General features: G+C 49.5%; 3 protein-coding genes across 3 annotated transcripts in view; 1 reads left to right on the top strand and 2 right to left on the bottom strand.

Annotated features, from left to right (window-relative positions):
- Positions 1-958, bottom strand: part of LOC123620271 (myosin-6) — a 24,206-nt gene extending 23,248 nt beyond the window's left edge. The window contains exons 1-2 of the mRNA XM_045525365.1: positions 881-958; positions 323-535 (exon numbers count right to left, since the gene is read on the bottom strand). Of these exons, the coding sequence (XP_045381321.1) occupies positions 323-523 (201 nt within the window). The 5' untranslated portion in view covers positions 524-535; positions 881-958. The remainder of the gene's footprint in view (positions 1-322; positions 536-880) is intronic.
- A 4,826-nt stretch (positions 959-5,784) lies between these two features.
- Positions 5,785-27,968, bottom strand: MYH7 (myosin heavy chain 7). The gene is made up of 40 exons (XM_045525378.1): positions 27,866-27,968; positions 26,592-26,646; positions 25,920-26,128; positions 25,469-25,612; positions 25,044-25,200; positions 24,887-24,914; positions 24,306-24,414; positions 24,128-24,220; positions 23,961-24,024; positions 23,436-23,534; positions 23,096-23,199; positions 22,338-22,476; positions 22,118-22,236; positions 21,849-21,998; positions 21,378-21,548; positions 20,488-20,797; positions 20,140-20,207; positions 19,678-19,765; positions 18,913-19,030; positions 18,647-18,770; positions 18,230-18,366; positions 17,728-17,983; positions 16,874-17,116; positions 16,562-16,738; positions 15,627-15,772; positions 14,085-14,175; positions 12,953-13,342; positions 12,601-12,727; positions 12,272-12,390; positions 10,983-11,179; positions 10,283-10,466; positions 9,911-10,076; positions 9,650-9,774; positions 8,794-9,102; positions 8,343-8,546; positions 8,097-8,222; positions 7,714-7,989; positions 6,732-6,827; positions 6,485-6,619; positions 5,785-5,918 (listed from the first exon to the last, which is right to left on the bottom strand). The coding sequence occupies exons 3-40, from the start codon at positions 26,118-26,120 to the stop codon at positions 5,901-5,903; spliced, it is 5,808 nt and encodes a 1,935-aa protein (XP_045381334.1). The 5' UTR covers positions 26,121-26,128; positions 26,592-26,646; positions 27,866-27,968; the 3' UTR covers positions 5,785-5,900.
- A 22,485-nt stretch (positions 27,969-50,453) lies between these two features.
- NGDN (neuroguidin) lies at positions 50,454-57,564 on the top strand. Its single transcript, XM_045525352.1, has 11 exons — positions 50,454-50,490; positions 50,816-50,875; positions 51,706-51,777; positions 54,466-54,603; positions 54,981-55,065; positions 55,149-55,201; positions 55,450-55,573; positions 55,666-55,834; positions 56,593-56,749; positions 56,898-56,955; positions 57,397-57,564. Exons 1-11 carry the CDS (start codon positions 50,479-50,481, stop codon positions 57,414-57,416), a joined length of 948 nt encoding a protein of 315 aa, XP_045381308.1. The 5' UTR covers positions 50,454-50,478; the 3' UTR covers positions 57,417-57,564.
- The last annotated feature ends 6,323 nt before the right edge of the window (positions 57,565-63,887 follow it).

The raw sequence follows: 63,887 nt of genomic DNA, 5'->3' as shown, positions 1-63,887 counted from the left end.
AGGATACAGTGCAAGAAGGGGAGCTTCATTTAATGCATGTCTGTACCCTCTTTATCGACAACACTCCTCTGAAGAGGAAAACAGCTGAGGTCCTCCCTCAGCATCCTCTCTGGCAAGGGGCGCACATCCCTGAGTGGCACCTGTTGCACCTGCTCAGGCCCATCTGAGAAGGATCAGGCCCTGGGCTCGACGGAGCACGTCCTGGCCTTCGCAGTGGCCTTGGCTTTTCTCCAGGCCTCTCGGCTCCCACTGCAAGCTGCCCCTCCCCAAACCTCCCCCCCAAACCCTCCCTCCTCCTGCCCTGCCACTGTGCCCCACACACCTTGCCATTTTCAGTTTCAGCAGTGACCTTGCCCCCCTCCCGGGACACAATCTTGGCTCTAACAAACTCTTCCTTGTCGTCAGGCACGAAGCACTCAGTGCGGATGTCAAAGGGCCGGGTCTGGGCCTCCAGACGCTCCTTCTCTGACTTGCGGAGGTACTGGGCTGCCGCCCCAAAGTCAGCCATCTGGGCGTCGGTCATCGTGTCGCTCCTCTGGGACAGAGACAGGAGGGCTCTGTCACTCCTGAGGTGGGCCCAGGCTCTGCATCCCCTCTCCCTGTCCTCCTCCTCCCACAGGTCCTGCGGTCTCCTCCCACCGCCCTGCGGGAGGCACCAGCCTGAGTGCATTCTCCCCTCCTCGGGGTTCTGCCTCCCCTGCCCCTGGGCGATGCTGAAGGAGGATCTCTGTGAGGGGTTTGCATGCGGCCACGCTGGCTGGGCTTTGCTAAGGCGAGGCGCTGAGTGCTCAGGGGAGGGACAGCAGCCTCTGGTCCAGCAACCTGGCTCCTGGGAGAAGCATGCCCTGCCCTCTGCAGAGAAAGCTGGAGCGGTTCTCACCTGGTTATCTCCTCACGGAGAATCCTGAAGAATCTGGACCAGGGGTGGAGCAAGGAGCCCCAGAGGCGCAGCCTGGCAGGGAGAATAGACAGCGCCATGGAGAACAACAAGGCTGAGCCCAGAAGGCCGCGGGCAGGACAGACCAAGGCAGGGGGTCAGGGAGAGACGCAGAGAGGCAGAAAAGCAACGGTGCTGTGTTAGCAGAAGGATGAGGCACGGGGTGTGGAAACAGAGTTAGGAGCAGAGACAGGCAGGGGGATTAGAACACAGCCTAGAGGGAAGGGCCAGGGAGAGAGAGAGACAAAGTAGCATGAGAGGACAGGTATTGTCAAAGACCAAGAGGCAAAATAAAGCCAGGAGAAAGGGACGGCAGCCATCCAAAGGAGGGAGAAGATGGAGACAGCACGTAGAAGACACAGAATGGCGCAGGGAAAGAAACGGAGAGTCCAAGAAGAAAAGAGATTTCCAGTGTTTCCCAGTGGCACCTCCCTCTGTCAGTGGGAATATTCCCGGGGCCAGAGAAAGGCCGTTCTAGCAGGACCCTTGGGCCTCCGACTGACCTGCACCCCACTCTCAGTGAAGGCCGGGTTCCTTGAAGTGTGGCTCTGCAGACTGGCCACAGAGCATGCCACCCCAAAGCCCCCTTACCTGGGTCGGAGCAGCCTCTGTCTGTCCCCAAAGCTCCAGCTCCTTTATACCCCACTTCCCCCACGCCCTGCCTAAATTTGGAGTCCTTCCCGAGGGACCCTCCCTCCCACCTCTCTCCTCTCCTGGCTCCTCCCCGCTTGATCCCTTGGCTCTGGAGGTGACAGGAGGACAGCAGGGCCCCCAGATTTGCCCATGAAAGGTCTGTCGTCCCAGCCTCTCTGGCTCCGGGGCCTTTTTTTAGTCCTTGGGCACATTCCTCCCCTCCAAAGGGCCGATGCACAGATAGTGGGAAGACAGAACCTTCTCACTCCACCTCCCCCGTCCCACCATGGCCCTTACCTCAGTTATTTTTAACCTGAAGGGTGAGTTGAGCGCATGGGGCGAGGGTCACCTTTTCCTGCAGGCCAAATGCCTGTCCCCTGCCTCCCAACCACGGCTCCCCTTCCCTGTTCCCCGCCTTCTCCCTTCCACCCTGACCTGTCCTCACACAGCCCCGGGCTGGGGGTATCTCCCTACACTGTCAGACCTGGAGTCTGAGGGTGCTTGGGACTGGGAGCTGGAGCCAGGTTGCCCAGGAAGGGGATCTACTGTTCAGCTCTGAGACTCAGTTTCCCTTTGTTAGGAAAAGAACTTCAGTCCTGCTCTCAGTCTGCATAAGTGCCAGGCCTGGTCTCCTATTCCCTGAGTCTCCAGGCAGGCGTCCTCCCAAGGACTTGAGGCTACTCTGGTTTGGGGACACATGTGGAGTCCCCACCCTTTCCCCGGTGCTTCCGAAACAGTGGCGGTCATCCAACCCCTCAGACAACGGAAGGGGTTCTCCCACACCGCCTCAGGTCGGTGCCCTCACATACACACTGACCGGCCACATGTCCCTGCCCATTTTCAGCCACACGTATGCAGACTTTTCACACTTACGCACTTGAGCTCGCGGGTGTCCCCTACTTGCCTTTATGCACACTGATTCACCTACACATTTGCACACCCACATTTGCACACATGGGCCTTTACCCTCTGCTGCCACCTTCAGCTCCTGGTGTGGGACGGGGGTGGGCAGAGGCAGAAGGCGTTAATCCCAGGGCCTGAGGGAGGAGGGGTGGGCTGGGGGGCTGCTCCCTTCTGTCTCTCCAGGCTGCCAGAGGGTGCAGGTGCCGCTGAGGATGGCTGGGGCGCCTGGCAGGCCTGGGGATTTACACCAGCTGGGCCCCGGCTCCACAGTCCATGGGGGTGGGGGCGGGGCTCTGCAGTCTTCCCCCCTCCCCAGGTAGAACTCTGGTGCCCCTCCCAACCCTCCTGGGCTCATACTCACATGCCCTTCTTTGTGGGTGTCCTCAAGCGCCCCCGGCCCCCAGGGTACCCTCCCATCCTACATTGCTGCCACCTCTCAGAGGCCGTAGGTGTCAGGTCTTCAGCAGGCCGTGCCTGTTATGACTAAGTGGACATTGTGTTCAGGAAACAAAGCCAGACTCACTCCCCTGCTCTGGCTCTCCCCCACACCCTCACGCCCAGGAACATGCTCCCGGCTCCTCCTCCCACCCCATCTACTGTCACCTCTCAATATAGCTCTAGGCTGTGGAGGTGGGCAGGATGGCAGGGGTCAGCTTCTCTGGGGAGGAGCACTTTCCACAAAAGATGTGGCTTCCCCCCAAGGTCCCCAGCTCCCTGGGACACTCCACTGCCCCATTACCGGGCTCAGGAACACTTATCTCTCTCCAGGGTACTGGTAACCTCTATTCAGTGTCCTTGGTGAGGCCTGAGTCCACCCCGCATTCCCCTCTCCTACAAGGGCTTATGCCAAGTTGTTGCCCCCAGGGGATGCAGGCCACCTGTCCCCAGCTGTAGGTCACTCGAGGCCCCAGAGTGCAAGCTGGGGGATAAGCCCATGGCTCAGTGCGTCACTGCATGGTTCCCATCACCCTGGGGACTTGACAAGGGCTAAGAACAACAGGTCAGGCTGGGTCAGGTCCAGGTGACAAAGACCAGGCTTTGTCCTCAGGGAACCCTGTGCCCTGAGCAGGCCAGACTTGGTATAGGTGGCAGGGGAGGGGGGAGTGGGTGGGTGGAGGGTGACGGGTGAGCGGGCAGTTCCCTGTCTCCTAGGGAAGGAGGAGGAAGGAAGAGGTTAGCTTGGTCCCAGGCCCTGCCCTGTCTGTCTGCTTGGCCCTCCTCTTGCTTCCCTAGGCCCCTTTTCTCCCCTGGCACTCACCTACTGCTCTCTGTCCTCCCCCAGCTGCCTCCCAAACAGCTCCTCATTCTACTGCAAGTCCTGGGACGTGAGGGCACGGATGGAGGGGCTGGGTGCAGGTGAGGGGCTGGGGAGGCAGGGCTGGCCTCCTTAGCACAGCTGCCTCTCTCCTGCCATGTCTCGCCCGCCCGTGTCTGCGCCTGAATTTCCTTTCCCTCTGCCTGCTTCCCCATCTGGAAGTCAGACCTGCTTCTGATTCTTCCCGCCCAGGTCTCTGTCCAGCTCGGGGTCTGGTGCTCGGCTCTGCCTTCTCCATGCCGCCTCTTCTCGCTCGCTCTCCCCCTGGCTCTTCTCTGCCTCCACGCCTAGCTCCCGGCTCCGGCTCCTCGTCCATCCCTCCAGTCTCCTGCTCTGTGGCTTCCCTGGTCTTCCTTGCGTCTGAAGGCGACCAGGATGCTTTCCTTCGCCCAGGATCCCTCAGCTCCTCAAGCTTCTCCGTCCCAGGTGCCCTTTCCTTTCCTCCCCTCCCCATCCCTGCTAGCCCCCTCCCCTCCCCAGGCTCGGCTCTCCAGGCCCTGGCCCTTCTCGCGGGGGACCTTCTTGCTCTGGCTGCTTGGATGCCATGGGGTTCTCCTCGCATCTCCCTTTTCAAATGTGTTCTTTCCTTTTTCTATTTATCTCTTCGTTGCTTTCCAAGTCTGCTCCTAGGAAAAGGAATCGTCCTAGGGAGGGAGAATGGAGCAGGTGCAAGGAGAACAGAGGGAGAGCCGGTGGATCTTTCTGGGGCCTCCTCATTTCCTGTATCTTTTCTCCTTGTCTGTTTTCTCTGGTCACCCTGTCCCCTGGTTTCTTGATCTCTGTCTCCACTGCCACCACCCCATCCCAGGCTTTTCCTTTTTCCTTCCTTATTCCCTTCCTCTCCTCTCCCCGACCTGCTATTCTCCAGTCCTGGTATCCCTGTCCTTCCTGGCACAACCTCTGCTCTGCCTGCTGCACTCAGAGCTTGGAGCTCGGAGCCAGGCATGGAGCAGGAGCTGGGCTCCGAGTGGGGCTGTGTGGTGGGCTGGGGGCAGATCCAGTCCACGGCTGAGCCAGGGCTTCCCAGCTTCCACTGCCTCCCAAGCCCCTGCCCTCTACAGTCCACAGTCCCAGGCCTGCTGTAAGCAGCCCAGCCGTGGCAGCATTTCTAAGGGGCTGGGCTTGCTTGATTGGAGGGGCTTGCCCCTTCCTCTACCTTCCAGCCCTCCAGGGACCTGTCCTCTCCCCTTCCCTCCCCAGAGTCCTGCTTGCATATGACCTTCCCCAGTCTTTCATCTGCCTGCACTCCCTCAAGATGGCTTCCCATAAATGAGCCAAGAGAACCCCGTCTTCCAGCAAGCCCAGAGGAGAAAGCTCTTGGTCATGGAAATTGCAATGGGAAGAAGTGAGGGAGAAGGGGGCCCTCTGGACTGAGGACGCTGGGCCCCAGGAGATGAAGAAGACAAGAAGATGGGCTGAGGATGCATTTCTCCCGGCTGTGGTGGGAGGGGGTGCGCTGGCCTCTGGGGTGGCTGTATCTGGAAGGGTGTGTGGGTTATAGCTGTGAGTCTTTGCGTGCTCTCAGAGACTTGCCCGGGACTGGGCTTAGGGGGCTATTACCTCACCTGCCCAGTGGGTCACACCTCTAGGGCCCAGAAGGGGCACTGCTCAGCACACCCTTACCCTCCTCCCCATGGCCCAGCCCTCGTGTTATCAGCAGTGGGGGGGCAGTGTTGATCAGAGCTGGGGTGTATGTCCATAGTAGATGGGCTCAGGGGGAGCTAGGCGAGCCTCAGGGGTTTCTCTAAATCTCCTTTAACCCTGAGGGTCTCGGGGCCAGGGAGGGGGCTGGGAGGACAGGTGTCACCTCTCTGCTGCATTTGGCTGGAGGTGGTAAAGGGGAGTCCAGTGCTGCTCCAGGGAGAGTGTGGAGTCTCACCACAGGCTCTTTTGAGGCTGCCCCTCCTCCCCTGGATGCCCCCCTCTTCCGCCCCTGGGCCCCACCCCCTGGCTGCCAAGGTTGGCGGGCAGCGAAGAAGAGTCTGGAGGCAGGATCTTGGCTTCAAGGAAAATTGCTTTATTCTGCTTCCTTCCTGGGGGCTGCTACATAGGCTCCAGGACCGGGAGCTTCGTTGGCACCCTCAGGGCTGGGCAGATCAAGATGTGGCAAAGCTATTCCTCATTCAAGCCCTTTTGAAAGGAAACAAAGTTCAATTAGCTCTGGAGAGGTGGGCGTTGGGCAGGGGTGAGACCCCTGGCGGGGCAGAGGCCTGCTGTGCGGGCTGGTGGAAGCCCCATGGGAGCGGCAGGTGTGGTTCCAGGGATTGGTGTGCAGGGGCACGTTCTGGAGGGTAGGGCTGTGGGGTTGGCCAGAGGGAAGCTGCCTGGGTGAGGACAAGAGGGCCCTCTGGGAGGCCCATTTCAGGCTTCAGCTACAAGGTTGTAGACCAAAATTGGCTGAAAGGGAAGTGGAAACTAGCAGTTGCGGGGAAATTGGGATATACTGGGTGTCATAAATCAGGGTCTTCTAGGGTTGCTGACCACCCTAGGGCTGGGATTCCCAGAATTATTGAACACAAGCTGGAAGAACCTCAGAAATCAGAGAACAGAATTACCTTGGCCTTGGGGGCTCTGTGGTTCAATTGTGGGGGATAAATGAAAAGGAGGCACCCAGGTGTGAGGGTGCTCTGTCTGAGGCCAATAGAGCAGGTGTGCTGCTGTGGGGGTGACCAGCAGAGCCCAGGGGAGGGACCCACCTTGGTGCCGATATCGCGGCTCTTGGCCCGCAGCTTGTTGACCTGGGACTCGGCGATGTCCGCCCGCTCCTCCGCCTCATCCAGCTCGTGCTGCACCTTGCGGAACTTGGACAGGTTGGTGTTGGCCTGCTCCTCCTGTGGGGTGGGAGGATGAGGTGAGAGGGGCCTGGGTGCTCAGCCTCCCAGCCTGAGTGACCAGCTCCCCTACGTCCCCCCTCTAGGCCTAGTGCCCAGCAGGGTTACTCACCGCCTCCTCGGCCTGGCGCTTGTAGGCCTTGACCTTCAGCTGCAGCTTGTCCACCAGGTCCTGCAGCCGCAGCAGGTTCTTCCTGTCCTCTTCCGTCTGGGAGTCAAGGGATGGGCAGATGTGAAGATGGCACAGTTTACGAGGTAGCATCTCGCCACCCTCCCACCTTCTCTTGTCTTCTTTACTTGAATCTAATATCCTGAACCAGTTCTACTTTCTGATCCTCACCAACACTTGAATTCTCCTCATAATTTCTTACCAAAAAAGTGTGAGCATTTTAAATGATGTATATCATGAAAGAGTTGGAGGAGCTGATGGGATGCCTGAAATTACACACAAAATTGTGTGTGTGTGTTGCTCTAGGGAGCAGGCCCCTGAGGCTCCTGGGACCTAATGGAGGATAAACCCCCCTGCTCTGGAGCCCAGCATGGGCTGGGAGTGGCTTTAGGGCTATGAGTGTGATGGAATTTCCTGGGCTGTGATGGAGATGACATGAACTTAATCTAGGTTAAGGACAAAGTGTGCTTACAAGGATGGTGACATCCTGGATTGGAACAGAAACGAATTCTAATTGAGAGTCTGATTCTAGAATGCACCATGGAAAGCTAGATTTTACACTGCCCTGTGTTATTGAAAAGTTGTGAGACTTGTTGGAATGGCTTTGATGTACTTTGGGTGTCTACCTATTTGCTTTCTGGTGCTCTGTGCTGGGTGAGTCCTTTCTGGAACTCCGGGTGTGTCCCCAGAGGACAGACTGAGGGTGGATGTTGAGGTGGAGCTCCCAGGCCATGAGGCTCAGAGACTGACCCCTGAGTCGAGGGACACTCAGAGTGGGACAGGGCTAGGCAGGGTAGAACGGAGCTGCACTCCCACCCTCACCCCAGAAAAGACTAAGGGCAAATCCCTAAATCCCCTTGCTGGTCATCACTGTGGCTTCAGGCCATGATGTGAGGGCCATGCTGGAGCCACCCACCCACCACACCTGGTAGGTCAGCTCCTTGATGCGCCGCTCGCTCTTCCTCATGCCCTTGACTGACTCCGCATTGCGCTTCTGCTCCACCTCCAGCTCATTCTCCAGCTCCCGCACCCGCGCCTCCAGCTTCTGCAGCTGCTTCTTGCCGCCCTTGAGGGCGATCTGCTCGGCCTCATCCAGCCGGTGCTGCAGGTCCTTAATGGTCTGCTCCATGTTCTTCTTCATGCGCTCCAGGTGGGCGCTTGTGTCCTGCTCCTTCTTCAGCTCCTCCGCCATCATGGCGGCCTGTGCGCAGGGCAAAGGTTGCACATGGTCTGGTCAGGTCCTCATACGCTCACTGCCCAGCCCAGGGAGACACTGTCCTAGAGCGGGCAGGTTGGGTGGTCACTCACATCTGTGATGGCCTTCTTGGCCTTCTCCTCAGCATTCCTGCACTCCTGCACGGCCTCCTCCACTTCTGTCTGGAGCTGGGACAGGTCTGCATCCATCTTCTTCTTCTGGTTGATGAGGCTGGTGTTCTGGGTTGGTGGGTGGGCAGAGCAGGAAAAGCACTGAGCATCCATGTGTGGTTTCCAAACCTCACCTGCTGAGTCCTACAAGCCCCTGTTCCCTCCAGGAATGTGCAGGGAGCCTCTCACCTGGGAGTGCAGCAGCTGCACCCGCTCACTGGTCTCGATCAGCTCCTGCTCAGCCAGCTTCCGAGACCGCTCCGTCTGCTCCACCACGGCACGCAGCTCCTCCAGCTCAGCCTGCAGCAGGTTGTTGCGCCGCTCCACGATGGCGATGTTCTCCTTCAGGTCGTCGTTGGCACGGACCGCATCATCCAGCTGGATCTGGGTGTCCTGAGGACCAGGAGAAGGGGCATGAGGTAGGGAGCTGGCCTCGCTGCCCTTCCCAAGGCTGTTAGGTGGAAGTGGCCTCAGTGGAGAGCCCATTGTGGTGGCTCAGGAGGGGCCCTCACAGGTCTCTGCAATGACCCAGGGGCAGAGGGCTCTGGCACCTGCAATGGGACACCACCACTTCACTAGGCCACATGGGGCCAGTCCCCTCTGGGTGAGGTGACCGCCTGCTTTCAAGGTCTCCGTGTACCTTCAGCAAGCTCTGGAGGCTCTTGACTTGCTTCTGGGCCTCGGCAGCCATGCGGTTGGCATGGCTGAGCTGGATCTCCATCTCATTGAGGTCGCCTTCCATCTTCTTCTTCACCCGCAGGGCCTCGTTGCGGCTTCGCGTCTCCGCGTCCAGGGAGGTCTGCAGCGAGTCCACCACCCGCAGGTGGTTGCGCTTGGCCTGCTCCATCTCCTCATCCTTCTCTGCCAGCTTGCGCTCGATCTCTGCCTTGATCTGGTTGAACTCCAGCTGGGCCCGGAGGATCTTGCCCTCCTCATGCTCCAGGGAGGCCTGGAGGGGTAGGGAGAGGAGGTCAGGGCAGACAGTCAGGGCACAGGGCAGGGGCAAGTGTCTGACAACAAATTATAGATATGAAGTGAGTTCAAGAGTTGTGTAAGTTGTTTACTCAAAGAAGCAGAAGGAGGAAGAAGATAAGAGAATTTGAAAGAGAAATTTAAAAAGCCTAAGAAAAGGTGATTCAGGCTCTCAGGAGGGAGAGCAAGCTGTGAAGACAAAGAGGAGAATGAAAAGAAGGTGTTGCCAAGGAAACAGAGGCAATCAGTCACAGAGTGTAAGAAAAACACAAAGAGGCAGGCACAGGTGGTAACTGCTCTACCATGTACCAGGAGAAATGTTTATATGAAAGGAGTTGAGTGACCTGTCATTCATTCATTCCACATATATTTTTTTGAGTGTCTACCATGTGCCAGGTTCTGGCCTAAGCTCTGGGGATGGGACAGTGAACAGAACTGATGAAGGCAAGAGGAGAATAGGGACCACAGGCCTGGAGCTCAGCTTCCCTCCACCCCTGTCCCCGCCACACTCTGCACACACACACCTCGGCTTCCTCCAGGGCGGACTGCAGCTCCAGCTTCTCAGCCTCCAGCTGTTTGCGGACCTTCTCCAGCTCATGGATGGTCTTTCCACTAGAACCCAACTGCTCAGTCAGGTCGGAGATCTCCTCTGTGTGGGGGACAGAGTGACTCAGCTGGGGGCTTGTGTGGTCCAGTGGGGCAGGGGGCATGCCTCTCCCCAGACATCTCTTGGAACTCCTGCATGGCACCACATGGGGATGCTGACACCAGTGCACCCTGCGTACCCTGTAGGTTCTTGTTCTCCCGCTTGAAGGTCTCCAGGTGCTCCAGGGACTCCTCATAGGCGTTCTTGAGCTTGAAGAGCTCAGTGCTGAGGGAGCGCGCCTCCTTCTGCGAGGACTCCAGCTCTGACTGCGACTCTTCGTACTTCTGCTTCCACTCGGCCAGGATCTGCCCGGGGACGGGCACAGGGATGAGGCTCACTGTGCAGCAACCCCCAGCCCCCAGCCTCAGCCCCACCACCCGGGGATGTCCCAGGCCACCCCGTGCCCCCGGGGCTCAGGCCTCCTCCCTCGTCTCCAAGCAGGATGGCTCTGGCCTCACACTGAGGTCCCCCACCAGCCCCGCACACTGGCTGTGGCCCCCCCACAGCCCACCTTGTCAAAGTTCCTCTGCTTCTTGTCCAGGGCTGCAGCGGCGGCGTTGGAGCGCTCCACGTCCACCATCAGGTCCTCGATCTCGTTCTGCAGCCGGTGCTTGGTCTTCTCCAGCGACGAGCACTTGGCGTTGACGGCCTCCACGGCCTCCTCGGCGTCCTGGAGCCGCTGCGCCAGCTTCTTCCTGCCAGGGCAGGTGGGGGAGGGTGGGGAAGGAGGGGGGTGTGGATGTGGACAAGAGGAAACAACATGAGCCTTCCAGAAGACAATCCTTGAAAACTCAGAAGTGTTCGAGAAGCTGAGGACAGGCCCCAGGGCTGAGAACAGCGGCAGATTATCTCCGTGGCAGGGTGTCAAGCCCCCAGCACCCTCCGACCCTGGGCCGGCCTCTCAGCTGCAGACATGGAGGAGGCTGGGGCTTCTGCAGCCCTCCCATCACCTTCCCTGCCACATAGCACCCTGCCCCAGGTGAGAGCACTCTGCCCTCAGACAAACCTTTTGTTCGTCTTATATTCGAATGAGAAACATAATTCGAGCAAAAAGCTTCCCTGAGAGGAGAAGGAGGGGGGGCTGTGGCTGAGTCCCCTGTGTGGTCACACACTAGCTGAGCGTGCCCTGTGTGAGATCTGCTAAGGACAGGGCTGGGCCGGGTCCTGCCTGCAAAGGGCCTTGGCCAGAAGGCGGGCTGTCCAGAACTCACTTGGCCTCCTCCAGCTCCTCAGTCCGCTGGATGGCATCCGTCTCGTACTTGGTCCTCCACTGGGCCACCTCCGAGTTGGCCTTGGACAGGACGCGCTGCAGCTCGGCCTTGGCCTCCGTCTCCTCCTCGTACTGCTCCCGCAGCAGGTCACAGTCATGCCGGGCCGACTGCAGTGCGTGGGCCAGGGCGTTCTTCGCCTGGGGGGAGGCGGGCACGGGGAGCTTGCTCAGCCTTCTCACAAGGCACCCCTAGCCCTTGCTTTCTTCTCACCCCAGTCTGAGCAGCCTCCCTTGGCCTCATCTGTGTCCAAGCCCCCAGTAGACCTGGAACGGTTTACTGAATACCCACAACAGAGAATGCCGGTACAGTGCTAAACTGTTTACACAACGTTTTATGCCCTTGGCCTTGAGCTCCTCACCGGCAGCAGGCATTATCATCATCATCACCATTTTATGGGGCGGGGAGCATCAACCCCGAGCCCTCTGAGGCTCAGAGAGGTTAGTATTGAGCCCTAGTGTTTTGTTTTGTTTTTTTTTTGAGACAGAGTCTCGCTCTGTTCCCCGGGCTAGAGTGAGTGCCGTGGCGTCAGCCTAGCTCACAACAACCTCAAACTCCTGGGCTTAAGCAATCCTCCTGCCTCAGCCTCCCGAGTAGCTGGGACTACAGGCATGCGCCACCATGCCCGGCTAATTTTTTCTGTATATATTTTTAGTTGGCCAGATAATTTCTTTCTAGTTTTAGTAGAGACGGGGGTCTCACTCTTGCTCAGGCTGGTCTTGAACTCCTGACCTTGAGTGATCTACCCGCCTCGGCCTCCCAGAGTGCTAGGATTACAGGTGTGAGCCACCGCACCCGGCCGAGCCCCAGTGTTTTTAAAAACTCATTCTTTCCCCTTTTCACGAGCCCAGCAAAGTGCTTGGAACAGGGTCCACTTTAATTTCTTTCTCCAGTTTTCAGATTGCTCTGCTAATTCCAGAACCCATTTGTGCTGTCTCTACATCCCGTGCCCGTGCCCAGGCAAGGCCATATCACACCTCCCCAGTGTATTTCCTCTCCTCCTCCTCACCCCTGTCTCCCACCCGGGGCCGGCAGCAGGAAGGCAGAGGGCCTCAGCCTGGGGAACAGATCTAGGAGGCAGGTGGTGGGGTTTGGGGCATTATTTCTTTTTGGAATTTTTGGAGAATAATGGAGAGATAGCAAACTTCATCCTGGGGAAAGGAATTGATGTGGATGCAAGGCCAGTCGGTGTGCTCCTTGCTTGGGCCCGGTGGCTCAAGTCCAGGCCTCACCTTAACCTCCTCCTCGAGCTGCCTCTTGAGGTCCTCCAGCTGCTGGGTGTAGGTGAGCTTGCCTCGGGTCAGCTGCGAGATCAGCGCCTCCTTCTCATCCAGCTGCCGGGACAGCTCACCTGGGGAGGCACCAAGGCACGCTCAGCTCTGGAAGGTCAGCGGCTCCTTCTGCCCTGACGCCCTCCCTCCCCTTGGGCCCCCTTTCTCTGGAGAGACCGTGTGTGTGTGTGTGTGTGTGTGTGTGTGTGTGTGTGTGTGTGTGTGCGTGTACGCACATGCACCCAACGCTGGGGTAGCTCAGGAGCCAGGGAGACCAGCTCTAGGCTCACCGTTCTCGGTTTGCAGCTTGGCCCGCTGGCTGGTGAGGTCATTGACGGATCGCTGGGTCTCCTCAGCCTTGCTCCGGTGCTCATTCATCTGGTCTTCCAGGGTCCGGCACATCTTCTCCAGGTTAGCCTGAGAGAGGAAGGAGAGTTAGATGATGCCTGTAGGGGGTACTGGAGGGGGTATAAGGGGTACGATGAAAGGAGAAACAAGAGGGAAGGTGTGGAAGGAAGGAGGGGATCAGAGGACCAGGGCAAGGGAAGTGGGAAAATGAACCACCAAGGAAAAGAGGAGACCTGGAGAGAAAGCGGAGGCGAGTGGAGGGGGTTGGAGGAGGGGAGGCTGAGCAGCGCCCACCTTGGCCTTGATGATCTGCTCCATGTTGGAGGTGACGTCGTCCAGCTCCAGCTTGAACTCGCTCTTCTCCTTCTCCAGCTTCTGCTTCACCCGCTGCAGGTTGTCGATCTGCTCGCCCAGCTCGGCCACACTGTCCGCGTGCTTCTTGCGCAGGGCCGCGGCCGTGGCCTCGTGCTGCAGCGTGGCCTCCTCCAGGTCCCGCCGCATCTTCTGGAACTCGGCCTCGCGCTTCTTGTTCATCTCGATCTGCACGGACGTGGCCCCGCCGGCCTCCTCCAGCCGCTCGCTGATCTCCTCCAGCTCCCGGGACAGGTCTGAGCGCAGCTTCTCCACCTTGGCCCTGGCGGTGCGCTCGGCTTCCAGCTCCTCCTCCAGCTCCTCGATGCGTGCCTGGGCCAGACACAGAGGGCTCGGACCCACCGCCTGGACCCCTCCACCAGAGCCCCCACCCCAGGGCTCTAAAAGGCTTCTGGCTTGCCTGGAACGCAGGGTCAGTTTAGTCCTACCAGTGGAGAGGTGGAAATAACAGGATTTGGGGAAGATTAACAGCTGAGTTAGCCTTCCTTTAGGCCAGAACAATATGGTATACGTTCTCTTTCTTGGAAGGAAAGTTGTTAAAGCTTGCTCTTAAAGAGATACAAAGAGATCTATGTTCTAAGAATATTTTAAGCAATTTAGTGACAAAAAATAAGAAAAGTTTAAAGTAAGAGAGCCATGTTGGTCTGACCGGACAACTAAAGACCTAACACAATGTTTCCTCTAGAAGTAAGAGCTGAAGTCACACCATCAGAGCTGAAAGGACTTTAAAAGCCTCCAGGTAACAGGGAGGACATGGAAACCCAGAGATCCGGAGTGGGCTCCCCATGGTTCCCAGCTAAAGTAGAGCTGAGATAGGAAGACAGGATTTCTGCCCTCCACACTGTGACCTTTTCAGGATTTCTTCCTATGCCATCCTTGGATCACCCGGTCACCCTTGGGTGTGTCCATAGCGATACTATGGTAACTGTGTGTCTCTCTTCATGGACACACAGTCAGCTCCTGTAATGTGGACAGGACACCCTGGGCGGGGGCAGGGGAAGCTGAGAACCAGCCCAGGGACTCCAAGGCCCAGCTTGGGTATCCCAGACCTCACCTGAAGCTCTTTGAGCTTCTTCTGTAGCTGGCTGCCCAGGGCCTGCTCATCCTCAATCCTTGCATTGAGAGCGTTCAGCTCAAAGTCCTTCCTGTGGGGAGGGAGAGAGGCAGGGTGAGGCAAGGGAGACCAGCGGAGCCCTGGGAGGGTTAAGTTTCCACCAATGGATGGAAATGGTCATGAAACAAATAAGAGTAGGATTTCATCAGGAAAATAGCTTCCAGGGATGATGTAGGATCCCTGGAGGTGTAACACCGGCTGTAGGATTGAAGTCCAGCAAGAATGTAATGGGAGGAGCATTGTAGGCTGAGTGATGGGACCTGGGATCTGTTCCCATCTTTGGTCTTCATTTTCTCATCTGTAAAACGAAGGGATTGGACTAGATTGTTTCAAAGGTCCCTTTAGCTATGATGGTCTTTAATTTTGTCACTATTGCTGGACAACTCGACTAACCTTCCTGAGTCTTAATTTCCTCTTTGGTAAAGTAAGGCCAAAGATATCATCCTTAAAAGGTGGTTTGAGAATCAAATGGGACCATATATTTGTTCATTCACTCAGCCCATTCTGAGCCTGGGGAAGTGTGAAGATTCTTGTGAGAAAACAAGCTGGATGAGGATGTAGACTATGATGAGTTTCAGAGCCTTTCAAGGTTCTGACCCTGAAGTACCCTAAGGTCCTCAATTATCAAAATATGTCCTACAACCTCACTGTTTACCAAGTCTGGAAGGTAGGTCTATACATTTTGGAAGGACTTGCACTAAGAATTGGAACCACAGGTTAATCAAAACAAAGAAAAGGCCCTGACCCTCCACTTCTTCTTTTATTATTATTATTTTAAAGACAGGGTCTGGCTCTATTGCCCAGGCTGGAGTACAGTGGTGCGATCATAGCTCACTGCAGCCTCAAACTCCTGGGCTCAAGGGATCCTCCTGAGTAGCTAGGACTACAGGTGCATGCCACCATGCCTGGCTAATTTTTAAAAACTTTTTTGAGAGATGGGATCTCGCTATGCTGTCCAGGCTAATCTCAAATTCTTGGCCTCAAGCGAGCCTCCCGCCTCAGCTTCCTAAAGTGCTGGGATTACAGGTATGAGCCACTGCACCCATCTCTCTCCACTTCTTGAACATGAGGGCAGATCTGTTTCTTTGTGGCCCTCTGTGCTCTCTGTGTGAACCCTCCCAAAGGGACTTTCCTGACAGGTTTTTGTGTGGAGCCTTCCTCCATGTGCAGCAACTGGTCTCCAAAGAGTTGTGTATAAAGGGGGCAAGCTGTTATTTCCATTCCCACTGAGTGCCCAACGGAAAGAAAGGGCTTGAGGGATCCAAGTTAGGCTTTGCCAGGGAGGACCACCTGGCCCTGATGTCTGGGTCTGAGGGAGGAAAGCCCTCACGCCGAAGGCCTCTTCCCAATGGCTTGAGCATCCATTTATGGAGGCTGTATGAGGTCATTGTCTCTGAGGATAGATGTCTTGGGTCAGCCTGTAGGCAGAACAGGCTGCTGGTCTGGGGAGGAGGAAGGGCAGCAGGGAAGGGAACTCAGTACTTTTTCAGCCGCTCATCCAGCTGCTGCTTGTCATTCTCCAGGTCCATGATGCTCTCCTGGGTCAGCTTCAGGTCACCCTCCAGCTTCCTCTTGGCTCGCTCCAGGTCCATGCGCACCTTCTTCTCCTGCTCCAGGGATCCCTCCAGCTGACAGAGAGAGGGACAAGCCAGGCCCATGAGGCAAAGCACCCTGACTTGGTGATTTTGTAGCTTAGTTACTCCAGGGTCGGGGAAAATCTTCCCCAGAGTGGGCCAAATGTTATCAGGGTACTGTGAGAATGAATAGCATGTAGGGTATGCTCATAAATATTTGATAAATAAAAGAATGAATGATTGTGGAATGAAACCCCAAATCTACATTCATTCATTCAGCATCCCATAAGCACATATTGGGCACCAGGCTGTGTGCTAGGCACAGCAGATACAAAATTGAATAAACTCAAGTTCTTGTTTAAAAGGAGCTTGTACTAATAGTCTTACAGCTGAGGCAGATACTTAAAACATTACAATACAGAGTGATAAGCGAGTCAATAGAGATATGTACATCTGATGGAACAATGATCAGTCAGGACCAGATCCTGCCTAAAATATCAGAAGTTCAAAGATCCTCTTTGAGAAGCCTCATAAAATTTCCAAAGAAATGTTTCATGTTCTTTTGAGAGAACCCTCTAAATCCTGTGATCGAAGGCAGAGATATATGGACTTGAACATAAGTTAAAGAAGAAAGCCCATCTCTATTATTGATCCTATCTGTGAGATCAGATATATATTTCAGAATTAATCACTCTCCCCCCTTTCATTCTTCAGCTCCCTTCTAGAAAGATATCAGAACTTGAACACCTTCAAACCCTACCCGCCGTCCCAATACACACACACATACCTCTGAGCGCAGATGGACCTGGTATATCTAGGCCCTACCACTCTCAATCTACTTACATCGTCCACTTGCTGCTCCAGCTTGACTTTGGCCTTGGTCAGGGTGTTGACTTTGTCCTCCTCAGCCTGAAGGTCATCCAGGGCCTGCTGGTGGGCCTCCTGCAGAGCCTTTTTCTCCTTGGTCAGCTTGGCGATGATCTCGTCCAGCCCAGCCATCTCCTCTGTCAGGTTCTTCACCTGTGACCAAGAACCCCAGCCCCTTTAGGGTCAGAGGTCATCATCCTGGAGACCTTCATGTCAAGGACCAGGACCACACTCTGGTCTGGGAATCCTGGGGAGACCTGGGCTGGAGCCAGAGGGAGCTGCCCTCACCTTGTTCTCTGTTGCGTGCTTCTCCTTCTCCACCTTGGCCAGTGTCAGCTCCAGGTCATCAATGTCCCTTTTTAGCTCAGAGCACTCATCTTCCAGCTTGCGCTTCTTGGCAGTGAGCTCGGCGTTCATCTCCTCTTCGTCCTCCAGCCTCTCGTTCATCTCCTTCACCTTGGCTTCCAGCTGGATCTTGTTCTTGATCAGCTGGTCGCAGCGCTCCTCAGCATCAGCCAGGTTGTCTTGTTCCTGGGGGCAAGGCACAGAAGAGAGGCTGTCCAGTGGGCAGGGTCCTCATCCTTGCAGGTGGAGGGAGGGAGGGGAAGCATCCCCCAAATAGAAGGGAAGCTCTAGGATATCTCCCAGTTGAGAACCTCGAGGATGGGGAGGGGAAGTGTTTCAGGGCAGTGTAACGTGGGAGCACTGGGGAGAGGAGCAGAGAGGTCTTTATCTGGTCCTCTTCCTCTAGTCTCTTCCATGGAAGGAGAGACCTGTATTTTTCTGGTGCCCAGCATTTTATGTATTGACAACCCAATGAGATGAGCAGCTTTATTCCCTGTTTAGAGATGAGGAAGTTGAGGCTCAAAGAGGCTGAGTGGTTTGCCCAAGGTCACAAGGTTATTAAGCTGTGGATCTAGGTTGAATTCAGGTGGAAAGCCTGTGCTTTTAAAAGTTAGCTCTTTTCCTCATTCCCTTTCCTCCTCCTGAGGGACCTCTTTGGAGGCCTGTGGAGGTGCTGATCCCAGAATCCTCTCACTATGGGGGAACAAGATGGTGAGCTCCTGCGAGGTGAGGGGCAGCGTCCAGGAGGCGAAGGCAGAGCAGGGTAGAAGAGCTAACTATGGCTCCAGGAGACTCACCGCTTGCACTTGGAGCTGCAGGTCATTCTTCTCCTGCAGCAGGGACACCATCTTCTCCTCCAGCTCCTTGCGGCGAGCCTCAGACTTCTCCAGAGCCTCTTTGAGGCGCGCAAACTCCTCCTTCATGGTGGCCATCTCCTTCTCCGTCTCTGCACTCTTCAGCAGCGGCTTGATCTTGAAGTAGAGCTTCATCCAGGGCCAATTCTTGACCCCCATGAAGGCCCGAATGTTCCACTGGATTACCAGCAGGGAGTCTCTGTGGGGGCCCAGCCAAAGGAGTGGTATGAGTCCCCTTCTGCCTCCTTCCCACCCAAGCTCCTGAAACCTTGGTAATGCCCCCTTCCTTCACCCACCCTACCCTCTCTGAGGCCACCCTGTGTCCATATAAGCCCCTCCCACAGGTCTCTTTGTTTGAAAACCCAGTGAGCTCTTTCTCCTGACCCTGCCCCTGAACCAGCCTGGGCCTAAGGGAGGTGGGAAACCTCCTTCGGTGCTCTCTCACCTGCGTTCCACCATCTTCTTGTACTCCATTCTGGAGAGCACACCCCGGGACTGAGCCTGGATGCGCGTGATGATGCGGCTCAGTCTCTCATCCCGCATCTCCTCCAGTAGCCCCAGCAGCCCCGCCTTGAAGAACACCTGCAGGGAAGTGTGCGCTGGGCCTGGGCTGCTAGGCAGGGGTGGGGCGGGGCATGGTGGGAAGGGTGACTACTAGGACAGGCTTGGAGGGAGGAGGTGCACAGTAGCGGGAGCTGGGGTGACAGGAGTGGTGCTGGATGTCCCACTGGGAGGGGTAGCACGGGGAGGCGGGGCAGAGATGTTGCCAAGCTGACTGGTGAAAGGAAAGGAGTCATGAGGTGAGGAGTCAAGGGACAAGAGATGTCTTCCTCTAACTGATTTGTCTGCTTCCTGTGCTCACCTTGGTGTGGCCGAACTTGTACTGGTTGTGGTCAATATCCAGGGAGCCCAGCAGCTTCTCTGCCCCCTTCCTGCTGTCAATGAACTGCCCTTCGGGGATGGCCGCTGGGTTCAGGATGCGATACCTGGGGAGCGAAGTGCCGGAGTCACCCACGCTCTGCACTGATCCCTGCCCGCAGAATGCCAGGGCCACCGGCAGACGCCCTTTCCCTTCACGGCAGCCCAGCTGCTCCTGTTCCCTGAGCTCTGGGGAAGCCCCATACCCACCTCTGCCGGAAGTCCCCGTAGAGGATGCGGTTGGGGAAGCCCTTCCTGCAGATGCGGATGCCCTCCAGCACGCCGTTGCAGCGCAGCTGGTGCATGACCAGGGGGTTGTCCATCACCCCTGCGGCGGGAGGGAAAGGGAGGGGTCTGTGAGGAGAGCACTGGGCCAGTAGCCAAAAGTTCTAGGATCTGATCCTGGCTCTGCCACCGAATAGCCTGTAACCTTAGCAGATCAGTTAATAATAATCCTCTCTTTCATTTTTTTTTTCTTGCCGCACTTTTAAAAGTAACCAGAAGACTTTCACATTCCTTATTTTATATAGTTTATACATATTACCATAGGTGGTGGTAGACAGGAAGATATGTCCCATTTTCTAGATGAGTAAACTAAACCCACAGGGGTTAAGGGACTTTCCTGAGGTCACTAAACTGATCAAGAATAGGGCCAGGCCTTGAACCCATGTCCCTGAGCCTCTGTCTTCTTATCAGCCAAAAATGGATAAACAATCCCTATATGCCTCATTGGAGGTTGTAAGTCACTGATAAGATAATGTCCATCAAAGTACCTTACATGTTACCATGAGTTGCACATTGCAAGTGTAAGGTAGCACTGGGAGGGAGGTGGCCTGGGAGATCCCGTGGGGGACAGGAGAAGAATGTGCTTTGCAAACCACCATGGTGGTAGGTTAGGAGAGGACTTAGAAGGCCTGTCCCTTCTCAGTACACGTGTGTGTCCAGTGGCGGGCTGGCCTGAGCCTGTGGGCGCACCTGGAGACTTTGTCTCGTTGGGGATGATGCAACGCACGAAGTGGGGATGGGTGGAGCGCAAGTTGGTCATCAGCTTGTTCAGATTCTCCTGTGGCCAAAAAAGCAAGAGGGAAAAGTAAAGAAAGTGAAAGAAAGAGAAGCAGGAAAAGGAGAGGAGAAGAGGAAGGGAAGAGAGATGGAGAGAAGGCAAAGGGCAGAGATGAGGAATGGCAGGCGGGGGAGACATGGTGAGGGGAGAGGATGGAGGCAGAAAGGAAAGGAGAAGGGAGGTGAGATGGAAAGTGAGTAAGAGAATGGCCAAGAGATGAAGGGAGAGAAGACAGAGTGAGAAGGATCACGAATGTGCCAGGGAGACGGGGTGGGAAGCGTAGGGGATGAACAAAGCGGGGAAGACCCAGGCTGGCTGGGGGTTGGGGCCCAGGGCGGAAGGGGAGCCACACTGGGCTGGGGTCACACGCTCACCCTGTGCAGAGCTGACACAGTCTGAAAGGATGAGCCTTTCTTGGCCTTGCCTTTGCCCTTTTCGACAGCTGTGGGAAGAGTCAACAAAAGGAGCATCAGTGGGCATGTACGGCGATGAGGGCCCGGGGTGCAGAAGCATGGCCTATCTTCACACCTCACTGGCCTTTGGCTCCCAGACAAGGGTCTTCAACGTGGCTACCTCAGTTTCTCCACTCAATTCCATCCCATTAAGTCTGTAAACCTCAGGGAACATGTTGACATGGAAGTGACGGGGGTAGCAATTACCCTGACCCAGAGCCCTGGCAGAATCCCTGCTCCTTAGTCCCCTGGGCCCCAGTCTCTACTTACGTGCGTCGGCCCCAGCATAGTTGGCAAACAGGGTGCTCAGCAGCTTGAGGGAGGACTTCTGGTACAAGCCCACCACCGTCTCATTGAGAGGGTCCTTGTTCTTCTGCAGCCAGCCCAGGATATTGTAGTCTACGACGCCGGCGTAGTGGATCAGGGAGAAGTGGGCTTCTGGCCTCCCCTTGATATTTCGTGGCTTCTGGAAGTTGGCGGACTTGCCCAGGTGGTTGTCAAAGAGTTTGGCCTTGAAGGTCATGTCGGTGGCCTTGGGGAACATGCACTCCTCCTCCAGGATGGACATGATGCCCATGGGCTGAGGGGGGAGGGGAGAGCATCACTGAGTGTGTTTCAACAGGTGGAGATGGATTCTGTTCTACGGTCAGTATTTACTCATGGGGGTGCCCCTTTGGGTATTAAGGTATTAGGCTCAGCTCTGAGTGCAGTTATGTACTGACTGGCACCTGTTCAAGTCTTCTTAAGGTGGAGGACTTTGATGCCAGAGGGGCTTTTGTAAAAGTCTGGGAACGTGACTGCTATTGGTGCTTTATGTGCTGCTCCCTCACCCATATTCCTGAGATGATGGGGTTGAAAATAGGTGCACTTGTGGGATCCCTCACACCACCCTCACACTTGCTGCTCCTTGGATACATATAGACCAGGTTGGAGGTCATCCTGCAGGTGCCCATCACCCATGTGTCTACTTTCAAACCCCTGAGAACTCAGCTGTCCCTGGTGCTACCCTGTGCTGGGTGCTCAGCATAACATGGGGCTCAGGAGTCTTTAGCCCCATGTCTGTTATACAAGTCATACTCGCCAGAAGGGAGAGGAGCTGCTATTTTGTCTGGGATGTTCATGTGGGGTGTGGATGGAGACTGGTGGGGCAGAGGTGGCACCTTCTCGATGAGGTCGATGCAGGCCTGCAGGTCCATGCCGAAGTCGATGAACTCCCACTCGATGCCCTCCTTCTTGTACTCCTCCTGCTCCAGCACGAACATGTGGTGGTTGAAGAACTGCTGCAGCTTCTCGTTGGTGAAGTTGATGCAGAGCTGCTCAAAGCTGTTGAACTGCAGGGGAGTGAGGGGTGGGAGCAGGCAGGTAGGTGGGTGTCTGAGTGGCCACTGGGGTCAGCCCAGGGCTGAGCCCATGCACTGTGCCCGAGCCCAGCTGGGGTGCAGCTGGTCCCCTCCCAGGTCAGGGCAGCGAGGAGAGCTTCCCCTGGAGACAGGGACAATGACTGCCTCTGCCATCCCACACAGTCCCCACCACCTTCCCATGCTAACCCCTGGCTGGCACTCAGCAATGGCAGTTGAGGGTGCGAATGAGTGAGTGATGTTCTGCCCACTCCCAGGGCTCCCCTGACTCACGTCGAAGATCTCAAAGCCAGCGATGTCCAGGACTCCTATGAAGTACTGGCGTGGCTGCTTGGTCTCCAGGGTGGCGTTGATGCGCATCACCATCCAGTTGAACATCTTCTCGTACACTGCCTTGGCCAGTGCACCAGTGGCATATGCCACCTGCAAGGTAGGGGAGACACCCATATTGAGTAGGCTCATTGGAAGAGTGAATTCAGAAGCTCTCACCCTGCCATGCCAGGCTCCCTACCCTGCCCATTTATCTTCTGAAGATGACTCACCTGCTGGACATTCTGCCCCTTGGTGACATACTCGTTGCCCACTTTCACCCGAGGGTGGCACAGACCTTTGAGCAGGTCGGCTGAGTTCAGCCCCATGAGGTAGGCAGACTTATCAGCCTCTGCAAGGAAAGGGGAGGCAGCAAAGATGGTAAATAGATGCCTGCTCTGCAAGTGTGGCCCTCAGTGACTGACAGCTGTCCCCAGCATCCCTGCCTCCCACCTTCGGTGCCATCTGGCTCCGCCTGCTCCTCCCGTTGCTTCTGTTTGAATTTCATGTTTCCAAAGTGCATGATGGCGCCCGTCAGCTTGTACATGGAGTTCTTCTCCTCTGGAGTGAAGCCCAGCACATCAAAGGCATTCTGTAGGCAGGTCCCATTTGGGTGGATCCCAGAAAAAGAAGGGTGATGGGTAAAGGAGATCCCTTGTAAGTTGCAGTGAGAACTTGCCCCCTTAATCCCGGTGGGCTCTGAGACTCCCATCCCCAGTGGAGAGCTCCAGAGCAAAGATGGGAGATGCAAGAGCATCTGAGGAGCTCAGACTGCCTCAGCCCTGCTGTCAGGGGTCACAGCGGTTCTGGGTTACCCACTCATGTTTCCAGACACTACTCTTGCTTCCCTGCCTGGCCTCTACACCTTCCATGCCTGCTCTCACCTGACAGCCTGCCCCAGCCCTGTGACTGTTTCGTGACTCTTCCTTCCCTCCTCCCTTGGTGGTGCCTTGATTCCTGGCTTGTGTGTCTCTCTCCAGGGTTTTCTGCCCTTTATGGTTTGATCGAACACCAAATGCTGGCCAGTGCTGTCTTACCTCACCCATACCCCAGCATGCCCTGGTGACGGGGCACATTCTGGCCTTGGGAGGGCCACACAGCTATGAACAACAGACGGCCAGTGTCTTAGCTCTGCTCCTGGGGTGGTGAACTGGTCCCACTGGCTCCTCACTGCCAATCCTTCCCCCCCCACTGGGTCCTCACACACTCACATCAGTGGCCATGAGCTCCTCAGCATCATCAATGGAGGCCACTGTGGTCTCTCCTTGCGAGATGAAGGCATAATCATAGGGGTTGTTGGTGATCAGCAGCATGTCTAGGGGAGAACACGTGGTTAGGCTGTGACACAGCCCCTGGGTTTCATGGGGACGGCCCACCACAGCACACGACATGATGGAGAGCACAGGACAGGGCTTGACTTGGCCCCACATCCCACAGAACCGGATCCAGCAGTGCCACACAGCCCAGGGCATGCCAGCAGAATCCAGCTGCAGGCAGAGGGGACCAGGTTGCCATGGAGATAGTTGGTCTCAGTCAGTAGCTCTGACTCACCCAGTAGCTCAGGCTTTTTGTTAGACAGGATTTGGTAGAAAATGTGATAATCTCTTTCTGCTTTCAGCTGGAAAATAACTCTGGATTTTTCCAGAAGGTCTGTGAATAGGCAGGGAGAAGAAAAGAAAGGAAAAGGTTTGGATTTAGGTACAAGGAAACAGAGGAAAATGAATGATAAATGCAGCAAGCGAAAGGCAGAGAGAGGATGAGATAGAGATAGAGAGAGAGAGACTGGTACACGACACACAGAGATGGGATGCAGACAGAGACCCAGAAAGAGAAATAGTCTCAGAGCTAAATCCCAGAGAAAGACACACAGACATGTAGAGACAGAGGTGGAGAAAGAGCCAGAGGGAGTCTCAGAGACAAATGTACGGACCTAGAGACAGAGACACACAGAGACAGAGACAGAAAAAGAAGAGAAAAACAGAGGGGGGAGGGGAAGGAAGGGGGACAGTGGTTGAGACCAGATGGTTGAGAACAAGGGTGAGCTCGGCTGAGCCCCAGCAGATTCATGACACTCACAGGTCTCTATGTCTGCAGACGCCAGCTTTCCAGTCGCCCCAAAATGAATTCGAATGAATTTCCCCTGGAGAGATGGAAGAGTGTAGTGATGAGTTGGGGGAAGTCTCCTATTTGGGGCCATGCTTGGACCAGCCCAAGTCCCAAGCCCAAGATCAGGGACCACTCACGAAGCGGGAGGAGTTGTCATTCCGGACGGTCTTGGCATTGCCGAAGGCCTCCAGAGCGGGGTTGGCCTGGATGATCTGGTCCTCCAGGGTGCCCTGCGGAGGTCAAGAAGGATGGCAGGTGAGCGAGGACTTGCCCTCCCTTTCTGCCGAGCAGGCCCACGCAGGACAGCAGGCCTACCTTGCCTGGGCTCTGGTCCTTCTTGCTGCGATCCCCAATGGCAGCGATGACAGCAAAGTACTGGATGACTCTCTTGGTGTTGACCGTCTTCCCTGCTCCGGATTCTCCGCTGTGGGAACAGTCAGGGGCTCATTAGGCAGTGACCACCACTGCTTGAGACCAACAAGCCTCGAGTCAGGAGAGACCTGGGCCAGGTCAATCGGAGGAGGGGGGCCTGGGCTGCTTGGAAAAGAGTGGGTGCGGCTGGAAAAACAGGAAAGGCTTCTGAAGGAAAAGATGCAAGAAAATGAAGATTTGAAGAAGACACGGTGATTAACGGGCTTATGGATAAAGGAATGATGTGTTGGAGGAGATGGGGTGAGGGAGATGGGAGAGGAGAAATAAAAGGAGGTGGAAAGCAGGAAGGAAGGCGGGGAACAAAGAGAAGGGTCAGGGTGAAGGTCAGAGAAGAAAGAGGGGATGGGCAGACAGGGACAGGAAGGAGGGCTGCGGGTCTGTGCATGGGGCTCTGGGGTCCCTGCTGGGGCTGGGGGCTGGGCCAGGGAGACTCTGGCAGGGAGCAGGGCAGGAGCTACACTCACGTGATCAGGATGGACTGGTTTTCTCTGTCTGTGAGGAGAAAATGGGAGGCAAAGTCAGGAGCTGCACAGGAGGCTCCCAAGGCGTTCTTGCCTCCTCCTCCCTCACTCTCCAGCCTCTCCCAGTTCCTTCAGGGAGACCCTTCCCTGGGCCTCTCACCCGTCAGCATGTACTGATAAGCGTTGTCGGAGATGGAGAAGATGTGGGGTGGGGCCTCACTCCTCTTCTTGCCCCGGTAGGCGGCCACCACCTCAGCAGTGTACACCGGCAGCCACTTGTAGGGGTTGACGGTGACACAGAACAGGCCTGAGTAGGTCTGGGGGGAGAAAAGGAGGAGAGAGTTGCCATGATGAAGGGGAGTGGGGGGGAGACTTTCAGAGTTAGAGGAAGACCCTAGGAAAGGAAGAAGAGAAAGGAAAACCTCGGAACGCACTCAATCTGAGTAATGCCAGCTGCAGGTGTGAGAATGGAACCAAGGATGTAGGGACAAGGATAGAGTGCAACAAGGCCTGGACACAAAGAACGGACACTCTCAGCCCCTGGAGCAGATGTGCATGGGCCGGATGGCCAGGTGCCGCACTCACGTAGATCATCCAGGCCGCGTAGCGCTCCTTGAGGTTGTAGAGCACCGCAGGTTCGTGTAGGAAGGTCAGCATGGCCATGTCCTCGATCTTGTCGAACTTGGGTGGGTTCTGCTGCATCACCTGGTCCTCCTTCACGGTCACCGTCTGCAACAGCCCCACACAGGCCCCCCGCCAGCCTGTGAGCCTGTGCTTTCCCTCCTCCCTCAAGAGGGATAGGAGTTGGGCAAATTAAAGGACAATCATGTTAAAGAGAAAAAGAACCAGGATCCCTCAGAGAAGGCAGATTGGATGTTGGGAATGAGAGGCTCTTGGAAGGGTCTGGATCCCTACCCAAAGGGAAGACCCTCACCAGCCTCAGGTCTGTGCAGGGCAGAGCCTGAGCACACCTCTCTCTGTCCACCCAGGGGTGGGGGTGGCCAGGGTGGCCTCTCACATCAGCCCTTCGACCCACCTTGCCATGCTCAGTCTCGGCTGTGATTTTGCCACCCTCTCGAGACATAATCTTGGCCTTGACGAACTCCTCTTTGTCATCAGGCACAAAGACATCCTTCTTGAGGTCAAAAGGCCTGGTCTGAGCTTCGAGCCGCTCCTTCTCTGACTTACGCAGGTAGGGAGCGGCCTCCCCAAACACGGCCATCTCCGCATCCCCCATGGCGGTGCCTGTAGTGAGCGAGAGAAGCTGGCTGCCCTGCCATCAGCCCATTCCCCACGCCCCCTCCCTGGGCTCTCCCCTTCGGTGGGAGCCCCAAAACCTAGCACCATGCTCAGGAGTCAAGAGGAGTCCCCAGCGAGTCCCTTGTTCTTTGAGCTTACCCCTTAAGCAGAAGAGCAGCCTAGCAAACTGCCAGAGTAGAAGGGCAACTAACCTTTGTCCAGGCTAGGACTCTCCCAGGAAGAGCAGAGTGTCCTGGGCTTCTCGTAGGAATAGGAATAGGAATTTGACCATATTGATGTGTGACCCTCATCTGTCCCTGGGTCCCCTCACTAGTCATGGGAAAGGAGCTCCTGGTGGCCAAGATATTCTCCCCAGGGCAGGGCAGAAAGTAGAGCTCCACAGTCTGGCTTGGGGCTGTCGTGCCCAGTCTTCCCAGACTCCCCCATGCTCTAGCGTTAGCTGTCTTACCTTGGCTTCTCAAGCGTGTCTACGGATGAGGAAAGGAGCCCAGGCCTACAGGGACCTGGAGAGAGGGAAGAGGCTGTGTCAGGGCAGGCTGCCACCCAACCTGGCCAGTCCCATGCCCTGCTTCTCCCAGCTCTGTCCTTCAGCACCCATCTTCCCCCAGACCTGAAAACAAGGTGGAAGTTGTGGTCAGCTTCTCTGGTCCCATCCTCCTTCTCACTTTTCAAACACAATTCCCTTTTTGCCCCAAGGACTGGTTCTAACAGTTTCCTGGAGTCAACTCGACTCTGAGCCCTAATCCTCCTCACTCCTGCCTGCACCCATCTAATGAGACCTTTCTTCGAGCCCCCTAAGAAACAACTAATGGTCAGCGCTTTCCAGTCTGCAAAGCACCTCGATGCACATCCTCTTACTCAGTCCTCACCCATTCGACAGGTTAGGAAATCCAGGTGAAACAGCTTGCCTGTCTAAGGGCATATAACAATAAGTGGTAGAGCCAAGACTGGAAGCCAAGACTCAAGACTCTCAAGCCAGTTGTTTTCCATCCCGTCTTCCATTTTATTATCAGACTTTGTGGACCTTCTCTGAGAGGAGACACTGTGGGCCTCCTCTCATAGACAAGCCCGTCACACAGCCAAACACGCTGCACACCCTCAGTGAATACGCATGCCTGCTGTTCATGTACACATCTCATACAAAGTCTTCCTGCCTGTACCACAGCACGCCCCCAGGGTGCCATACATGCCTCAACAACAGATGTGCACATTTGAGTATGCGCACAGTGTAAATAGGCTCACATGGCTGCGTATTCTTCAGTGTGCAAGGCCCTGGAACACGCGTGCCCATGTGCCTGTGAGTTCCTCCTGTAGGGTGTGCACACGCTGTTGACAGCCATGACTCCTGGATGCACAGACAAGCACCTCCACGTGCGTGGACAGGGGTAGCTGTACATTCCAGGCCTCACAGAACTAGCTTGTAAACAGACACACTTCCTATGTAATCATTTTCCACCATCTTTTTCTCCCTCCGCATAAATGGACCTGCTTGTTCTCAGGCATGATCATAAACACACGTCTCCCTCTCGATATTTCTATATCTTAGCCAGTGAGGTAATACGTAAGCCCCACACTCCCGTGGCACATACGCACGTTTAGACCTGCACAAGTGTGCTCAATAACTGGACCTAGTACTCTGCGTGAAGCCCTGCATGAAGCTTGCTGTTCCTAGAGGAACCCCTTCCTAAACCTGGAGCCCCATTATCCGTCTCCCACTCCTACCTGAGAACAGCAAAGAAAGACACAGGGAGCAGGAGAGAGCTGTGGAGCCAGACCTTGTCTCAGGGGCTGTATATATGGGGCAGCAGGGCGACCCCACCCCCACCTGCACCCAGTCCCTAGCCGGATTTAGAAAGGGCTGTTGTCACTAGAAGTATTTCCCCCAGGCTCCCCCCTCTTCCCAAACAGTTCTCCCCTCCCCCCTCCAGCTAGGAAACAATTGGAAGTGGTCGTCATTGTTATGGCATGGAGTGTGCAGGGTCTGAGTTCCAGGGGGCGGGGTGGCTCAAAGTGCAGCAAAAATATCTCCCAGGCCAGGCCTCACATTCCATAGCTGGTAGGAGACTGACCATAACCACCATGACTCCGGCAGGCAGGACCCTGGCTCTCCCGCAGGGCACTCCTGGCCCTTGACACTGTAGCCCCTCGGGTGCTGTGCCCCCTCTGCTGACCTAGCCCCATTTCCGCAGTGTCCTCCCGCTCCCCTGTCCTGAGTCCTGTATCCGACTGTGAGATGGGAAGGGGTGAGTGTCAGCAGCAGAGAGGGGTAGGAAAGAGTTGGGGGCACGGCCCCAGGGAGGGGGCTAGATTGGGACAGCTGGAAGGAGATTTCCTAGCCAAATGGCAATAACAATGCCCAGGGAGCTTCGAGATGGGGACTCTGGCTCAGGCACTGATTTCCCTGGACCAGCGGGCAATGTGTTGAGGTCACTGAGCCTCAGAGCCAGCCCTTCATTTTATGGAGAGGGACAGCGCATTCTTTAAGGTCATACAGCTAATCAGAGCAGCAAGACTCAAGGCAGGAAACATCAGCAGATGGGGTTGCAGCCTGGCCTGTTGAGGGAGACTGGGAAGGAGGGCTGGGACTCCAGACCCACTGTGTGCAGAGGGCAGGACCTGGCCACCCAAGGGTCCTAGTTTGGAGCTTTTTGTCTGACTCATTTTCTTAAATGCAGGTACTAAATGCCTTGGCCCAGGGCCAGACCTTCTCAGAGCTATAGATAACACAGCTGCTCTGAGCTAGAAGGAGACCCCTAACCAAGACAGCTGTTGCCTGGCCCACTAGCGTCTGGTGGGTTGACCTCTTCCCAGACCTGGAGGCGACTGGTGTTCTGGCGAGTGGGGCAGAAGGGCAGGACAGGAAAAATCTTCCCCTTTGCAGGCCCTGGGAGCAGCTGCAGAGGAGCAGGGAGAGGAAGCTGGGGCCCAGCCCAGGAGCGCAGAACATAGCTGATGCCACATTCAGCAACGGAGAGTGCAAGCATGACTGGCTCCGTGTCCAGGCAACCACTGCGGGCTTTGGTTTGAAATCCCCCCTCCTTCCAAGCACAGCGCACTTCAGCGCATGCGGATTAGTCCATCTGATTAGCTGTCAGCTTGGAAGGAGAGAAGCAGGCCTGGGGGATGGGGTGCAGGGCAGGTACATTTTGAAGGTGGGGTGGGCATAGCAGGGAAGGGAAAATCCAGAAGGGGGCCTCTGTGGGGGCTGCTTAGCAACCAAGGCACAGTCTGAGAACATTGAGCGGCTGTGTGTGTGGCGGGGTGGCAAGTGGGGGGTAGACCTCGACCTGCAGGGGCCGCATCTGAAGCAGCAGCTGCTCTGCCGTGCTGAGGTATACAGTTGCTGAGGCGGCCCGGCCAGGCCTGCCAGGCGCTGAGGAACCAGCCCCATTGGTGAAACCTCAGGGAAGGGTGATGAAGGGCAAAAACTCTTTCATCCACCACTTCCAGCTTTCCAAGCACTAAACCGTCACCCCTCCTGATTCCCTAGGGCTCGGGCACAGATGCAGGCGATCCGCATGCACAAAGGATGCTCGGGACACATTTGAGCCATTTCAAAGCCAGTGTCTTCACTATGGTCCAGCCACCTTGGCCGTGGAGCTGGGAAGCTTTTCCACATTTCGTAAAGCCAATCCCACTTTGTTGCCCTCCTTTCAGGTTTGGTGGGCTCCGGCCTGTTGGTGTTTTGGTGTTACTGTTCTCCGCACCCTGCTGCAGAGCAGAACTTGCCTCCCTAACGGGGCTCTCGCCCCACGGCTCAGACAGATGGGAGGGCCTGCTGTCCTTAAAGATCCCCATGGTCCCCAGCCCTTCCAGCCCTTGCTCTCGGCTCCACCATGGTTCTCTTCCTGCTGTGTGTGCTGTCTGCAGACTGAGCAGCTTTGCTGATTCTTTCATTCGACGAGTATTTGCGCAGTGCCTACTATGTGCCAGGCATTGTTCTGGTCAACAAGGATAGAACTGTGACCAAAAGAAAGATCCCTCCTCTGGGTAGCTCTACTCAACTGTTTGTAGAAGTGGAATTCAGGCCTAAGCTTTGCAAACACACACATTCCCAGTGGGGAGAGTGAGGGGCCCGGGGCCCCACCACGTGGCAGTGGGTGGGGACTGTGCAGAGTGTACTACAGGGTGACAGCAGACAAGACAAAGGAGAGCAGAGCAAAATGCTATAAATAAAAAGAGCTGGAGGGGGGGCAGCTTCAGCAAGGTAGACCAAATAAGGCCTGGAGTGGAAGGAAGGTGATCTGTCCCTCTGTCCTCGCCTCCCCGGCATCGCTCCTGCTTTGTCTGGGCTCTGTCACCACCCTGATCAAGTGTCAGGCCCAAACAGGGGCCATTTGCTGTGAACATGCCAGCGGTAGTTCAGAGGAAAAGTTGCTAAAATTACTACCAGGAATGGGGGCGGGGGGAACACTAGGGCGAATTAGTGGAGACATCGGCATGGAAAGAGGAAAACTGGAAAGATGCCCCCAAAACCCAAAGGCAAGGCAGCAGAATAGGGGCGGAAAGAGGCAGGAGACTTGGCCCAGAAGTAGGAATGAGGCACCAGGTGTGTGTGCACACAGGAGGGGGGACCCACCCAGGAGTGGCGGTCGACTCTCCCATCCGCCTGCCCCTAGAATCCCTGACCTTGGGGGGCCCCTGCCCTGGCTCCACACGAGCCTGGGATTAGAGAGCTGAGCCCTGCGCCTGTCTCAAGTTTCCCTTTGCAAACAGCTGCTCCTTCTTGTCATTCTTTTGTCTTTCTGCTGGCTCCAAAATTTTTTGTACCTCTGCATTTCTTCCCCCGAGCCCCGAGCCCCGGTAGTCTCTGCTTTCTGACAGACGATGGACAGCTGGAAAGACTGGAGGGGGCGGGTTTGGGGCTGGCCCAGTTCAGTTTAGGGTGGTTTGGGAGGGTACGTCTTGCCTTCAGGGAGCGTTTGGAGGGGCACAACTCACCAAAAGGGAGGCTTTGTGGAAAGTGGCCAGTCTGGATCCCACAGCTAGAGGCCTCAGAGGGCATGAGGGTGGCAGTCTGGCGAGCTTTGGAGTCAGTCACAAAGGTCCACTTTTTTTTCTTTTTGAGACTCAGTCTCGCTCTGTTGCCCTGGCTAGAGTGAGTGCCGTGGCATCAGCCTAGCTCACAGCAACCTCAAACTCCTGGGCTCAAGTGATCCTCCTGCCTCAGCCTCCCAAGTAGCTGGGACTACAGGCATGTGCCACCATGCCCAGCTAATTTTTTCTATATATATTTTTAGCTGTCCATATAATTTCTTTCTATTTTTAGTAGAGACGGGGTCTTGGTCTTGCTCAGGCTGGTCTCGAACGCCTGAGCTCAAACAATCTGCCCTCTTCGGCCTCCCAGAGGGCTAGGATTACAGGCGTGAGCCACCGCGCCCAGCCACAAAGGTCCACTTTGAAACCTAGTTATTTTATTTTTCTAGCTGTGTGGTCTAGGTCAGTGACATAACTAGTTTTGTCATCTGTAACTGAGGTCCCAACCCCCAGGGCTGTGGATCAGTACCAGTCTGTGGCCTGTTAGGAACTAGGCCTCACAGCAGGAAGTGAGCGGCAGGTGAGCAAGCGAAGCTTCCTCTGTATTTATAGCTGCTCCCCATCGCTCGCAGGGCTGTGGAAGCTCTGCCCCTGTCAGATCACAGAAGGAGATTCTCATAGGAGTGAGAACTCTACTGTAAACTCTGCATGTGAGGGATCTAGACTGCACGCTCCTTATGAGAATCTAATGCCTGATGATCTGAGGTGGAGCTGAGGTGGTGATGCTAGCTCTGGGGAGCAGCTGCAAATACAGATTATCATTAGCAGGGAGGTTTGTCTGCACAATAAATGTAATGCACTTGAATCATCCCAAAACCGTCTCCCCTCCCTGGTTGGTGGAAAAATTATCTTCCATGAAACTGGCCTCTGGTGCCAAAAAGTTTGGGGACTGCTGATCTATAACATGGGGATAGTCACATTTACTTTCCAGGGCTATTAAGATCATCAGGGATCGCACAGGTGAAGGGTCTAGCACACACCAGACACACTGTGGGCCCTCACTAAGCAGAAGCATTTATGTTAGGAACACAGACCTGAGGAAGCCAGACTATACACAGTAGGGCCAGGTACCCTGCTACAGAGGTTCTTTGTCTCCTCCCCTCCCTCATCCCCGCTAAGTCCACTTGGTTCGAGGGATGGTCTGGGCCAAGGTGACCAGGCATCTTGCAGTCCTGTGGTCTCTTTGTCCATACAAGAACCAAGGAGGCCAAGGTTCTCAGACCGACCAGGGGTGCTTCAGCAGTCCCAACTACCCCTGGCTGAAGCCAGACTGGTCTTGGGATGCAGAGGGGCTAAAAACCTCTGGGAGGAGAGTGGCTAGGATATTGTGATATGAAATAATTCAGCAGACTGAAAAACAGCATCCTGGAGTCACTCGCTGGGTACTTTGGCACCCAGACCTGAAGCCCTGCACACTGCTCTCTCTGTGCTGGGCTCCAGTTGGGGACAAACCACAGGACCCTGCTCCTCCATGAGGCCCTCTGCTCTGTTCACAGATATCCCTGGGGCAGTCTCCTGGGGCTGCCAGGCCTGGCTTAGCACAGGCTGTGGTGACCATGGGACCTAGGAGGAGTGGAAGGAGGTGGCTCACTGAGGAGGCTGAGTAATGAGTGGCTGCTCCCGAGGGGAGAGGGCATTCTGTCGCTGATTACTCTTGTCAGAGGCCCCATTTCCTTAAGCAGTCCTCCCTGGGACCACTGCCTGTCTCCCCTCTTCTACCGCCATCATAAATGCAGGGGAGTGCACCCAGCACACTTGCCTACACACATGCATGTCTGTGCGTGCGCGTACATCTCTGCACAAGCACCAGCGGCAGAGCCTGAGCTACCTTCTGTAGCCAGTTCTAATCAGAGCACTGGTGTGTGACGAACTCGCCAGGAGGCCTCAGTTCCAGTCCCCAGCCCAGTGCAGCTGGGTCCCAATTAGCCAGTCAGATGCCTCACTGACCCCTGCCACATGCCAGGCTCTGTGGGGGCTCTGACTCAAGGCACTCTCAGCAGCTAGGGGAGCGGAAGGTAACACACTGGGAACCATGGGAGACGGCTGCGACTAAACAGTGTGATCTAGACCCGGAAGAGCCCAAGAGCCGAGAAGCTTTTGCTCAGTGTGGGCTGGAACAGTCAAAGGTTTCAAGGTGGGGACGTGGAACTGGGGCTTGAAGGGAGGCTACGGCTTTGAGAACTCCTGGGAATCAGGATGTGTTCTAAGCAGCGAGAGCCGCATCATGACCAAAGGCACGGAGGGGGAGTGGTACAGTGAGTTGGTGAGGACTCAGACTATGCTGTGGGGGGTCTGGAGACATAGGTGGAAGGAAAAAAGGGGAAAGGGCTATCTAAGTGTTAAGTGCCTCCCTGTGCTGGGTACCGAGCACGGTGTTTTACACACATGATCTCACTTAATGCTCACAGTTGCCTGTCACTAAATTTGCATGTTATGGATGAGCAATGGGGTTCAGAGAGGCTAACCTGTTTGCTCAAGGTCAAGCAGCAAGTGTGCACTGGGATTCAGACCCAGGTCTATCTCGCTCCAAAGTATTCTCTACCGACTCTGCCATGTTTCCCAGACCAGCAAAATGGACAATGTCCTGGAAGCAATGAGGAGCTAAAGTTCTAGGGCAGTCGTTGTGATGTCTTGAGAGCAGAGTGTGAGGGGCCTAGACGGGCTACTGTTGAATGCTTTGAGGAAGACGAGGCTGGAGGCAAGGAGACCAGAGAGGAGATTATAGGAGCAATCAAGGTCGGCAGGAGAGCAGGTCCAGCAGATATGAAGAGGAAAGGCAAGGCTGGAAGGCATTTCTGAAGGAGGAATAAAACATCTTGCTGACAGACTGGGTACAGGAAACGAGGAAGGAAGTCATGCCTGCAGGATGTTGGCAAGGATGGGAATAGTGGCAAAAGGGAACAAGCAGGAGAAAAGACAAAATGTTTGGTTTGGGGGAGTTGGAGGTAACAGTGGGGTGACCGATGGAAGATGTTTTGCGTTCCTGTAGAAAGGTGGAATCATGGGCCCAGTGGGCAAAACTGGAGAAAAAGAGCTGATTGCCCAGGGGATGTGGGAGAAGCCACTGGAGAGAAGAGGAAAGGCCCAGGGAGATACCCACAGTGAAAAGATGGGAGGAGGAAGAGAAGCCCACAGAGAATGGAGAAGGAGATTGAAAGAGAGCCCAGGGGAACAAGAAAAGGGCAATTTCCTAGAAGCCAAAAGAAGTATTTCAAGAGGAGCAGGTGGCTGGTAGTGTCGGATGCCAAAGAAAGGGTGTCAGGAAGAGAAGAGAACTTGGGTTATCTTGTAGCAAACAGCTTCTGCCGAGTCACAGGGCAGAGCCAGGCTACAGTGAGTTAATTAAGAAAAGGATGAGTGGACAGGAAGTGGAAGCAGTGGGTGTACACCATGCATTTGAGGAGTTTGGCAGTGAAATGAATGAGATTAGATAGCAGCTAAAGAGGAAAATGGCCAAGTAGCACGGTTTGTTTTGTTTTTAAGATAGGGCAGTCCTGAACACGTGAAGAGTGGGTGATAAAAGACGCTCTGTTTTGTTCCCCATTCCCTTTTACATTTTCTGGTTCTGTTTTCTTATTCCCATCTCTCTTTTTGGAAGCCTAGGGGGCAGTTTAGGAATACCTGGAGAGGTGGGGTACTGGCCGCCATTGGGTGGGCTTGCAAATGTGAGACTCGGCTGGCTCCTCCCCTCCAGATACGCAGGCAGGGAGCTCAGAGCAGAGGTTTCCCCAGCGGTGGCTCTCATCCCTGGGCCTTCTCTGACTGCCTGAGAATGGTCTCAGCCTCCTGATCTCCATGTGGCAGGACTAAAGCAGGCTGCAGGGCAGGAGGAGCCCTATCAAGTGATCTGGAAACCTAAGTAGTGCCTGGTAGCTTAGTGTCTTCTGCTTACTTTTGCCTCAGTATTTTTATTTTACCTAGAAAGATAACGCTCCTCGTGTGAAGGTACAGGTGCCTCTCCCGGTCTCAACCCACAACCTGGGTCTGGGATAACTTCCTAGTCTCTTGGAGCAGGGCTCTTGCTGGTGCAAGAGGAGGGTGGAGAGCCGGCCCTGCTCTGCTGTTTCCGTGCTGCGGGGCGTGCAGCATCCCTGCAGCTGGGTGTGCATGCCTGGGCTCAGTGCAGAGCTTTCATTCCAGGTTTTTGCTACACATGCCCCAAAGTTCTCCATAAGAATCAGAAACCAAGTAAGTAAACAAACAGATACACACATTACACAGGTCCTCTGGCCATGGGAGAGGCTGGTGAGTGACTGCCCTGGGTCTGAGACTCTCAAAATCAGGCTTGGAAGAGAGGATCCGGGGGGCTGGCTGCTGCTTGCCCCGAAGGGAGCTTTTCGGGGCAGCCAGCAGCTGGAGTGCCAGACTGTCCTCAGTCTGCGGACCAGATGAGTGGCTGAGAGCTGCTCAGGCTCAACGTCTGAAGGGACAGATGTGGGGGTCTTAGTTTGCCTCCCTGCAGCAAGGAAAGAAGGGCATTTTTCAAAGCGCTTTCAGTTTACTGGATTAAAGGAGCTGAAGCTTTCTGAGCAGGGAGAGTGGGAAAGAAGCAGGATGGTACAGCTGTTGGTTTGTTGGGAGTGGGGAAAAGTCAGGGCAGGGGTCCATGAGGAGGCTGAGAGAGGGGCAGACGGGGAGGTATGCAGAGAAATGGCAGAGTAGCCAGAGGAGTGGGGCTGGCCGAGCTGAGGTCCAGCCGTGGGAACAAAGGCAGTGGAGTGAAAAGGCCAAGACCGCAGAAAGAGTGGCAGAGCTGTGTGTCTGTGTGTCATGGAGGGAGGTGACCTTGTCCAAGGGCAGAGCCTCATGCTTCTGAGGAGCAGAGTAGGGGGCACAGGTTCCAGCCGGGCCTCCCGTGCCTGGGCCCCTGTCTCTGAGATTACAGCCTTGGCTGCCAGGAGCAGATCCCTGGGGGTGGTGTGAAACAAAGCAAAAGGCCCTTTTGTGGTGCTGGGTTCCTAAGAATAGCTGCGGCTGGGCTCCGGGAGGTGGGTCTTGTTCTCAGAGGTGTCGCTGTGCCTGGTGTCAGACAGTGCTGACTGCTAGTTGTTGGGCTTGTGGCGGCCATCAGCCCACCTCAACCTGTTGCCCACCTGTGCTTGTCCACAGGGACAGAGGCAGAGCAAGACTCAGAGGAGGACACAAAACTGGCCCAAATGTGTTAGTGGGGAGACAGAGGTCACAAGTCTGGAAAGGAAACCTGGCTTCTGAAGCTGAAGACAGTGAGGCTGCTGGGAAGGGAGGGAGTGGGACAGAAGGCCCTGAAGGGCCACAGGCAGAGACGAAGGGTACATGGACAGGCCTCGTAGGATGTGGTGGAAGGAAGCCGATCCAGGCAGAGGAATAGGGAAAATAGGTGCAGGAGACCAGAAGACAGAGAGGAAAGGGATGAGGAATTGAGGAGGGGAATGGAGGGGGACAGAACGAGAGAGGTGGAAAAGGCAGTGGGTACTTCCACAGCCACACAGGGGTGGGGGGGTGGAGCTGCTCTGGGAAGAGCTTGGGAAAAAGGCCCTCAAACGCCATTCCTGTGAGATAACAATGCAGTTCAAATCCCTTCCTAATCTCCCCTCCTATTATTAGCCCAGCGTCCCCTCAGAGAAGAGGCCACAGGTCCCTGGGCTCTGTCCTTTCCCCCGTGCCCTTGGCTAGAATTAGACAGACGTGCCTGCGTGGTCATTTGCTAACCATGGTCCTTCTGGCTTCTGGGCAATGTCACTGGAGAAGAGCGTGGAGAGGTGGCAGGAAGGTCAGGAAAGGTCATAGGACCCCCTCTGTGGATGAGGCACTACCTGGACACAGAGGGGGTGAAGGGGCACGCCAAAGGCCTTTGTGCTCAAAGGTTTTCGGATCAATAAACTAGACACACCACCAACATGATAACCAAGTCCAGAGTGACAACAGTTAACACGTGCAAAATAACTGAAAACTTGAGCACGGAACACGGGAACACAGAATCGCTGTCACCAGAGGGCAGGCAGAGAGGAAGGGGTTCTGGGGAAGGTGAGCTTGGCTGTGGGTTTTGAGGAACCACGTCCACAGCTGCCGGCCAATGCTGTGAGCATTCTGAGGCAATAGGAGAATCCAGGGGACAATAGCTTCTGTGTCTAATTTTCTGGCCAGACGTCTGGAGAACAAGGTTGTCATAAACTCAAACAAGGAGGAGCAGACGGGTTTTTTCAGCAGACTGGTATTTGTTGCTTTTTACTCGAAACTGCTGTTTCTTTCTTATCCACGTTGTTGCTTTATGTTTTCCCTGTGGCCTCCCTCTTGCCTCTAGTCTCCCTAAATATCGTTCAATGTTTTGATATTTAAAATGGCCAAAAGTTATGTGTATTTTTATTTTGAGCTCTTTTGACTCTGACAAATCTAAATAAAATAAATACAGGATGAATAATGCACCAAAGAGGGTGAACAGCTGCTGCCCTCTGTGCCTGTGAGGGTTCCAGCGGCTCCTGCAGGATAAGGGACATAGATGAGATTCCCTGGACCTTATTCAGGGAGAGGGTGGAGGAGGGTGGAGGTAGCTTTCTTTCTTTCTCTCTTTGTCTTTCCTTCTCTCTTCCAACTTGCTTTCTCCTTCCTTTCTTCTTTCCTTTCTCCCCATCATAAAAGTAATGCTCATTACTTTAAAAATTCAAGCAACAAATCTTCTATAAGGCAAAAGAAGTGAAGAAGCCCCTTCCACTATTTGCAATCCCATCCCCAAAGGTAACCCCAAAGGTTAACAGGTGGGGTGTATCCATTTGGAAACTTTTATGTATGTGTATAAAATACACCTTGGGATTTTTTTAATTGGGATGCACAAAAATGAAATGCTTATAGTTTTTGGAGGCTTCTCAAGTCATGGATGATTCCAGGGGTCCTTTTTCAAGTGACTTGTATTTGGATGATTACCAGCATCTTTAGAGACTAAACTGTAATCAGCCCTCGAAAATGAATCAAAATGAATTTTAAAAAATGATCAAAATGGCCAAGGAAAGTTAAGTAGGAGGGTGTCGACGAATACCTCCTTTCTACCTTAGCCTTTCTTTATCCCTGGACATCCCTCCTCTTGGGAGAGGGTGTCACTTGGACAGAGAGGCTCTGTCTGGGGGCAGGAGTGACAGAAGGTATATGATGGGCTCTCAGGTCATGGGAAATTAGGCTAATATGGCAGAGAGGTTATTACCTGTCTCTGCTGGTGAAAAAGACTTTTTTTTCCCACAACAGTAATGTTGACATAATGGTGCCTAATAATTATTTTTGCAAAGCCAGTTCTGAAATGTGGCATTTTTTATACTCAGAAATTGATCTGGTTGCTTTTCTGTTTTAAACTCTGTAGCTTTTCCTGAAGGTCACATTTGTACCTGTCCTTTGTTGTGAAAGTTCTAAAGTGGCCTCTAGCCAAAAGTCAATCAAAAGTTCTGACTAAGATCCTAATATAGTTGATGACTCTGATGCAGCCCTTGGGCTGACAGCTGGTGCGGCCTGGATGGCTGGATTCCTGGTGTGAAAGCAGGAGACCAGAAGCACCTGAAATACCCCACTCTCTGCTCTGAGCTGCTCTGTGCTGCTCCCGTGGGCTTCCTCCTCCCCGCTGCAGACCCCACACTGAGCCAATACTCATTCCTCTAGTTTTTACCACTTCTCAGAGACTCACCCTATTCCCCGGCCAATCAAAGTGAATAAGGCAGGATGGAAAAAAAGAAAGAAAAATAGAAGGCAATTATTATGGATCCTGACAGAGCTCAGAGCTCGGTCAATAGGTTCCTAAGATACAGAACCATCTTGTCTTGAAAACAGGGAGTTTGCATGCGGAGGACCAAGGGTGGGAGGAGGGCTCAAAATCAAGAGAGTGAAGGGTGAGAAAGGGAAGTGCAGGGAGTAGGGATACTGGTGAGCCTTAGCAAGGCCTCCCCTCTCTGGGCAGTGCTGGGGGCCCTGGGGAGGAAGAGGAGCAGTGGCCCAGCTCCCAGCCCCAGATCCTCACTCTCCCCCAGCCCCATCGCACCTGCAGGGCCAGTGCTGCCCCAGTCCCTGGCCCCAGATCAGGCCCCAGGAAGAGGGATAGGACAGGCTCTGGCCCACACTTGGAGTCCCAGCATCAGGTTGTCCTTGCTGCTGTGCCCTAGTTTTAGAAATGCAGCTTCTATCTTGTTCCTAAGACTTGGGCCCCACCCTGTGCCGCAGTCTGGTAACAGCCCTAAATCCCTCTGCCAGAGGCCCTGTCTTGGTAACCCTCTTATTTTTTCTGGCTCCTGTTTACTTCTCAGGGATTAGATTTATCTCTTAAGGGAAGTATAATTGATATTGTGATATAGTGATATAATAAGAAATATAATTTTGGTCTTCATCCCTGGTTTCTGACACAGAGCTCCTAATGTACTACAATAAATTAGTGTTTGGTTTTTTCTTGGTTCCTGGCACAGAGCTTTTGGGACCTTGGGACTTTTCTGAGTGATAGAGGTGATGGGAGTGTCTTTTGTTATTCACAGTGTAAGCCCTTTTGAACCATACCTGATCGTATGCTAATAAAGTGACTCTTGGAGGATGGCGGCTGGTTGCCAGAGGAACCAACCATGTGATTAGAGGGTTGTGCTACGGTCTGAATGTATGTGTCCCTCCAAAATCCATATGTTGGAATTTAACCTCTAAGGATTAAAGGATTAAGGGATTAAGAGCTGGGGGCTGGGTGCAGTGGCTCACGCTTGTAATTCTAGCCCTTTGGGAGGCTGAGGCTGGAGGATCCCTTAAGGCTAGAAGATCAAGACTAGCCTGGGCAATATAGCGAGACCCTGATTCTACAAAAAATAAAAAATAAGTTAGCCAGGTGTGGTAGTGTGTGCCTGTAGTTCCAGCTACTTGGGAGGCTGAGAGGGGAGGATTGCTTGAGGCCAGGAGCTCCAGGCTGCAGTGAGCTATGATTGTGCCACTGCACTTGAGACTGGGTGACAGCAAGACAATAAGAAGCTGTCTCAAAAGAAAAAAAAGGAAAAGAAAAAAAAAAAGAACTGGGGCACTTGGGAGGTGATTAGGCCATGAGGTCTACTGCTTGTGGATAGGATTAGGGCCCTTATAAAAGGGCCCCAGGGAGAGAGTTCATCCCTTTTGCCCTTCTGTTCTTCCACCATGTGAAGACACAGCGTTTTTTACCTTTAGAAGATGCAGCAACAAGGCACCTTGTTGGAAGCAGAGAGCAAGCCCTTACCAGACACCAAATCTGCCAACACCTTGATCTTGGATTTTCTAGCCTCCAGAACTTGAGAAATAAATTTATATTATTTAAAATTACTCAGTCTATGGTATTTTTGTTATAGCAGCAGGAATGGACTAAAACAGATTGGAAGTTTCAGCCCCTCAACCCCGACTTCCAGAGAGGGAAGAGGGGCTGAAGATTGAGAAAATTAATCACAAGGGGCAAGGATTTAATCAATTATGCCTGCGTAATGGGATCTCCATAAAAACTTTAAATGATGGGTTCAGAAAGCTTCAAGGTTGGTGAACACATCCTTGTGCTGGAGGATCATGCACCCCAACTACATGGGGACAGAAGCTCCTGTACTCAGACCTTGCCCTATGTACCTCTTCAGGTATTCATTTGTATCCTTTACGACATCCTTTATAATAAACTGATGAAAGTAAGTAAAATGTTTCCTTGAGTTCTGTGAGCCATTATAACAAATTATTGAACCTGAGGAGGGGGTGAGGAGAACCCTGAATTTGTAGCCAAGTCAGACAGAAATGTGGGTAACCTGGGGTCCATTACTTGCACCTGATGTCTGAACTTTGGGGGCAGTTTTGTGGGACTCAGCCCTTCACCAGTGGAATTTGTGCTAACTCCAGATAGTGTCAGAATTGGATTAAATTGTAGCATACTTGGTTGGTATCTGAAGAGAATTAGAAATTGCCTAGTGTGGAAAACCCACATATTTGGTGTCAGAAATGCTGTGAGTAGAGAAACAATTTTCCTTTAGATTTGCTAAGAGTGAAGAGAAAAATGGAATCATATAAAATGCTCAATTAAAACCAGAGAAAGCAGAAAGAGAGGGAACATTTTTTAACAAAGAATGGGCTGGGCATGATGGCTCACACCTGTAATCTTAATGCTCTGGGAGGCTGAGGCAGGAGGATTGCTTGAGTCAGGAGTTGGAGACCAGCCTGAGCAAGAGCGAGAAAAATAGAAAAATTAGCTGGGCATGGTGGCGAGTGCCTGTAGGAGGCTGAGGCAGTAGGATTGCTTGAGACCAGGAGTTTGAGGTTGCAATGAGCTATGATGACACCACTGCACTCCAACCTGGGTGACAGAGTGAGACCCTGTCACAAAAAACAAACACAAAGAATAAGCACAGTGAATACAAAACAGAGACATGGTAGATATAATTCAAACATATCACTTTAAATGTGAAATGATCTAAATACAGGAGGTCCCTGGGTTACAGACGAGATACGTTCCTGAGAAAGTCTTTAGGTCGGATTTGTATGTAACTCGGATACTTGATGAACAGTGCATATATGGTAATAATAATAATAGTAGCAACAGTACTATAATGGCTCATATGTGGTAATAATAATACCCCATTCTGTAATAATAAGTTACAGAAACTATTGCCCTCTTTCTTTGAATTCAAACAAACAGACCATAAAAACAAACTTATGCAAACAATTTAGATAGGAGACAGGAGAAACTTCAAAAAAGAATATTCAAGGTTAACATTCCCCTAATGTTGCACCAGTGCTAGGCTAATAGGAATATTAAGCTTATTTTGATCTTCTAACCAAATCAATAATAATCTTTCTATTTCAATAATTAATCCACTATGCTGCTTAGTAATAACTGAAGCTTTCACTGGAGCACTGCCTTTCACATGTTCCATTATTCTCACTTTACCCTTCATAATTGTTCTGATAGTTGAGTGATGGAAGCCTAATGCTTTCCCAACGAGTGATTGTGTCTGGCCTTTCTCTGAATGCTTTATTATTTCTACTTTTGTTTCCATTGTAATCACCTTTCTCTTCACTGCAGGCTCACCTGGACTTGCAGTGGACTTTTGCTTTGGAGGCATGGTCATAAGCGTAAACACAGACTTACAAAATCAAATAAAAAAGTTAAGAAAAAAGTGATGCTGTGTGTAAGTGACCGTATAAACAATGAGACTAGCCACTAGCCTAAAGATGTTGTGCCAATGAACCGCTTACGCCATGAGATTTTGTTTATATGCATGAAAGAAACTAGTTCCCAAATTATTAATTTAATTATTTCACCATAAATTATCTTTATGGGTAGCCTTGGGAGCCTGTTTGTATGTACAGAAAGCCGTAAGTCGGGTCATCGGTAACCTGAGGACTACCTGTACATGAACTAAAAGACAGATTGTCAGAATGGATAAAAAAACAAAACCCTACTATATACTATCTACAAGAAACTCACTTTAAATATAAAGACAGATATATTAGAAGTAAAAGGATAAAGAAAGATATACCTGGCTAACACTGACCAAAAGAAATATCAACTGTTGTAGCTGTATTAATTTTAGACAAAGAAAATTTCAGAGCAAGGAAAATTATCAGGAATAAAGAGGGGCATTACATAATGATAACAGGGTCAATTTTCCAAGAATATATAACAATCTTTAATGTGTGTTCACCCAACAAGAGAGAGTCAAAATACGTGAGGCAAAAACTGATAGAACTGCAAGGAGAAATAGATGAATTCACTGTTATAGTTAAAGACTTTCAACACCCCAATGTCAGTAAATGACAGATCCAGCAGGCAGAAAATCAGCAAGAATACAGTTGAACTGAACAGCCATCAACCTAATTGATTGATCTAATTGACATCTGTGGAATACTTCATTCAATGACAGCAGAGTACACATTCTACTCAAACTCACATGGAACATTCATCAAGATAGACCACATTCTGGTCCATAAAACACACCTGGACAAATTTAAAAGAACAGGCATCACACAAAGTATGTTGTCAGACCACAGTGGAATTAAACTAGGAATGAATAACAAAAAGATAACTGGAAAATCTCAAAATATTTGGAGATCAAACAACACACTTTTAAATAACACATGGGTTAGAGAATAAGTCTCAAAACAAGTTAAAAAATATTTTGGACTAAATGAATGAAAATACAACTTATCAAAATTGGTGGGATGCAGAATTCCATGGAGATTCAGAATTTTTAGTACTACCACAAGAGTAGTAAAGGGAAAAATACATTATAAAATTCACCATGGATGGCAATAGCTATGTTTTTTTGCTTTTTTTTTTTTGTTTTGAGATACAGTCTCACTCTGTTGCCTGGGCTAGAGTGCTAGAGTGCCATGGCATCAGCCTAGTTCACAGCAACCTCAAAACCCTGGGCTCAAGCGATTCTCCTGCCTCAGCCTCCTGAGTAGCCGGGACTACAGGTGTGCACCATCACACTCGGCTAATTTTTTCTTTCTATTTTTAGTTGCCCAGCTAATATTTTTCTATTTTTAGTAGAGACAGGTCGGGGGTGGGGGGGTTGGGGGGGTGGGGTGGGGTGGTGTCTCAGTTTTGCTCAGGCTGGTCTCGAACTCCTGACCTCAAATGATCTTCCCACCTCGGCCTCCCAAGGTGCTAGGATTATAGGCATGAGCCACTGCACCTGGCAATAGCTACTTGCAGCAGCAAAGCAAAATGGAAAAAATAAAGGAGTTGTTTGTTGTATAAGAAAATTTTAAGATAATAAAATGGACAATATTCAGAGACATTTTCAACAAATGCATAGTGAACTTGACAAGAAGTTTCCACTTAATAGTCAAGAGGAATTAATAAAATTAGTCTCTTGAAATCAAAATTAAATGTCCAAAATTTAAAAAGAACTTTTTTAACAGAATCTGAGCTTGTAACTTTATTCAGCTATAAAATGGTTTAGATTCTTACACAAAAAAGAAAACTATTTTTAGGTATGGTAAAAGAATCTATTACTTCAGTTATGGAAATTTTGTCAGAAAGTTATGAGAAAAAAGCTAAAAAAAAAGATTTTTGTATTAAAAAAGAAATTTATTTAAGCCACCAAACAGTTCCCAATAGAATTGAAGCATTTCTAACAATATCAAACTTCAGATGTTTCAAAAATTTCAGAAATTGCAAGTAACTTTCTTTAGTTTTAAATGAGTCATACAATATAAGAGACACTGCCCAATTAACACTTTTCACTTTTTTTTGTCTCAAGTGACTTCTAAATTTAAGAAATGTTGTCAATTTGTTGCTCCCCTCAAAATCAAAATGAATGGCTCTCCAGCTATGTCAGGTTAAAAGTTTGACTTGTGGCACATGCCTGTAATCCCAGCACTTTGGGAGGTCGAGGTGGGATGATCACTTAAGGCCAGGAGTTTGGGACCAGCCCTGGCAACGTAGAGACTCCGTCTCCATGAAAAATTTTTTAAAAATTATTTGGGCATGGTGGCACATGCCTGCAGTCCTAGCTACTTGGGAAGCTGAGGCAGGAGGATCACTTGGGCCCAGGAGTTGGAGGCTGCCGTGAGCTGTGATTATGCCACTGTACTCCACCCTGGGTGACAGAGGGAGACCCTGTCTAAAAAGAATCACAAGAGACTTATGTGTCCCTTATTGCTTTATTCTTCCACATGACACATATTTAAAATATTTGTGTTCAGTTTTCTGAAACAGATTGTATGAAAAATTCATGGATATAGTTATTAAAAATTTTTCAGCACTTCCCAACTCATTTTATGAGGCCAATATTATCCTGATAACAAACTAGACAAAAGTATCATAAGAAAAGAAAAATAAAGAGCAATATTTCTTATAAATATAGATGCAAAGATCCTCAACAAATATAACACTATATCCACAACATATAAAAAGGATTACACTAGGACTTATCCCAAGAATGCAAGGCTGATATGAAAATCAATTAATGTAAAATACTATATCAACAGAATCAAGAATAAAAGTCACATGATTATTTCAACTGACACAGAAAAAGCATTTGACAAAATCCAACACTCTTTCAGGATAAAAACATTCAGCAAACTAGGAACAGAAGGAAACTTCTTCAGCCTGATAAAGGGCATTTGTTGAAACCGCACAGCTAACATAATATTTAATGGTCTAAGACTTAATGCTTTCCCCCTAAGATCAGGAATAGGAAATCAGGTTGTTCACTTTTGCCACTTCTATTCAACATGGTATTGGAGTCAGGATAATTAGGCAAGACAATGAAATGAAAGGCATCCAGATTGGGAAGGAAGAAGTAAAACTATATTTGTAAAATGACATGATCTTATATATAGAAAATTCTAATGAATCCACTAAAACATGATTAGAATTAATAAACGAGTTCAGTAAGGTTGCGTAGTACAAAATGCAATATACAAAAATCAATTGGATTTTGATATATCAGCAATGAACAGTCAAAATATGAAATTAAAACACAATTCCATTTACAATAGGATTTGTAGTAGGCTGAATAAGGCCATCTAAAGATACCAGATTCTAATCCTTAGAACCTGTAACTGTTACCTTATTTTAAAAAGGGGGGGGGGGTCTTTGTAGATGTGATTAAATAAGGCGTTTAAGGTGGGAGATTATTCTGGATTATCCAGGTGGGCCCTAAATCCAACCACAAGCCTCCTCATAAAAAAGAGGCAGAGAAGATTTGACAATACAGAAGAGGAGGCAATTTGACCAAGGAGGCAGAGATTGGAGTGACATGGCCACAAGTCAAGGAATGCAGACAGCCACCAGCTTGGAAGAGGCAAGGAACAAATTCTCCCCTAGAACCTCCAGATGGAGTGTGGCCCTGCTGACATCTTGATTTCAGACCAGTGAAACTGATTTTGGACTTCTGGCCTCCAGAATGGTGACAGAATGAATTTCTGTTGTTTTAAGTCATCAAGTTCATTGTAATTTGTAAAAGCAGCATAGGAACCTAATATGACATGAAAAATAATTTGAAAATCTTAAAAATAACTTTAACAAAAGAAATGCAAAGCTTATATCCTAAAAATTGCAAAATATTGTTGAAAGAAATTAAAGAAGACCTAAATAAATGGAAAGACAGCTCATATTCCTGAATTCGAAGGCTCAGTATAATTAACATGGAAATACTCTCCAAATTGATCTATAGATTCACTGTAATATCTATCAAAATTCCAGCCAGCTTTTTTGGGCAGAAATTGACAAGCTGATCCTAAAATTCATATGGAAATGTAAGGGACCCAGAATAGCCAAATAATCTTGAAAAAGAACAAAATTGGAGAACTTACACATCCTAATCTCAAAATTTATTACAAAGGTATAGTAATCAAGTTAGTGTTGTACTGGCATAAAGATAGACATATAGATTAATGGAATAGAATTGAAAGTCCAGAAATAAACTCATACATTTATGGTCAATTGATTTTTAACAAGGGTGCCAAGACAATTCAATGGGGGAAAGGATAGTCTTTTCAACAATTGTTGCTGGGACAATTGGATATCCAGATGCAAAGGAATGAAGGTGGACCCCTACATCACACCACGCACAAAAATTAACTCAAAATGGATCAAAGAGCTAAATGTAACAGCTAAACTCTTAGGAGAAAACATAAACATAAATCTTCATGAACTTGTATTATGTAACAGTTTCTTAGATATGACACCTAAAGCACAAGCAACCAAAGAAAAAGCAGAGAAATTGGACTTCATCAATTAAAAACTTCTGTGCTTCAAACAATGACATCAAGCATGTGAAAAGACAACCCACAGAATGAGAAAATATTTGCAAATCATATAGCTAATAAGCAGCTTGTATCTAGAATATGAAAAGAACTCTTACAAGCAATAATTAAAAGCCAAATAACTCAATTAAAAATGCCAGCCGGGCTCGGTGGCTCACGCCTGTAATCCTAGCACTCTGGGAGGCTGAGGTGGGAGGATAGCTTGAGGTCAAGAGTTCGAGACCACCCTGAGCAAGAGCAAGATCCCATCTCTACTAAAAAAAATAGAAAGAAATTAGCTGGACAACTAAAAATATACACAAAAAATTAGCCAGGCATGGTGGTGCATGCCTGTAGTCCCAGCTACTCGGGAGGCTGAGGCAGGAGAATTGCTTGAGCCCAGGAGTTTGAGGTTGCTGTGAGCTAAGTTGATGCCATGGCACTCTAGCCCTGGCAACAGAGTGAGACTCTGTCTCAAAAAAAAAAAAAAAGCCAAATGATCTGAATAGACATTTCTTCAAAGATATGCAAATGACCTATAAGCATATGAAAAGATGTTCAACATCATTAGCCATTAGGGAAATGCATCAAAATCAAAACAAGACAATACCTTCATATTCACTAGGGTGGCTATAATTAAGAAGACAGATTATAACAAGTATTGAAAAGGATGTGGAAAAATTGGAACCCTTTTATTGCTGGTAGAAATGTAAAATGATGTAGCCCTTTGGAATATAGTCTGGCAGTGCCTCAAATGGGTAAACATCAAATTACCATACAACCCAGCAACTCCACTCCTAGGCATATATACACAAAACAAATGAAAACATATATCCCCATGAAAACTTGTATACAGATGTTCATAGCAGCATTATTCATAATAGCCAGAAACAACCCAAATGTGCAGCAATTGATGAATGGATAAATAAAATGTGGTATACCCTTACAATGAAATATTATTCAACAGTAAAAAGGAATAAAGTACTGATATATGCTACAGTATGGATAAAGTTTGAAAACATTATGCTAAGTGAAAGCAGCCAGTCACAAAAGACTACATATTACATAATTCCATATGAATAATATATCCAGAATAGGAAAATCTATAGAAACACAAAGTAGATGTCTAGAGCTGGGGGTGGGGGTGATGGGGAAAAAGGGCAAGTGACTACCAATGGGTACTGGTTTCTCTGGAGCGGTAAATGCTCTAAAATTGATTACGGTGATATTTGTACAACTCTGTGAATATACTGAAAACCACAAATTGTATCCTTTGGTGTATTGTATGGTACATATATTAAATTTCAATAAAGCTGTTTAAAAATTTGCTCAGTACATACTTGCAAATATTATGAATTATTGCCAGTTTATGGAACTGTTGAAAGAAATAGAAGACAATAAATGTAATGATCTTATATTCTTTGCCAATGCTTGTTGGTTGATTGAGTCAAAAAGAGTTTTACAAAGATTTATTGGACTGTTAACTCCAAGATTTTATAACAAAAGGAATGGTTGTGTTGGGGCTCAGAAAATGATACCCCAAAGTATGACACTTTGGCATACTGAGTACTTTGAACAAAATAGAGATTAGAAGACCTTAGAAGCAGCCTCAAAAGCAAAGTCCCTCTCTGACCTTCTCCTGCCCTCCTGTCTCTTGCCCTTCTTTCTCCCCCAAGGCAGGTCATAGAAACTAGAACCCCTCTCCCCCAAACCAACCATAAAACCTAGAAATATTACTCTAACCTTCCCCAGCCTTTCTGTGTAAGAGATGGCCATAAAGAAATTTTCTAACCTACCTCATCTGATAGTAGGTCATAAGACCTACTACTTTCATTCCAGAGGGGTCCTGCCCTGTATCTGGGAGGAAGGATTGCTACACAGAGAGGCCAAGAAAAATCTGAACAGACAGGCCTTGCTGGGTTGTCCCCTCAGTCTATTACTACCAGATCATACCCTTTTTGTCCGATCACATTTCTAGATGTTGTCCATTTTTCACTCAACCTAAGCATAAAAATGGATAGTCTTTCCTCCGTCCTTGGGTCTTCATTTTTGAAGGTTCCTTTATCACATAAAACTTTGATTAAGTAAATTTGTTATGCTTTTCTCTTGTTAATCTCTCTATTGTTATATGAGTGTTTGCCCTGACTCTTTCAATGGGTGAGGAAAGGTATCGCACCTTTCTGCCCTTACAGTTGACAAGTATTTTATCCATCAAAATCGAAACAAGGCAGTGTGATGTGTTTTCTCACTGATATAATAATCCATATGAACAAACTAGATTCCAAGTTCCAAGAAAAGGAAAGACTTATTTGTGATCTAACTAGATAGGTATGAGAATTTATGTTGAAATAGAAACTTTTCACAGTACAAATCCTGATAAACATTGACTAAGCATGCTGTTACAGCATCCTGAGCTTCCAGTGCTGGGCCTGAAGTAGCAAATAAATGTCAGAGGAGTAGGTAGTGGACACCCTCTCCTTTCTTCTTCTTGAGTCCAGTAAGACTTAGAAACCTGGATTCTTCCACCTCAGCTGCCAAGATACGGGGGTTATTTTTTCCTTAACTCTGTAAGACAGCTTCACATTAGGGGTCTACTTTCCAGTCCCAGGTCAGCTCGGCCGTTGCAGGTAAAAATTCAAGACCATCATTTGCCCTTTCGGTGCTTTATTTCTTAAGGCAGATGATGGGAACAATTAATACCCATCCAGCTTACTTCACCAGCCTGAGAGAAGCCAGAGGGAGGTGGCATATTTTAAAGTATTGAGAAATGATGAGGCGGGGCATAGTGAAACATGCACAGCCTGCGTTTGTATCAAGTTCTGCAGCGGACCCGTGTGACCACGGCCAAGTCATTTAAATATGAACTGTTTCCTCATTTGCAAAACGTATTCCCTTTCTTGTCCCCAAACTGGTAGGCGCCCTCCGGTGCGCACGAAGAGGGCAGGAGTCCTTATAGTCGAGTTCTAAAGCCCGGCTCTGGGCTTCTCTGGCCCAACTCTCTTATTTACAGATGAAAAAGGATCAGAGACTGAGTAACTTGTCCATGGTCACACAAGGAGTACTGTTACAGAATCGATCTAAGGACCATGGCGTCTGTGTGGAACCTCGAGCGGCCCTCGGCGGAGGAGCAGCCGGCAATGTCAGCTGCGCAACGTGGGCACCTCAGAGCGAAGCCCAGGCCCGCCACCTAGTGGCGGGTTCGGGCACTACAAGGAAAACGCAGTGAAAAAGACACTGGGCACTGCGGCATCCGGTAGCCAATGCGCTCTCAGGTCGCTCTGCTAACTGCTTTGTTCCATTGGCCCTTCTAACTTTCAATCAATCATTTGCTCATCTTTTACTAGTTAAGCTTCAATCAGTCTACTCAATCTACCAATCATATGCTTCTTTCCAAGCTCTCCTTTACGCTATTAGAGCGCCCTCTGAAGCTGACGAATTTAGCCAGTTCCTTTATTCCATTGGCCAGATCAGACTCCTCCTCTCGTCCATCCTGTTCAGGGCGGAAGTGGGAGAAGCCCTGCTCCTATTGGCTTAGATTTGCAAGCGGCGGTTGTCTATCAAGTCAGCGTTGGCGCTAAGGAAGTACGGCCCCGGAAGGAGCGGGCCTTGCGAAGATGGCGGCGCCGGTGAGTGTAGCTTGGAGTCTCCTTCGCGTAGCTATTGTGAACATTTCCTTTCCCGTTAGCGGCTCGAGGCAAACTATTGGCACGAAGGAAGAGTGGTGATGACACAGCGGGGTAAAAGCAACAGTAGGGAGACAGGCCGGGAGTTACCGCTCCTCCCCAGTAACCACAGGGGCTGGCTTTGAGGCGAGTCTGCATGTGCACTGGGGTGAGAAGGCCCCGAGTCTGGGGTGTCTGAAGGAAAGGGGAGTTTCCCACCGCAGACTTTGCGTCCTTTCAACCCTGAGGAAATAATGACTTTTCTCTATTTTTTCTCTCCTTTGTTTAGGATGTGCTGGAGTCAGACCTGCCAAATGCTGTGACACTTTTGAAAAACCTCCAGGAGCAGGTGAGTAGTGTCAGCCCTTTGGAATAGATTAGTCACGGATTGGTTTTGACTTTGTGTGCCTCACCTTCAAACTTTGATGATTTGGGGGCAGATATATAAATGCTATGAAATACTATAAGAGTGAAATGACTTAATGAAAAGCCTTTCAGGCCAGAATTCAAAGTAATTGATTTCTGCAGGGAATATAGAAAACTCTAAAAAGAAATCATCTGAATCATTTTCCTTTATTCTTAGAGCTAGGGAAACCGATGCTGCCAAAGGTGACATGATTTGCCCTTTGGGTGCCCAGCTAATACACGTTTATATACAGGTGCTCCTCGACTTATTATGGGGTTACATCCTCATAAACTCACTGTAAATTGAAGATATCAAAAGTCAAAAATGGCTGACTGGGAGCTTTGGCTTGCTGCCACTGCCTAGCATCATGAGAAGTAAGGTTTCTACCAAATGTGTTTTGCTTTCAAACTCTCTGAAAGCTGTAAAGTCATAAGTCTAACTTTTCTAAGTCAGGGACTGTCTGTAGTTCTATGCATTGTAAGTTCAACCAGTACAGGTAAAGTTACAGTCCTCCTATCAACACTGTCCCAGTCCTCTTCTCCTGCCCATCGTTTGGTAAAGGTAGTTTCTTCTTTAATTCTAGTAAGAAGTGGGAAGTTTTTTCTGCCTTTTGAAGTGCCATCTCTCTGCTACTTTCCCAGAACTGAAAAGAGAGTACTGTACTTCAATGTATCATATAACTCTTAGGTGGCATTGTTCAGCTTTTAGCCTTCACAGTTCACCGACTTGACTTGCTATAGTCTAAACAGCTGTTTTATTTGGGCTAATTTCAGGTGATGGCTGTAACTGCACAAGTGCAAGCACTGACAAAAAAGGTTCAAGCGGGAGCCTATCCTACGGAGAAGGTAAGATGTACTTACAGTGTGAGCATCTCCTAACTTCACGTTCTCACTCGTTCTTCCATTGTAGATTTATTGTGTCTTATATGTTGTAAGTATTAGAGCTTCAGAGATAAATGAGATGCAGTTTCTGTGCTGGAGTTTAGTGGGGAAGACAGATCAAAGTAATAGATATAATTAGTAGCGATCACTTACCGGGTCATGAGGAACGATGTGCTGGCTGAAGGGAGAGATGAATTAACTGCCAGAGGAGCAGAAGTAGTCAGGGAAAACTTCTCAGAGGAGATAATAGAATTTTGAGTAACAAATAGGAGTCAGAAGGCCAGAAAGAAACAGCATGTGCCAAAGCACAAAGACCTAAAAGTATGGTGACATCGTGGGAAAGGGGATAAGTCATTTTTGTAGTTGGACGTACATTTTGTGTTACATGTAGGAAATAAGACTGGAAAAGTAGTCATTCTGTGAGGAGCATTGTAGGCCAACTGAGGAGTTACTGTCATATTTCATGTAATCTAAGACTCTACTAATTGTGGCATAACATTAATTTATGTACTGAGAAAACATGTTGCCTCTTCATCTAAGACATAATGCTAAGAAACCATCGATTGAAAGATGCAACTTGATTTCAGAGATGTTAAAATATGAAAACAGTATGCATCTTAAAATTGAAGTTTTCAAATTAGGGTCTGGAAGAACCTTCTCAGAGATCATTGGTGTGGAGCAATGTAGAAGGGAGACTCTAGACCTCTTATTCCTGCTTGAACTGGAAAACTTTGGTATTATCTGTTTTATGTATTGAGCTTGTGTTGTAAGATATTACTTAAGCAAAATATTCCATAAGTAAGCAAAAGTATGGAAATTATTATAAGAATCACTGAAAGATTTTTAAGCATGGGAGTTACGGCAGATTTGTGCATTTAGAAAGATAACTAATAGCATTTTTAATATATTCTCTTCTTGCCTTTTCTTTGTCATCATTCACTTTTGTTTTTATTGTCTATTTTTATTTTTTCTTATTTTTAAATCTTTTTTTCCTCTCATACGTTTATAACCCAGTTTGAACTTGACAATGCCCAAGCATGTCAGAAGAAACTACTTCTCAAATTCTTACTGTCTTTGTCCTGGGTACCATTATTTGATCCATTTCAATACTTTTTTGAGACAGATAGGCTGCCAGCATGTTTCTTAGTTCGCTATGTATTTGTTTATTCATTGAACAGACATTTATCGACTTATCTTTTATGACTGAAGACTTTTAGTAGGTGCTTTACTGGTTACAAAGTGCTTCCACATTATCTTATTTAATCCTCATAATTATTCTTTGTGGAAGGAAAGGAGTATTATACATATTTTACAGATAAGGAGACTGAAGTCACAAGGTTGAGTGACTTGCCCAATATTTGACTATTAAATGCCTAATTCAGAACTTAATTTGTCTGAGTTTAAATCCTTTACTTTCCTTCCATACCACACTAGTGTTGCTCTCAAGAGCTTAGTGTGTTGGTTTAAAGATACCCAGGGCTTAGGTGTTAAATTCAGACTGAGTTTGAATTCCAGCTATATTCCTATTACTGTGTAATCTTGGCCAAAGTATTTAACCTCTCTGAAATAGATTTTCCCAGTGCTGTGGACTTTGTCAGTTTGATTTTATGCAGTCACAATACTCATTTGTTTTATTTAATGACTATACCTTAAGTCAGGGGGTACATGTGTTACTTTCTTTTGTTTAAAAAAATAAATGTATAGCATTTGCTTGATTTTCTGCTCATAAATGTAATACATTTTTTAATCTTGGAAAGTTTGGAAGATACATAAAAGCACAAAGAAGAAAGTGAAACCAGTACAATCACTACTCTGAGATAACCACTGGGATATATTTTTTTTGAGTTTTTTTTTTTTTTTTTTTTAATTATAAGAGTAGTATATGCTTGTTGGAAAAACACCTTTCACAATACAGGTACTCCATTTCTTCATCTCACTTCATAGGGATAGCACTTAATTGTGTGTTATCTTCCAGACATTTTTTCATTCTTTCTTTTTTGGTACAGGTTTGCCTTTCCTGCTTCCAGACATTTTTCTATGCATATAAAAATGTGTGCATCATATTCCCATGCCCCCCACAATTGGAACCATATTATATGCACCTTCTACAACTTGTATTGACTTGGTTTTCATTTCATATCAGTATGTATAAGTCATTGTTTTTACCTGTATCATGTAAGTCCATTGTGTGGGGATAAAAATCAGTAATTATTTTGATTAAATTAATTTAAAGTTTGGTGATGTGTGGAGACATTTTGATTCTTAGCTTGGGAGGGGGCATCAGTGGGTAGAGGCCAAGGATGGTGCTGAAAACCTCCAATGCCCAGGACAGCCCTCCACAACAAAGAATTTTCTGGCCTCTAATGTCAGTAGCTCAGAGATTGAGAAACCCTGCTATCGTCTTTTGGGGATATATTTTATAGGTTTTTCTTGTTCTTATTGTCTTCCATTAATTCTCTGAGTTTTGCTTCTTGTGTTAGCATAATTTTCTCCATTGGCCATCTTAGACATAGCTACTTCTTGAGACTACTCCAGATACTTTATATGAACTGATTGAGGAAAACTTGAAAAAACATCCTATTTGTCCAAGACTTCTTCCTGATTCTTTGGCTAGAACCAAATCTGCATCTCTTACTGTTTTGTTCACCTCAGGGTCTCAGCTTCTTGGAAGTGAAAGATCAGCTGCTGCTCATGTACCTTATGGATTTGAGCCACCTTATCCTGGACAAAGCCTCAGGAGGGTCTCTTAAGGGACATGCTGCAGTTTTGAGACTGGTGGAGATTCGCACGGTATGAAGCATCTGGCATGTTGGAGTTTTAGTTTCTAAAGTTTTTTTCTTTTGAGATGAGGGTCTCACTATGTTGCCCAGGGTGGTCTCGGACTCCTGGGCTCAAGTGATCCACCTACCTTAGCCTCCCAAGTAGCTGGAACTGCAGGTGTGTGCCACCATGCCCAACAGGTTTCTAAATCTTCAACTCCAAGGCCGTCACATGGTAGCTCTCCTTTAAGTGGGTATTCTCTTGTTAAAGTAAGGAAGTCAAACAAAAAAAGAATTTTTCTCTTCATTTGCTCTATTTTGTGCCTTATCTGGTGCCTTAATGTAGGGACTCTTGTGTATGTTTGATTTGGGAAGGTGATGTAATCACATTTAACTACCACATTGTAGGTTTTGGAAAAGCTTCGTCCATTGGACCAAAAACTGAAGTATCAAATTGACAAATTGATCAAGACTGCAGTGACAGGCAGCCTTAGTAAGTGAAGGGACCATCATAATGTTGTGGGGACCATCATAAAGTTCCAAATTTTATACAATCTCCTGGGTGTTTTATTTCAGGTGAGAATGATCCACTTCGTTTCAAGCCTCATCCCAGGAACATGATGAGCAAGGTAAGGGTTCCATTAGCCTCCTGATTTTTCCTGAGGGGACTAGAATGGGCTTTGTGGTGATCCTAGATCTCCTGGGATTCTCTTATGACTTGATTTTCCAACTTGTGCCTCAGAATGCTGAGTATGAGATTCCCTTGTCTCTCTTTTATTTATATTCCCACCTTCCCAGGGTACTCCAGCTTTGGGTTTTCTTCTCCCATGTCTGACTAATGCTTCCTAAGTTTGTGGAGATTATGTTCCTTTTGTAGTTGAGCTCTGAGGATGAGGAAGACAATGAAGCAGAGGATGGCCAGTCTGAGGCTTTAGGGAAGAAATCTGTAAAAGGAATATCTAAGAAATATGTTCCACCACGCCTGGTTCCAGTACATTATGGTATGAATTGTGGCTGCTGCTTCATCAACATGAATTGTTTTTCTTCTCCTTTTCTCTGTTCTGGGATAACACCTGCTGATTTTATCATATAGATGAAACAGAAGCTGAGCGGGAGAAGAAGCGTCTAGAACGAGCCAAAAGACGGGCATTGAGTAGCTCTGTCATTCGTGAACTTAAGGAGCAGTACTCAGATGCACCGGAGGAAATCCGTGATGCTCGGCATCCTCATGTTACTCGTCAGAGTCAGGAGGACCAACACAGGTCTGAACTCTTGCAATTAGAAATTATTTCTGTGCTGTGGAGTGCTCGTGCTTTGGTTGAATGTGATTAAGCTTGCTACCAAGAGAACCAATGTTATATAGAAAGTAGAATAAAAAAAGGTGAGATGATAGTTCTGTGAGTTAGGAGCTTGAAGTACAGAGTAGGAACTGATAAAAATGTTTTGTTTTTCCCAACTGTTTAGGCTGAAGGAAAAGCTGTACAAAGAGGAATAGATACAGTTTCACATAGTGGGACTTTAAAATTCTGTATTTCACTGTTACAGTTCCCACTTTTGTGTAGAGGGCAATAAAGGCAGGTTTTTATGATGGCATTGAGAGTGCTAAGTAAGTTCAGGGAAGGAAAGTAGAAAAGGAATTGTAACTTGAATATGTTCATCAACTTTGCTCAGATGCAGTCTATAGTTGATGGATTTGCATGAAAGGGCTCATTTAGGTAATCTTGTGTATAGAGCTTAAATTTAAAATTTTTTGGTGTAATTTTTTAAATATTAAATAGTACTATGGATGTGCCATGGGTTTATCTCTGGGATGAGGGAAGTTTTAGCACAGAGACCATTTCATTGAGGGAGCTTATTGAGCATTCAGTAAATTGTTACTAAATACAGTGTTCATCTGCTATGAAACTTCTTGAGAATTCTCTGAACAAGGGATGAATAAATACCTGGGCCCAGGTTCTGGGCTGGAGCTTTCCATCTCTGTGGTCTGAGCCTGCTATAAACAGTGTGTTTTCTCTGGCAGGATTAACTACGAGGAGAGCATGATGGTGCGTTTGAGTGTCAGTAAACGAGAGAAAGGACGGCGGAAACGAGCAAATGCCATGAGCTCACAACTTCATTCCCTCACGCACTTCAGTGACATCAGTGCTTTGACAGGAGGGACTGCTCATCTTGATGAGGTGAGATTGAGATACAGTAGTAGGAGGTAACCTTTATGCTTGCAGCCAATGTATGTGGGGCTTATTACTGTGAGGAGCATGGGAAGGGATGCTGAGCTGACATTTAGGAAGCACACTACCTTTCCTTCCTTTTTCCATCTGTCTGCAGGATCAGAATCCTATTAAGAAGCGGAAGAAGATACCTAAGAAAGGTCGGAAGAAAAAAGGTGAGTGAACTGCTAGGACTTCGGTGATCAAGTGCAAGGTGGGGAATATGACTTGGGACTCAAGATTTGCCATCCTGGGTCTCACCAACCCTTATAGTATTGCTTCCGTACTGGGCAATAAATAATCTCCGTAGGTGGGCCTTTGTTTTTCTTGCCTAAGCTGGAAATCAGCATCATTGACACAAGGGATCGCTGGAATCCATCTGTGAGGTCCCACAGCTCCTGTTAAGGCTTCATTAACTAGAACTATGAAAGTGTCACTTGAAGGGACCATTATTCCATTTCCGTTTCATTCTTCTAGTCTTATGTCCTGGGAAGGTAGAGAGTACTGCTTAGGACACCCTCCTCTGTTGAGCCCTTCTCTCTAGAGTCCCTTTTTCCTGTCCCTTCAGCTTTTCCAACTGTCTCCTTTGCCTCATTCTTGGTTTCCCTTCCTTTCAGGTTTTCGGAGGCGGCGGTGATTATGGGTGTACATATTTATATATATTTTCTGTCATCCTGGGATACTTCTAATTTCATTGTATGTAGGTTTTTCCTTGGAATTCATTAATTGTTTGCTTTGGACATGTGGAAAGATCCTTACTAATAAAATTGATTTTACTTAACAAATTAAAGCCCCTTTTGCACATGTATTGTATGACTGGAATCGCCGGATGTGGGGTGTTTTTGGTGAGTGGGTGAAGAGGAAAAGATGAGATGTTTTAAGTGTGAAAAGTTTGGCTTTATATAGTTTTCTTTGATAATATATTTTTCCGAGAAACTAGAAATTGGTTATTTTATAAAAAATATTCTCAACATTTTTTAGAATAGTATAATCAACTCTTCCAACCTACATTGCCCCAACTTCCTGTATGATATGTTACAATGCAATATAGTTATCCCAAATACATGGATTTTAGGTTTTATTAATGTATTTGGTCTGGCCACCAGGTGGCATTAGTGGCTCAGGAAACCTTTGGAGCTTGACTATAATCGAAAGCAAGATAGAACCTTTCCACATCAACAAGAGTTATTCTTGTCTCCACTTGTCTGAATGTTTTTTCTTTCTAAAATAGCACGAACATAGGACTGATTTTTGGTCAGTTACTGAGTGAGTTTGTGGAGAATAGTAGAGTGAATGAGAAGGCTAGAGTGAAGGGTCTTGTGTATGGTCTTGTGTTTTTCAGCCTCTTTGACCCTCCTTCAACTAAGATCTTGGTTTACCAGAGACAGCAAGGGCCAGCCCTTTATGAAGAGCATTCAAAAGAATACCAACAAACAGGTGGACAGAAAATTCATAGCTTGACAGCCAAAACAATGAAAATCTCACAGAAATATCAGCCAAACCCAAGTCAGGAGACTGGTGGGTGTTACATATCTGAGATATTGTAATTCTGTCCAGTGAAAAAGCTCTTGTTGGTGAGAGATCTCGCAGGCTTTGGATAATACAGCAAGTGAAATGCGGGATAAAAGGAAAGAGACATTGAGTGCAGAGTTAATCTGTTGGAGTTTTTGTTGTTGTTTTTAAGAGAGAGGGTCTTGCTGTGTTTCCCAGGCTGGAGTGCAGTGGCTGGCTGTTCATGGATGTGATCATAGCTCACTGCAGCTTCAAACTCCTAGGCTCAAGTGATCCTCCCACCTCAGCCTCCCAGGTTGTGAGGATTATAGGCTCATGCCACCATGCCCACCTTGCCCATTGGAGTTTTTTTAAAAGGCTTTGAGTCTCACAAAACATCTGATTTTAGTGTCTAGCATTCCTGGGCAGTGTCACAGACAGGAATATAGTTTGGGTCATTGTATCACTAAAACCTTGTTGATTCTGAATCTATGAATTTGGATTTATTTTAGTCTGCCTGATTGGGGCAGGTGTCTCTTTTCAGTCAACTGCAGCCTGGTAGAAAGTAGTTGGGAGACTGGACCTCTGGATGCCTTCTGCTAACTCTGATTTTGGGCAAATCACTTAATATCTCTGGTCTTTAATTTTCCTCAGCTTGAAAATGAATATATTAGACTGAACCTCTGAGATTCTCTCCCAAGTCAAAGAGCCTAGAGCTTCCGTGAATGACATCAAGATGGGCTTACTTCTGGTACCTCTAACTTTTAGTCCCTGGTAGATCTGAGGGAGCCTAACATGCCCTGGACCCTCATACTTCTGTTTCCTCAAGTAAATCTCCAAAGAGCCACAAGAACAGATGTAGAAATTTTTTTCCCTTTCTGGCTGAACTAACTTTACGCGTGGTTCAGCTCAAAAATGCTTTGGTTAGGACCACCACATTTGCTTGTTAGGACTGCTGCATTTGTTTATAATTTATTAAGACTTTTGGATTATGAGAACTGTCAGGGAAAAGGAAGTGTTACTCCTTTACAAAATTTATGACATTTCCATTTTCTTAGTGAGGAAGCTATGGGTAAGCAATTTGTCCAAGGTCAAATAGCTAGTAAGTCGTAGAACCAGTGCTTGGGGAATGCTGATGGTGGAGGATTTCAAGTGTCCTGCGGTTTGTGAAAATCGTCAGGGGTATTTTTTTTTTAATATTTGTAGGTAATTTATAACCACTAGTTCCCCCATTCCTGCTGCCCCATTTCTGTTATAGGCCTTACCTTTAAAGAAACCACAGTTCCACTATTCTGGCCTCTTGGTGGCATAGCAGTGAACAGAGCAGGCAAATCCATGCCTTTGTGGATCTTACATTAATACAATTAAGTCTTTAATCCCAGGGCATCTTGCTTTCCCTGCCTTTTAGGCATCATTTGAAAGAGATTTCTAACAAAAAGTTGGATTATTTTTGAGAATATTTGTACTAGAGTCATCAAACACTGTGTAGAGTGTATTGTTTGACAGAATTTTACATGGATTCTCAATATTTAAAACAGGCATTGGCCGGGCGCGGTGGCTCACGCCTGTAATCCTAGCTCTGGGAGGCCGAGGCGGGTGGATCGCTCGAGGTCAGGAGTTCGAGACCAGCCTGAGCAAGAGTGAGACCCCGTCTCTACTAAAAATAGAAAGAAATTATCTGGCCAACTAAAAATATATATACAAAAAAATTAGCCGGGCATGGTGGCTCATGCCTGTAGTCCCAGCTACTCGGGAGGCTTAGGCAGTAGGATCGCTTAAGCCCAGGAGTTTGAGGTTGCTGTGAGCTAGGCTGACGCCACGGCACTCACTCTAGCCCGGGCAACAAAGTGAGACTCTGTCTCAAAAAAAAAAAAAAAAAAAAAAAAAAACAGGCATAAGTGGGGTTACTTTGATTGAAGTGGGAATTGAGGGGTCCTGAAGTTCCATGTTCTTATGACCCCCTTTCCCTAGGATTCCTGAGATGCTCCAAGGAACCTTTAGAATTCCTCAGAACATAGTTCGAGAACCACTGTTAGGGTAGCAGAGCAAGGGAACTAAGAATTTTAGGATTTCTCTATGGCTATTCTGTTCATTTTTCTTCTTTACCTTATTCTTATGTAGATTTAGTTCTCTGATCTTTAAGACCACATGAATGTCAGATTTCCTCTGTGCAGTGCTAACAACAACTTATTTCTGGTGTTCACTAAGTCAGCCTGGCGTTAGTGCACATGCCTGTTCAGTTTTATCATGTGATGGTAAGAGAGTCCCAGCTTTATTCTGTACAAGTAGTTTAGCGTCTCTGCCTTAGGTTTTTCATCTTAGGAGGTAGGGAAGAGAGTTTGACCAAGGCCTGTTTTTGCCTCAAACACTTTGTTTTGTTAGGATTTTGTGAAGGCTCGGGGAAATATCTGTCAGGAGTTCACAACAGTCTTCATGGATACCTTATTAGAAAAGATATGTTTTGTTTATGAGGATGAGATGACCTGATTACAGTGTATCTGTTTTCAGCACCATGGAGAGTTCTAGCTTTCCACATTATTTCCACACTCCTGAATGTCCCCCATCCTCCTTGGAATCTATTAGGTCTGTAAACCCCAGATTCATGGCAACAATTTGGCCAACTTGATGGAGGCATACGAGTGGAATCCGGCCTCCTGCTCCACCGGTAACATCATTCATTATTATGCACAAGATTTTTACCAATCCTTGAAGAAAACTCTTTCCCCTACTCTCCTTTGCTTAGAGACCGTTGAGGAGACTTAAAATTGCTTTTTTATTCCTCGGGCTTCTTTTTCTGCCTCTGTGTGGGGAAAAGCATCATTGCTCTGGCTCTCTGCCCAGTCTTGCTTTTGTATGTCTTTGATCTTATTGTTCAGAGGGTCTCAGAGAAGCCCCAAGAGCCATGCCTTTGCATGTTTAAGCTGTTGATGCTTTTGAAATAACAGAGTGTCACTGTGTAAGAAGTGTATTAAAGGTCTATCTTGAACAAATTTGGGTCAATAGGTGGCAGTAGTCACCGAGTCCTGAGGCCCTGACACCCCCTAAACACAAGCACATTTGGTGGCCATTATATTTAAGGAGGGACATGAGAAAGCAGGTCACATTGAGATACAAATGGGGAGAAAAGCAGTCCCTTTTGGTGGAATCCACAAAATGCTGAAATGTGCTGGATTCTTTCTGTGGAAGTGTTGTATGGGGGGAGATTGCTATTAGCTAGTGAAAGGCACGGCAGAAAAGAGTGGACCGTCAGGATTGGGGGAGCAGATCCAAGATGTGGGTACTAGGGCTTCTTCAAGCTACATAGAGGCAGTGTTAAATGAGGACCAGAGCTGAAAGGATACAGCAGGATTAGAGGGAGTTGGGGGGAGTGAGGGGCAGAGCTGTGTGAAGGAACCATGGAAAGGGTGGGCTGTGAAGGGGAGGACTGCGGTTAGAGGGGGAGGGGTAGCTGCTGCAATACTGAGCCTATCTAATGGGGGAGGGAAGGGGAGGGGGAGATATTGGTCTGTGCTGCAACTGCATTGGCTCCCCTCCCCCACACTTCCCAAGGAGCCAGAGCAGTGCTGGCAAATCTGTCTTCATGTATTTATTATTATTAAAAATGTGACGGATCCTTCCTCCCTGGAAGCACAACAAATACTACTGATCACATTTCCCTCTCCCCTCCCTCTGCAGAGCTTTTGCATTCTCTCTTTTATGCTCCCCACCCTGTCCTCCCTCACTTGGTCTGTTTGGCTGGTGGGGGGGACCCTTCCTTTCCTTTCCTTCTCAGAGCTTGGTGGCTCCCTGGGGGTTTCTAATGGTGGTTGGGAGTTTTTGAGGCAATGCTGGGAGGAAGCAGCTGAGTGAGGGGCATTCATTGCCCCAGGGAGGGAGCTGTGATCTCCCACATCTAGTGGGGAAAAAAATCACTTAGAAATAAAGATAAAAATCCTTTCTCCAGCTGATGAAAGACGAAGCAGGCGCTCACATTCCTTTGAGTACCTGGCTTTCCTCCTTTTTCATACCCTTCTCCTTCCTACTGCTTGAATTCTGAAGGGAAGAGCCCTTTGCAATGGAAAAAGCCAGGAGTTCTCTGTCTTCCCTCCCTTACCTTGTTAAGTCCTTGTCTTCCCAGGAGAGCCATATACAATTTATTCTTTTAGCCTGGGTGTTGTGTAACTGAGAGGTTTGAAGGGCAGAGGCCGTGCTTCTCCCTCCCCACCTGCACCCCAGACTGCCAGGCCCAGGCAGGGGTCTCTTTTGTTGCTGTCTGTAACCCTTCACCATACCCATAGGTGGTGCTGCTGTTGCTCTGCAGGCAAGGCCCTCCTCCCCAACACCATCCCTCCCCACCCCCGTCGCCCTCCCTCTTTCCCTAGCCCTCTGCTGCCTGATTGTTATTCCACTGACGTCTCCTCTACTGTTCCCTTCCTCAAATTAATTTTGTGGCGCTCTTTTTTCCGCAGTGCCATCTTCTTCCCCTCCCCCACTCCAGCTCTCTTGCTTTCTCTCTCTCTGTGTCTCTCTGTCTTTCTCTCTGTCTGTCTGCAGGATCTCCATCTCACTTCCCTATCTGAAATCTACACTCTTCTTTACCTGTTTCTTTTTCTTTATCTCGTCTACCCTTGGCATCTTACAGATGACTCCCCCAATGAAAGAGGGCTGTAGATGAGAGTGGTTTAGAAGAGAATGGGGTGAGAAGAACTGAAGGGTCAGTACTGAAGACTAGGTAGAGAGAATGACAAGTCTCTGCAAGGGAAACGGATGGAGATGAGAGAGAGAGGATATTGTTTGCTGTCCACATCTATTCAGTACCTGGATTTGGATAGTGAGAGTTCAGCTTCCAAGGGATCCTGTGTTATCTGCGTCTACAGAATTTGTGGTTCCACATGCTGGGAAAATGGGAGTTAGGGAGTAGCAAGAATTCAGGTAATAAGGGCTTCATCCAAAAACTTTTGGGTTAGATTGCTAAGGATACCTATACTTTTATTGCTCTGTAATTTTTGAAAACTGGAGGAAAACCATGCTCTAAAACCTGTTCTGTGGTTTCTTGGGAGGTATCCTATTATTGATGTTTTTGTTATCCTCAGAAGGTCCTTGCCAGGGCAGCTATGACACTTACGTGACAGGCACCCTGGCTTTCTGATCACTGCTGAGCACAATTCTGGCTGCAGGACCTCAGCTCGACTTTGTAGTCAGCTTCCTCTTTCTGTCATTCCGTGTCTCCCCTTTATCTCAGCTGAATTTACGCGGTTGCCCCACTCAGCCCACAGCTCCCTTGATTGTTTAGCCTTTCCAGAATACAGCCCAAGCTCATCAGAACATTACCCCAACTCCTGCCTCACCTTGCTGCTTTATTTGGAAACCTTTCATTGTGTGACTAGTACCATAGAACCCTCAGCTAATTTAGCAGTATTGATGATTGCAAAATTATCCAATTTCTAGGATGGCTAATTTTTCTTGTATTAGATTATTCTTTATAAATTAATAGCATCCTGGTAAATCCCTGGATAGTGCTGTGTCTTTGCTTTGTGTGTGTCCTAGGGATGGTCTACAATATGGACAGTATGGCCTCTTTTCTTGATTCCTTGGTGGGAGGAGATCTTCCTTACTTGAATGGCTGGCCTCCGTTTCC

Source organism: Lemur catta, chromosome 1 (assembly GCF_020740605.2).
Source record: "Lemur catta isolate mLemCat1 chromosome 1, mLemCat1.pri, whole genome shotgun sequence".
Lineage (NCBI taxonomy): Eukaryota > Metazoa > Chordata > Mammalia > Primates > Lemuridae > Lemur > Lemur catta.
Note: the sequence above shows the minus strand (reverse complement) of the source record. Positions and strands in the feature narration are given on the sequence as shown.

What these genes read in the sequence shown, in the direction of transcription:
- MYH7 (XM_045525378.1), bottom strand. Translation starts at nt 26,120, where the DNA reads ATGGGGGATGCGGAGATGGCCGTGTTTGGGGAGGCCGCTCCCTACCTG. An exon ending in CTATGCTGGGGCCGACGCAC is followed by an intron (nt 20,208 to 20,487) that starts GTAAGTAGAGAC and finishes CTCTTCCCACAG; the next exon opens with CTGTCGAAAAGGGCAAAGGC. An exon ending in GGAGAACAAGAACCTACAGG is followed by an intron (nt 9,775 to 9,910) that starts GTACGCAGGGTG and finishes TCCCCCACACAG; the next exon opens with AGGAGATCTCCGACCTGACT.
- NGDN (XM_045525352.1), top strand. An exon ending in TGCAGTGACAGGCAGCCTTA is followed by an intron (nt 55,066 to 55,148) that starts GTAAGTGAAGGG and finishes GTTTTATTTCAG; the next exon opens with GTGAGAATGATCCACTTCGT. An exon ending in AGTCAGGAGGACCAACACAG is followed by an intron (nt 55,835 to 56,592) that starts GTCTGAACTCTT and finishes TTTCTCTGGCAG; the next exon opens with GATTAACTACGAGGAGAGCA.